This window comes from Cupressus sempervirens, chromosome 4, assembly GCF_028749045.1.
Source record: "Cupressus sempervirens isolate cs-2001-9-10 chromosome 4, ASM2874904v1, whole genome shotgun sequence".
NCBI lineage: Eukaryota > Viridiplantae > Streptophyta > Pinopsida > Cupressales > Cupressaceae > Cupressus > Cupressus sempervirens.
The window spans coordinates 366,441,186-366,513,274 of NC_143121.1; the positions used below are offsets into that span (position 1 = coordinate 366,441,186).

A 72,089-nucleotide genomic window follows, 5' to 3' on the forward strand; every position below is an offset into this window, starting at 1 on the left:
GTTGAATTTAATCTACAAGTTCTTACTCATATGTTGCAAATAAGAAATGATGCAAATTGAAAGTAAGAAAAAAGGAAACTATTGTAAATGTTTATCGCAAAAAAATCAAGATCTCATATATTGAATCAAAACATTTTTAGACATTTAATTAGAGCAAGATGCTCTTATATAAACATTTTCATGATATAGAACTTGAGATAGAGCTCACAAAATAACACATGATCAATAATTGGAATCAAATGCATACTATAGGCTATGATGTTTTGCATGTTAACCATGTCGTCAATTTTGAAAATAGCTATGATGAAGAAAATGCATCTAGTCAAGATAACAATGACATGCTCTGTGCACATGAATGAGAACTCTTCTCACAAATGAGGCCATTGTATACTATTGTACTACATATGTTAGATATGTTTGGAAGGCATGAATTTGACATAAAGAACAAGTGGGACTATATTATAGTTCCACCACATTTGCATGCAAATGCTACATAATTTATAAAGGACAAATAAACTAGCAGGTCTATTAACACCATACCTAAGTCTTTCAGTTCTCTCCATGATACACTATCTTCTAAGAAAATGATAGCACTTTAGATAATCATGGAGCATGACCAGTATCAATCAAATAAACTAGTACACATGATTGTATGAGGAATGGTGGCAATAGGAAAATATTATTTAATTGCATCCGTAAAAGAGGTGTTCAATAATAATGGACATCAACAAAAGGGACAATTGCTACTACTAGCTCCCATAGGCATTACTTTATTCAACATACACACATGAACAATGTAATGCCCCATCAAGGGATCCAAAGAATTAACCTAGTATTTCACTAAGTTTGGTAGCATTTCTTTTTTTCAAGTAATTACCACATACAACTTATGCACAATAACGGAAGCAATAGCAATGTCCATCTAAAGAGTAAACTTAACATATACAACAAATTACATTCTTTAAGATCCCCTTAACGAGAATTACTTACATGAATCCATCTAGTACAACATCCACATGAAATAATATGATAAGTCCAATGTTCAATTATTACATATCCAATTTCTTATTCATCCACTGTACATCTCACAGGGTATGAAGGCTTAAAAGAATATACATATGTAGAAAAAGGTACATCATCCTATTCTAATCCATGATACATCAAAGTAAAGATAATCACATGATACTCATGATACATCATCATAAAAGTCTTTTACATCTATCATAAAGATCAAATAAATAACTAAGTGCACGGTTCCTCCCAACCATTAATAGCATCATTAGACCATCGTGGATCCTACCCATCCCTCCGTCCATAACATTCCAAGTACCAAAGAGATCATCGGTATTATCATAGTAGGAATGTCACTCCTAAACATCCTACTAACATAAAAAGTAAAGCATAAGATATCATCATCTAACATATGCTAATCATCAATGAAAGGATACATATCCACCATCATGAAGGACGCATTAACCACAATGTCTCAATGAATCTCAAATGATAAGAGAGGAAAATACACTACCACCCGACCGTGTGGTACGTAAGTGGTCCACTCCCACCATGCTGAGGAGATAATCTCAAGTCCCAAATAGGTTATCAAAACCACATAGCACACGACTCTAAAGTCCAAGAATCCTAAAAGTATACTAACTCAAAGGTTCCAATCACAAAACAGACATCTACTTCCCAGAGGTACACAATGACATGTAGGAACCTACTATGCAAGCGGGAAAGTGTCATCGCATTTATCTCGTACAAGGTACCCTGGCACTTAGGTAAACTCCACAGGTCCATATAGATCTCATGCGGCCACTAGTATCCTCTCATACTGATGAGGCATACTATGGAATGCAAGGTCGCAACCATGCGTTCTCTCTACTCCCATCCTAGCCTATAAAAGTACTCAAGGCATGGGCGAGAACTAAACACTCTTATCTTTTTAGGTTCATTCAGTTAGTATTAAGTGTGTGAATGTTATCACTTATTAATCCAACTTACAATGAGTTACCCTGGCAGCCACTTAGGGCCCCGACCCCCATTGCAAGCCACTTCCCGACACTACATGCAGATATCCTACCCTAATGCTCATGGTATCATAATCATAAATAAAGTCCAGAAAATCACCATAATAAGGATCAACAAATATCCATGATTAAAAATCATCAAGTATGCATAAAAGCATCAAATCACCATGAGCAACATCCATAGAAAATCATGAACACAACAGCTCTCTATTGGCAACTAAAGTATCACTGATAATCAAAATATCCATTGGTTCTCAATAACCAAAATATATCTCAAAATCATACTGATCGAAGACTCCAAAATAGTTGAGTCAAACATGTCACATCATGACATCATCAATAATAAATCCACATATTAGTCCCATCATGGCGACTAAAATATATCCAAGGATAACTGATCGATGACCAAAATAATGGTTAAGTCAAGGGTTCCAGACATAAGAATCTCAACTATAACAATCAGTATTCACAACCAATTCATAGAGCATTCCATCACATAATCATGGTTGGGTTTATAAAGATCGAGATTAAAACATCATCAAGACATCACATTCACATAACCCCCAAGCCTCTGGTAGACGTCCTATACCGATCAACACTAGTCAACCCAAAACCCAAAACATTAGCATAATGAATACACAATGTAAACACATGTTTTGGTTTTGCTAAGTTTTCAAATTTGAATTCATATGCAAAATCTCAGTTTTTGTATCCAAGGTTTAAAGGAAGAACATTTTCCTACGTTTTTCCATGTATTAATTTTTTGGATGGATTAAAAATTCCCTCTAAACTTCATTTTCCAATTATAACATTTAAAAGACATTTCCACTAACTTAATTTTCATATGCTTCATATATCTTATAATCTTAAACTATTAATTCATAATAGTTAAAACTATAAAATTACAAAACTATTCATCATTAAAAAGAGATGAATTTATAAATCCTTTATTATCAACTTTAAATCTTTTAATAACATATATATATATATATATATATATTACATATATACACATATATATATATATATATTTATATTTAAACATATACATATGTACATATATAATATAATTTTTTTTTTTTTTGCATTTTATAAAAAACGGAATCGAATTTTTATTAATTTCGATTCATAAAGGAAATCGAATAACAAAGTTTCCTTAGAACAAGGCTGAATCGAATATGCCGTCGGCTGTCACTGTGGTGACATTGGCCACGGGTACCCTACTGTTGCAGCTACCCTGCGACCAATACAGTCGCGGGTACACTGCACAACAAGTACCGCATGCCCCTTTAAAGCATAGGTACGGGGTGCGATTCTGGCCCCACCCAAACATGCATTAGTATTTGTTCTATCAAACAATCGCAGCGCGATTTAATAAGTTGCGATTCCACCATAATAAGGTTGTGATTATATAAATATATATATTATATATATATATATATGTATATATATATATATATATATATATATATATATATATATATATATATATATATATATATAGATATATATATATATATATATATATATATATAACAAGGTTTATGTATATATATATATATATGTATATATATATATATATGTATATATATATATATGTATATATATATAATATACAGAATCTCAGATTGTTTATAAAAATACAAGATTTCATTTTCAAAACCTCTCTATGAAACTTGTTCTTTTAAAAATTCTCTGATGACTAATTCTAATGGGTTTGTCCATGAATTGCAACCCTAGTCCGTATTATTTTCAGATCTAAACATATAGAATCCTTAAATAAAACTTAATTGCCCAAATTGAAAATGCACAATGAAGACATATGGAAAATAAGAAGAAGACAGGGTAAAAGCAAGATGCAGAATTATTATAATGAAATCACAAGAATCTACCCGGATTCTGATGCTAACTCGCTTATCCTCAGACAACCCGCAGAGCAAGCTCCCCTTCTTCAAAATTTTTCCCGAATCCTTTAATGCTTCAACTATTCTCCACACTAACCATACTATGCACGCTATGTCCCAGCTATCTCCAAGCTATTAAGGAATGCCCGAATATAAAGAGCTTTCGGATAACCCTAGAATGCTTCTAGAATCAGCTGGAAGATATCGCCAATTAAGCATGGACCTATTTCCAACCTTTTTCATAAGCCCTAGGGTTGTAGACACCATGTGCTTAATTGATGCACTAACCCCCGTGTTGTTGACACATGAAAAATGGGGAACTGCATTAATTTCCAAGCAAACTTATAACTCCAATAACTTTTAAATTAATTTTCATTTAAAAATTTATAACTCCCACTTTAATCTTCATAACTTTTATTTTAATTTTTATAACTTTTATTATTAATTTATTAATATTTTATAATTATTATTTATTTTAATTTCTAATTTTCTTTTAATTTAATTCTTTTCTCTCAATTAATTCTCCTTGAATTAATTATAATCAAAATATCAAAATCATGATATTTAATCTTCTCAAATAATTAATTTTATTAATTAAATCTATTTGTTAAAATTTAATTAAGGGAAAATTCACCATAGACCTTCATGATAAAATATGAAAACCCATCATAGGACAATTCATACGAAATCAGTCTAAAAGATTAAAAATCACAAAATATGTCATTTGACACATTCAATGGGCAGTCAATTCAGATACTTGTCCTAACTCACTAGGACAAATGGTCATAGGGTTTGGGATTTGGACTTGAGAATTTATCTCCCCTCTCTTATCATTGAGATAGTATAATAGGGTACGCTCATCCTGGCAATTCAGGGAAGTCGATACCCGGTACCTGAAACTTGCAGAAAAACCATGCATGTACATACAATATATATATATAGTGCTAAGCTAAACAGATAATGGCAAGAAGTGGTGCATCATGTAGATCCCGACTAAGTAGGTGACTACGACTCCCTTCCTTAACCACATCAGAAATGCCATACAATAAGAAAACACGCACACCATACATATGCAAGTATGGGATAAGTATCCATAATAAAACTAATGAAATAATAACCATCTAGCTAATCATCAACAATAACTGAAAACAATATAATGATCATCATACATACATGAAATGTAAAGTCTAAATGATCTCATCATATAATAACTAAATCCATAACATAATGTCTGATAGTGTCAAAACAATACCACTAATCCATCTACGTAGTACTAGTCCATCAAAGTCTGATAATAATAGCAATAATATATCCAGAGAAGATGTGAACAAGGGTAGGCACTACATCCACCCCCCCTTGGGTTAGGCTTACTCCTGGAAGCCTACAAACAAATAGGGATATAACTCCCTCAATCTAGCTGCATCCTCCCAAGTAGCTAAAGAATCATCAGTAGGGTCCCATTGGACCCTTACCTGCTCGATGGTTCGACCCCTGAGGGTCAACCCCCGCTACTCCAGAATACGAACCGGCTCCAAAGCCAGCTGCCCGTCCTCTACCTGCAACGCATTCCAATCAAGAACATGCACAATATCAGGAATATATTGCCTAAGCACTGAAACATGGAAAACATCATGAATGCGAGCTAGGCTGGGTGGTAGAGCAAGGCGGTAAGCAACCGGGCCAATCCTCTCCACAATCTCGAATGGTCCCACAGAACAAGGTGCTAGCTTAGAACCCTTTCCATATCGAATTGGACTCTTTTGCGGTCGCACTCTCAAGAAAACCTTATCTCCCACTGCAAATTGCTTATCACTCCTATGAGCATCAGCATACTTCTTCTATCTATCCTATGCCGTAGTTAAATGCTCGTGGATACGCACTACCTGTTGCTCCATATCATGAAGCATCTCAAGACCCAACAGAATGCGATCCTCAAGATTGTCCCAACTCAATGGTGTACAACAAGGATGACCATATAATGCCTGAAAATGTGTCATGCCAATAGAACTATGATATCCATTGTTGTAAGCAAACTCCACTAGATAGAGATAGTCTTCCCAACATGTCTGCCTATCCATCACATACATTCGTAACATATCCTCCAAAACCTGATTCACTCTCTCCATCTGACCATCAGTTTTTGGATGATATGCCGAACTAAATTTTAACTACGTTCCAAGCTCATGCTGCAACAATGTCCAGAATGCAGATGTGAATACAGGATCCCTGTTAGAAATGATCTTTCTAGGAATACCATGTAATCTCACAATATCACACATGAAGACATTAGCTACAGAAGATGTTGTGTAAGAAGACCTGATAGGTGAAAAATGTGCCACCTTAGTCAACCGATCAACCGTGACCACGATAGCATCATGACGACGAACTGTCATAGGTAATCCTACAATAAAATCCATGGAAATAATATCCCACTTCCAAGAAGGAATGAGATTTGGATGCAAAAGTCCAGCCGGGTGCTGATGTTCTGCCTTGACTCTCTGACACTCAAGACACCTAGCCACAAAATCAGCAATATCTCACTTCATTCCAGACCAAAAGAACAAACGTCTCAAATCAGCATGCATCTTTTTAACACCTAGGTGTGCTGAGTATGGTGTACGATGGGCTTCCGCTAGAATCCAGTTGCAAACCTCATCCATTAAAGGCACATAAATCCTCCCCAAATGTCTCAAAAGACCATCTGATTCTCGAACATAGTATGCAAACTTTCCTTCCAAGGGTCTTCTTGAATCTATCTTTTTGCACACTTCCTGATACCATGAATCTGTGGGAAGTACCTGAAGAATCTGACCCCTCAAATCAACACTAAGAGTCATAGATGATACCACATGTCTCCTACGACTCAAAGCATCTGCCACCACATTCTCCTTACCTTGAATGTACTTAACCTCAAAATTGTACTCGCATAGAAACTCCATCCATCGTCTCTGGCGAGCATTCAAATTAGGCTGAGTAAAAATATACTGAAGACTATGATGATCGTTTTGTAGCTCAAATTTGTGCCCCAACAAGAAGTGTCTCCATCTTGTCAAAGCATGAACTACTACCGCTAACTCAAGATCATGCGTAGGATAATTTAACTCATGATCCTTGAGCTTGCGTGATTCATACACTATCACCCGTCCCTTCTGCATCAACACTGCCCCAATACCTTCAAGAGAAGCATCTGTACACACCATGAAATCTCCCTCTGGATCAGGTACTACTAAAATGGGTGCACTAGTTAAAAGTTCCTTGAGCTTCTGAAATGCTTCCTCACATTTCTCTGTCCACACAAACTTCTTTCCTTTCCTCTGGAGAGAAGTGATAGGATGTGCTATCTTAGAGAAGTTCTGGACAAATCTATAATAATAACCAGCTAAACACATGAAACTACGAATCTCTGACACGTTAGTTGGTATTGGCCAATCTATTATCGCCTGAATCTTTGCAGGATCCACTGATATACCATCACCTGAGATAACATGCCCTAAATATTGAATCTCTGATTTGAAGAATTTGCACTTGGCTACATTACCATAAAGCTGGTTGTCTCTCAAACACTGCAATACCAACCGCAAGTGTTCCTCATGCTCCTTCTAATTCTTGGAATATATCAATATATCATCAAGAAACACAAGTATGAATCCGTCAAGATATGATCGAAATACACCATTCATCAAACTCATGAATACTGATGGAGCGTTAGTCAACCCAAAAGGTACCACTGTGAACTCATAATGTCCATAGCGAGTTCGAAAAGTAGTCTTGTGAATGTAAACTTCCTTAATACAAAGCTAGTGGTATCCTGACTTAAGGTCAATCTTGGAGAAAACTGTAGCCCCCTTGATCTGATCGAATAGGTCATCAATCCTAGGCAAAGGATACCTGTTCTTAATAGTCACCTTGTTCAACTATCTGTAATCGATACAAAGGCGCAAAGAACCATCTTTCTTCTTCACAAAGAGCATTGGAGCTCCCCATGGTGATACACTAGGTCGAATGCTCCCTTTGGCCAGAAGTTCCTCTAACTAAAGACGTAACTCTCCCAGTTCCTGTGTAGTCATTTGGTAAGGAGCTTTAGAAATAGGTTCGGCTCCAGGAACTAGATCAATGCTAAAGTCGATATCCCTCTTTGGAGGCATGCCTGGAATCTCACTTGGAAAAACATCTGCGTACTCTTGCAAAATTGGGTGATCTAAAGTCTTCCTCACAGGATCTTCCTCATCAAGATCATTTACCATAACAACAAATATTTGACATCCTTTACGAAAACTTCGCTTCATTTGCATAGCAGAAATCATCCGCAGAGATATAGGCCTTGGTATCCCAACTATCCTTACATCATTCCCTTGGTCATCTTGGCACATAATTACCTTCTTCCTACAATCTATACTGGCTTTATGAGTTCCAAGCCAATCCATGCCTAAAACAACATCATAGGAACCAAGGGGTATGACTTGAAGATCCACTACCGAAACAAAGCTTCCTAAGCTAAGCCCACACTTATGAACTATAGAATTCATGGAGACCTTGATACCTGAGGCTAGTTCCACTTGCCAACCATAATCTCGCTTTACCGCATCCAGCTTACACTTAGAAACTATAGATGGTGAAATAAATGAATTTGTAGCTCCTGAATCAAATAATACTGAAAGAGATATACCTCAAATAGCACCCGTGGTCTCAACCACTGTACCCTGATGATTCGCCTGACGGTGATCAACTGCTGCAAATACTCTATGAGCTCTACCTGCATCACCTACTATAGGTTCTGAGGCTGTAGGCCTAGGTCTCGAAAAATGAGGCGCTCGCTGTGGACACTAAGCTGCATAATGACCAATATGTCCACATGAAAAAACATTCTGTATTCCTGCCAGACCCTCTACCCATAGGTGGTACATTTGATTGCTGTCGGCTGTTCCTGCTAACAAACGACTGACTACTCTAAGCTAGCTGATTGGGTTGATTTTGTTTATTGTGTTGAGCATTGCGATTGTTCTTAAAGTTAGAACTTTTGCCACCACCTTGAGTCTAAGAATTAAACCCCTTCTGTTGTTGCATCTGCCGAGACTGCTGGTGAAACTGTTTTCCCTTAGAAGAGAAGGGCTTCTTGTTACTATCTGAATTAAAGTTGCTTTTAGATCCTGATGCTGTTGGCACTCCTACAAAACCACCTTGACCAAGGTTGACGCTTTGCTCAACAAGGATTGCTCGATGTACCGCATCCTTGAGGGTTTTTGGCTCAAATACTTTGACACCCCCAATAATACGGTTGCTCAAACCCCTAATAAAATGTTGTGTCAACTGAGCTGAATTTTCATTGAATCCTAAAAGAGACATGAGCTCATAAAACTTACGCTCATACTCGGTCACTGACATAGTGCACTGCTTGAGATTATGAAATTCATCTACCCTTTGCTGTTTCCATTCCTCTAGTAGGAATCGTTCTCGGAAACTCAACAAAAATAGTTCCCAAGTGACACTGCTCATATCGATCCCTAGCTTCTTCTCCTCAATTGTCCACCAAGTGGCTCCAAAGTTCTCTAAATTGGTGATCGCAAATCTTGCCTTAACATTGCTGTCAAAGTCTTGCATAGCAAAAATCTTGTCGAGAGAAATAAGTCACTACTCGGCCACATAACCAGACCCTTGCCCATTGAAAGGCTTAACCTTGGATCTTGAAAGATCCTTCATCTGAGTGGACACAATGGACCTCTGACGATCCTTTCCAAGGCTTCTAGATCTGGGTCTATGCTCTTGTTCTTTCTGATGCACTTTAGGCTGTTCTTGAATAGGAGGTAGACGTTCTAGAATAGTCTGCATCAACTGTCTCAGACCAACCTCTTCAGACTCAGCTTGGTCCTCTCTTTGGCTCTCTTCCTGCTGCCTATTAGAGTGCTCTTCCCTGCTCTCTATACGAACCAATCCCTCATGGGCAGAATCATGGGCACTGACGGTTCTGCCATGACCACGACCTCTTCCATGGCCCCTACCTCAGCCTCTAACAGATGACCTAGTCCCAGATACCATCCTGCAATAGTACAGAGTACTATTACAATCAAGAGACACATGTTACAATAGACTAAGTTTAGTTTTGACAACTAAGTGTTGAAGTATGAAAACATACCAGCACAGATCAAGTTCCGTTTTCAGTTTACCTAGTTTCAAGTTGAAGAGATACACCTAATAGTTCAAGTTCTAGTTGTTCCGAAATACCCAGAGTTCCCAATGTAGAAACTCGGGCTCTGTTACCAAATGTAATGCCCCGTCAAGGGATCCAAAGAATTAACCTAGTATTTCACTAAGTTTGGTAGCATTTTTTTTTTTTTAAAGTAATTACCACATACAACTTATGCACAATAACGGAAGCAATAGCAATGTCCATCTAAAGAGTAAACTTAACATATACAACAGATTACATTCTTTAAGATCCCCTTAACAAGAATTACTTACATGAATCCATCTAGTACAACATCCACATGAAATAATATGATAAGTCCAATGTTCAATTATTACATATCCAACTGCTTATTCATCCACTGTACATGTCACAGGGTATGAAGGCTTAAAACAATATACATATGTAGAATAAGGTACATCATCCTATTCTAATCCATGATACATCAAAGTAAAGATAATCACATGATACTCATGATACATCATCATAAAAGTCTTTTACATCTATCATAAAGATCAAATAAATAACTAAGTGCACGGTTCCTCCCAACCGTTAATAGCATCATTAGACCACCATGGATCCTAGCCATCCCTCCGTGCGTAACATTCCAAGCACCGAAGAGATCATCGGTATTATCATAGTAGGAATGTCACTCCTAAACATCCTACTAACATAAAAAGTAAAGCATAAGATATCATCATCTAACATATGCTAATTATCAATGAAAGGATACATCTCCACAATCACGAAGGACGCATTAACCACAATGTCTCAATGAATCTCAAATGATAAGAGTGGAAAATACACTACCACCCGACCGTGTGGTACCTAAGTGGTCCACTCCCACCATGTTGAGGAGATAATCTCAAGTCCTAAACAGGTTATCAAAACCACATAGCACATGACTCTAAAGTCTAGGAATCCTAAAAGTATACTAACTCAAAGGTTCCAATCACAAAACAGACATCTACTTCCCAGAGGCACACAATGACATGGAGGAACCTACTATGCAAGCGAAAAAGTGTAATTGCATTTATCCCGTACAAGGTACCCTGGCAGTTAGCTAAACTTCACAGGTCCATTCAGATCTCATGCGGCCACTAGTATCCTCTCATACTGACGAGGCATACTATGGAATGCAAGGTCACAACCATGCATTCTCTCTACTCCCATCCTAGCCTATACAAGCACTCAAGGCATGGGCGAGAACCAAAAACTCTTATCTTTTTAGGTTCATTCAGTTAGTATTAAGTGTGTGAATGTTATCACTTATTAATCCAACTTACAATGAGTTACCCTGGCAGCCTCTTAGGGCCCCAACCCCCATTGCAAGCCACTTCCCGACACTACATGCAGATATCCTACCCTAATGCTCATGGTATCATAATCATAAAGAAAGTCCACAAAATCACCATAATAAGGATCAACAAATATCCATGATTAAAAATCATCAAGTATGCATAAAAGCATCAAATCACCATGAGCAACATCCATAGAAAATCATGAACACAATAGCTCTCTATTGGCAACTGAAGTATCACTAATAATCAAAATATCCATTGGTTCTCAATAACCAAAATATATCTCAAAATCATACTGATCGAAGACTCCAAAATGGTTGAGTCAAACATGTCACATCATGACATCATCAATAATAAATCCACATATTAGTCCCATCATGGCGACTAAAATATATCCAAGGATAACTGATCGATGACCAAAATAATGGTTAAGTCAAGGGTTCCAGACATAAGAATCTCAACTATAACAATCAGTATTCACAACCAATTCATAGAGCATTCCATCACATAATCATGGTTGGGTTTATAAAGATCGAGATTAAAACATCATCAAGACATCACATTCACATAATCCCCAAGCCTCTGGTAGACGTCCTATACCAGTCAACACTAGTCAACCCAAAACCCAAAACATTAGCATAATGAATACACAATGTAAACACATGTTTTGGTTTTGCTAAGTTTTCAAATTTGAATTCATATGCAAAATCTCAGTTTTTGTATCCCAAGTTTAAAGAAATAACATTTTCTTACGTTTTTCCATGTATTAATTTTTTGGATGGATTAAAAATTCCCTCTAAACTTCAATTTCCAATTATAACATTTAAAAGACGTTTCCACTAACTTAATTTTCATATGCTTCATATATCCTATAATCACAAACTATTAATTCATAATAGTTAAAACTATAAAATTACAAAACTATTCATCATTAAAAAGAGATGAATTTATAAATCCTTTATTATCAACTTTAAATCTTTTAATAACATATATATATATATATATATATATATATATATATATATATATATATATTACATATATACATATATATATATTTATATTTAAACATATACATATGTACATATATAATATAATATTTTATTTTTTTGCATTTTATATTAAAAGGAACCGAATTTTTATTAATTTTAATTCATAAAAGAAATCGAATAACAAAGTTTCCTTAGAACAAGGCCGAATCGAATATGTCGTCGACTGTCACTGTGGTGACATTGGCCGCGGGTACCCTGCTGTCGCAGGTACCCTGCAACCAATACAGTCGCGGGTACATTGCACAGTAGGTACCGCACGCCCCTTTAAAGCACGGGTACGGGGTACGATTCCGCCCTCACCCAAACATGCATTAGTATTTGTTTTATCAAACAATCGCAGGGCGATTTAATAAGTTACGATTTCGCCATAATAAGGTTGTGATTATATAAATATATATTATATTTATATATATATATATATATATGTATGTATATATATATATATATATATATATATATATATATATATATATATATATATATATATATATATATATATATATATATATATAACAAGGTTTATGTATATATATATATAATATACAAAATCTCAGATTGTTTATAAAAATACAAGCTTTCATTTTTCAGAACCTCTCTATGAAACTTATTCTTTTAAAAATTCTCTGATGACTAATTCTAATGGGTTTGTCCATGAATTGCAACCCTAGTCCGTATTATTTTCAGATCTGAACATATAGAATCCTTAAATAAAACTTAATTGCCCAAATTGAAAATGCACAATGAAGACATGGAAAATACGAAGAAGACAGGGGAAAAGCAAGATGCAGAAGTATTATAATGAAATCACAAGAATCTACCCGGATTCTGATGCTAAATCACTTATCCTCAGACAACCCACAGAGCAAGCTCCCCTTCTTCAGAATTTTCCCGAATCCTTCAATGCTTCAACTATTCTCCACGCTAACCATACTATCCACGCTATGTCCCAGCTATCTCCAAGCTATTAAGGAATGCCCGAATATAAAGAGCTTTCGGATAACCCTAGAATGCTTCTAGAATGAGCTGGAAGATATCGCCAACTAAGCATGGACCTATTTCCAACCTTTTTTATAAGCCCTAGGGTTGTAGACACCATGTGCTTAATTGATGCACTAACCCCCGTGTTGTTGACACATGAAAAATGGGGAATTGCATTAATTTCCAAGCAAACTTATAACTCCAATAACTTTTAAATTAATTTTCATTTAAATATTTATAACTCCCACTTTAATCTTCATAACTTTAATTTTAATTTTTATAACTTTTATTATTAATATTTGTTTATTAATTTATTAATATTTTATAATTATTATTTATTTTAATTTCTAATTTTCTTTTAATTTAATTCTTTTCTCTCAATTAATTCTCCTTGAATTAATTATAATCAAAATATCAAAATCATGATATTTAATCTTCTCAAATAATTAATTTTATTAATTAAATCTATTTGTTAAAATTTAATTAAGGGAAAATTCACCATAGACCTTCATGATAAAATATGAAAACCCATCATAGGACAATTCATACGAAATCAGTCTAAAAGATTAAAAATCACAAAATATGTCATCCGACACATTTAGTGGGCAGTGAATTCAGATACTTGTCCTAACTCACTAGGACAAATGGTCTTAGGGTTTGGGATTTGGACTTGAGAATTTATCTCCCCTCTCTTATCATTGAGATAGTATAATAGGGTACGCTCATCCTGGCAATTCAGGGAAGTCGATACCCGGTACCTGCAACCTGCAGAAAAATAATGCATGTACATACAATATATATATATATATATATATATATATATATATATATATAGTGCTAAGCTAAACAGACAATGGCAGGAAGTGGTGCATCGTGTAGATCTCGACTAAGCAGGTGACTACGACTCCCTTCCTTAACCACATCAGAAATGCCATACAATAAGAAAACACGCACACCATACACATGGAAGTATGGGGTAAGTATCCATAATAAAACTCATGAAATAATAACCATCTAGCTAATCATCAACAATAACTTAAAACAATATAATGATCATCATACATACATGAAATGTAAAGTCTAAATGATCTCATCATATAATAACTGAATCCATAACATAATGTCTGATAGTGTCAAAACAATACCACTAATCCATCTACGTAGTACTAGTCCATCAAAGTCTGATAATAATAGCAATAATATATCCAGAGAAGATGTGAATGAGGGTAGGCACTACAAACAATACATGCAAAGATCAAAATTCTTATCAAAGACATGAAACCATTACAAGGAAAGCAGGAATATCATTCCAAGAAGAATTAAAACATATCAACTACATCATTATTTATGAGATGAACTTCATAGGTTTAAAACTTCTCCTTCAAATTGATAGCTGATTATGAGAGGCATTTCTTGATTGAAAACATGTATACAATAGTGGAGTATCTATTATCTTGTTTGTTGACCTTGCATGATTGCCCTTACACCCCTCAAAGATGCAAGTGTGAATTATATTTTATTTAAATCCATGTCAAGAATGGAATAGCATTGGTATGTATTGTTTTCAGTTAAGTATTTAAAAGATATGCATGTAGATCTGTCTGCAAGAATCCTTTAACATGGTTAATAATTAGTAATGAACTAAGAAGAGGAATACAATTGAATCAAATAGATATCGGCAGTTGCACATAAAAATGTGATTGTATAATTTTAATCGACATATTTCTAGTGTTTATATGACTTGTATATACACTATTAAATATGTAATTAACAAAGTTTTTATCCATTTGTGGTTTTTTTTTTTTAAAATTCATTCTTGGTAACCTGTAAGAACATTAATATGCACCTCGTAAGAAAGACGGTTAGAGCTAACTAATGAATGAAATTTCTAGTAAAAACCATGGCGTACACGTGCCAAGTGTAGAATCCTTAATAGCCCTAATTAATACAGAGCGCATATAAAAAGAAATGACTGCATATCTCAAACATCTGCTTATCAAAGAACCACATAAATTAGCATGTTGAGCATTGCCTAAGCTCATGTATTATTTTAGCATTACACATATTTCCCCTTGTCAGAACTAGGAGAACAAACTACCCTCTTGAACGAATGACGGATCCATGATTTTATCATCCTTGATGGCCGAGTTATAGCTGGTTTGCTCGTCCCTAGACTTGGACCACAACATGACTCCATATTTCTTGGATGACATGATCCGAGGTAGAACGTCGGAGATGAGTTTGGCCGTCTCATTGTAGCAACCGCTTGGGGCAGCATCAGGCGCAGTGGGAAGGCTGAGGTAGCACAAGTGTCTGTGAGAGTAGCTTCGTTGCCATTCTGACCCCAGTATATGCTTATGCCTCCCGCACTTGGCCCACTCCAGAGCAGAGTAACTAAAAGGAAAACTGCGGCACCTCTAGTTCGCATTCCACTAGACTCCATATTGTTTTCCAATGAACTCAAGCTTTGTAATTTGCATAAATTTATTAATTCCTTCCATCTAGCATTACCATTCTCCCATTAGATACTTTTCCAATTTCTCTGCCACAAAACTCTTTAACCAGTCCATTAGTCCTTGGTTATTGATAGCCTCCTTGATAGGTACTTCTTCCTCCCAGATTGCTTCCATGAATAGATGTTTCTTTCTATTTCTAATTGGCATTCTACTACCTCTTCCTTTCATACCTTTAGTTTTCAAGATGTTCTCCCATAGAATAGACCATCCATTCTAGAGTTATTCCTAGTAAGAAATAAAAAGACTGCACCATAAGACAAGTATTCGGCTCTAAGTATTTTTGTCCACTCTTTCATTCCTCTTAGTATTACTAACCAAATTTAGATATCGGAGCTTTGTCCATTGCTTTAAAGATCCTAACCTCATGACCACCTTTTCCTTTTGGTATAAACTTTATTCAAGCTAACTAATGTCATTTTTCTCTTTTCTTCCACTCAAAATTAGAGAAATTCTTAGTATTTTCTCAAGAGTATCTACCACCTTCGTCGACATTCAAGAAAAGAACACAAGGTACGATGGGATACTTAGGAGGGAGGCTTAATGGAGAAGAAATTTACCCCCAAAACTTAATATTTTTCCTTCTGAGCCTGCCTGTTTCTTTTTGAACTTTTCAATAACACCATTCTAGTACATGTGATCAGGTTTCTCAAGAGAAAAAGATAGGCCAAGATACATATCTAGAATGGTTGCAATGTGACACACAAGCATGTCAGAGATATATAAATCCTGCCTAGTATTGAAGAAAAATAGTTTTCTTTTTTGGAAATTAATGTGTTGCCTAGATAGTATAGCATAGTAAGATAAGAGTAATTTCCAAGCCTTAGCCTCAAATAAAAGAGCTTCACCAAAAAGCATCATGTCATAATTGTTCATGAGTTGAAGGGAGGATCCCAAAAGCATCTTTGAGACATCAAATATAATTAGAGAGCCTTATATTGTTCAAGTTCCTACTTAGGAATTCAGCCAGGATAATAAAAAGATTAGGGGATAGAGGATCTCCTTCCCTGAGACCAATGCTAGTTGTGGAAAACCTTGAAGGGGCCCCATTAACCAAACCTGCATAACTAGTAGTAGTGACACAAATCAAAATAATCTTGTGGAGATTCGCATAAGCTTTGGAGACAAGCAACTTAAGGACCATAATAGATTTATCATCAACACTCATTAAGTGTAATACCTTATGTCTAGTGATGACTACATCCATAATATTTCTCCACCAAAAAATCTATTTTGATTCTTAGAAATCATTTATCTAGAATAGGTTTCATCCTATTCACCATAATGTGAATATAATATTATAGTTTGTATTGCATAGGATAATAGGATGGAAGTATTTCATACAAGTGGGATCACCTTTTTTAGGAATAAGAAAAGTGTGAATTTGGTTTCTCTCATTTGTCATTATTCAAGTTCTAAAATAGTGGCACACCACTTTAAAAATATCTTCATCCACAATATTCCAATACTCATGGAAGAATGCCAGGAAGAACATGTTAGGACTAGGTGACTTGAATCTTTAGAAAGAGAAAACACTTTTCATTTCTTCCCTATTAACCCATTTAGAAAGAGAATAATTATTATCCTTAGGAGAGAACAAAAAAGGAATGCACCCTAACACATCAGAGGGATCATTAGCTCCTATATCTTTAGCTCCTCTATGATGGAAGTAGCTTATTACTTTAGTATTAATATCCATCTCTACAATAAACACCACATCACTTGCATATTTTAGAGATCTAATTCTATTTCTAATCGCATACTTCAAAATAGTTTGATGGAGGAATCTAGTATTTCAATCACCTTCTTCCAACCATTTAACCCTTAATTTTTACTTTCAAAATGTTTTTTCCTAAGAAAAGATTGAATTTCATTAGTCTCTATAAGTCCTCTTGAGTTTTTGAGAATTCCTATCATCCTATTTCATTTTGTGGTTCTTTTGGGAGGTATCAAGTTTTCCTTCAAGTTCCTTTTTCATATCAAAAATGTTACCAAAGGAAATTTTGCTCAATTTTTTAACCTTGTCTCTTATAACTCCCAAATTTAGGCTTAAATTAATCATAGAGGAGGACTTGGAAGGGGTTTTCCACCAATAATAGCTCAAGTCCTTTAAATTTCCATTGGATTGTCACATAATTTTAAAAGTGAAGGGAACTGAGATTATTTTTCCTATGTTCTGTTCAAGGAGAATAGATTGTGATTTGACCCAATCTAAGGCTTAGCTTCCAAGTGGAAGGCATCAATATTATTATAGTTAGGCAAGAGAGTAAACCTATCCAGTCAAACCTAAATGAGACTCATCTTCTATTGGACCAAGTAAATAGAGTTCCATTAAGATCTAAATCCATTAGACTGGTAGATTGAAAGAACTCACCCAGATCTGCCATAATATCTGAGAAATTTTCAAAGCCCTCAAGTTTTTCTAATGGATGAAGGGGGGTGTTGAAATCCCCAGTTAATATCCATTTATTACTATTTCCATTACTCATTATATTCTCTAAGTAGTCCCCTTTTTTCTTTCTTTGAGCTCTAGAGTTGAAAGCATATAAATTCATTGCATTCCAATACCAACCTATAACTACATCATGACAACCTAAAATAATAGAGTTATTGCTAGAATGTAAAAGAGTACCTCAAATCTTATTCATATATCACACTACGGCCAAGCCTCCATAAGATCCTTGAGGCTTGGTAATATGAGTAATCAACTAAAAATGGGATTAATCACCTTGTCTAAATTTTCCTTACTTATCTTGGTTTCATGAATGAGAACCAAATCAACCTTAGATTTTTGTAAAACACATGTTGCTTCAAGAGACTATTAGTGCCTCTCACATTCCAATAATGGATTCTAATCATAATAAAAAAGAGGGAAATTGCTCTAGTTTCAAGACCATACACAATACTGTAGAGGATAACAACATGTCTATTGCACTTGTGGAGCACTAACATCTACATAAAGTTTTTGAGGACCCACCTTTCCCTTATATCCTCTTGATGGCCCTTAGGGATTGCCAACTTTTTTGTCATTTCCAATGTATCTTTTATTATTCTTATTGTTTTTATTTCCTACCATAGTCCATTTGACTTCTTCAAATGAATCACTAGAAGAATCCCCGAGTGGGCCTAGAATAGAAATGAAAGAAAAAAACCCTCTAGAGAGAATATATAGGGGTCCTGGTGTAGAAATGGATCCACTAAGAGAAGAAATTGGCCTAGGAATAACCACAAAAATACATGGTTTTTCTTCAAGGAATGGAAGGAGAGACGAGGGGATAATAACGCCTACACTTTTTGAAGCAGAAGGACATAAACTACTAGCCAATTTATCTAAAATCTTTTTCTTGCACTAGGGTCAATAGAGTTTCACCACCCAATCAATCACACAAGAATTGGGCTCAACACTAGAGACTCTTAGTAGTTTTTGTGTAGAAAGGATAGGAATTGAAACATTGAAATCTAGAACTTGGGGAGTCCCAATCTCCACATCTAGTAGAAGACCCTCACATGCGATATCTACATTTTTTAAAGGAATGAGAATAAGGCTTATAGTCTTATTTCTTGAAACTTTTGGAGTCTTCTTTTTCAATGAACAAAGGTTTAACATAGGATCCCTTCTTTGAATCAGTGGTAACTTCCATAGGGAGATATTTATTCACTATCACACCGACACAAATCCTTACAAGCAAGAGGTAAAAATTTTTTTACTCATAACCTTCTCAACTAATAGTAGAGAACCAAAGGAATCAATAATGCCCCTAAAGACCTCATTATACTAGAATGCCAAAGGCAACCCTTGTAATGTAACTCGCGTAGGGACTTGACAGCCCAAGTCAATAGAAGGATCTAGCATAGGTTTCACTTGCAAATATTTAGTACATTTCTTGAGTTTTGGCCCAAAGAGCAAGGCCCATTAGAAAGAATAAAAGTACTAGATCCTCATAGAAAAAAAAGGAAAACACAAACAATCCATTAACCATAGCATTAAGCCCAAATCCTTTTCCATTCAATAGAAGGTTTGAATAGGGGGAACCTTCCTACTAACACAAGATCCAAATCATTAATAGTTTCATTAATGATATTGTCTAGAATATATATGGTATGACCAAAAGTCATACACGGTCATTTTACCTTAGTGGGGTAGGACTTGGAAGTCTCCTAGACTTTCTCAGCAAAGGAGCTACCAAAATTTTTAGTGTCCAGGGTCTCCACAAGTGCAATTTTAGTAGAAGGAAGGTCAATTGAACTAGGCATAACAACAACTAGTAGACCCATGACAATCAAAGATGAACCAGGGAAACCCTGCAGCCAACTAGGAGCAATAAGTAGTGATTCCCAAAGTATGTTGATTATATACAAGCCCAATATAGATGGAAAACTTACTAGTGATAATGTGTTTTGGGATTATGGTAAGAATTTTTAAAATATTTCAATATGATTGAAGTTCTAGTTATATTAATACAAGTGAGAAATTAAAAAATATATAGTTGTCATTTAGTTATATTTTAAGAGAAGTTATAGTGGAGTTCATTAAATAATCTTTAAGTTATGAATATTGATATTATGAGAGAAATTATAAATAACTTCATGAAAATTATAATTTCAAGTTTGAGTTATCTTTAGTTCCATCATGAATAAAAGAAAGAGTAAATATTAATATTGGACTTAGTATAAGTAAAATTAATATTTTAGAAATGAAATTGATATTAATATTTAATCTAATTATATACACTCTTATGTTATTAATTAAAGAATTCATTATTTAAGACTATTTAAATTAAAAGTCGTGATATTTTATATGCACAAAGAGTCTTGACACTTAAACACTTATTGATTTAAATAATTATATTAGCATAACAAACTACACTAACATTTGTACTCTTACTTTATTTCAATATACATCCTTATGACCCAAACTAAACAAAACAAATTGATATAATTAAATCACATGGCTGAGAACTATGTGTTTCCCAATATTCTATTTATAGTCTTGTGATGTTTATTTTTCTGATGGTTTTTCTTTGAGAGTTGTTTAGTTGGTCAAGTTAAGATGTGAACTAGAGGTGGTTTTTGAGATTTCTTCTACGATTATTTGACTAGATGTCATGACAAACTTTATGATTTGAATTGAGATTTATCTTTTATGAGCTTTATTCTATTGAGCATTTACGAGAACTTGAGTTTTGAGAACAACTTTTATTTTTGGGTTTCTTGTTGAGAAATCAAATTTCATCGATATTAATTCTTTTGTATGGGACACAACTATGGTTTGTGAGTTTTAGGAAGGTAGTCTAGGTGCATGTCTATGTGAGTGGCTTGCAATGGGGGTCAAGGCCTAAATGGCTATCAGGGTGACTCATTGTAAGTTGTGTAACTAGTGATAACGGGGTAGAAGCAAGGAGTTGGGTCTCAATTTTGTGGAAGTCCATAGATTGAGATCATGCTCTTTTAGAAATAGGTAACCATTTTTTTAAAATGGGTACCTGTTTTAGGCTTGGGTGCTGGATCCGAAATTTAAAAAATAAGCACCCATTTTTTTAAAAACCAAGTACCTATTTTTACTTTTCAAAAAACAAGTACTCATTTTTTAAAACATAAAAAAAATTGTATTTTTTAGAAAAGGGTACCCATTTTTTACTTTTAAAAAATGGGTACCCGTTTCTAAAAATTTAAAATTTTGTTTTTTGGGGGTGATTTTGTATGCCGATTTGACATTTTCAAAATGGGTACTCATTTTTTGAATTTAAATAACGAGTGCCTTTTTCTTACAATATTGGACAAGACTTTTTTCTCCTACCTCAAATTTTGGTTTGGGATAGGCTTGGTGAGACCAAGCCTATGCCTTGACCTCTCAAGATTTGGCTAAGGCATTGAACTAACAAATTTATGCCTTGGCATAATTTTTAGAGGGTCTTCCTGATCAAATTTTTTTATGAAACAAAAACCCATTAGAGCTCTCACTGTCTTGATTTTAGAAATATAAATTTTATAATGCTATGATTTTATTTACTATTTTTGCATTTTTTTAATGAAAGGTGGTACCTAAATGTAAAATAGTGAGGTTCACTAAAACTTTAATAGCTTTTTTATTTTATAATTTTTCTTAAATTAATTTATATGTCATCAATCTACATACAATTCTTTTGAGATTTAAAAAAAAGAATTTTTAGAAAAAGTGAAATTTTGATCAAATTATGGTGTCCATACATGAGAGGTTTTAAAATTTACCTTTATAGCCAATTAATAATTAATAACAAAAAATCAATAAAAAATTAAGGAAAAATATTGTCATCAATCTTAGGCTTATTAGGTAACTCCCTTTAAAAGAATTTATGAAAATTTATTTATTTGTGTCAAATTATGCTATTCGTACACGAGTATTATATGGTCCTGAAACATGCATTTTGAAAAAGTGGTTTTTAAAGATCCATACCAAAAACAAAATCTATCATATGAGTATGCAAATAAATTACATATTCGAACACTAGATTCTGAACACAAAATTTTTTATTCCTTAAGTTTTTTTATATTCAATCTCTAAATGCCTCAAATTTTGACATCAATTGACAAGAAACTTCAAGAAATAGGAAAAACACTTCCACTTTTTTCCCAAGAGTGAGACCCAACTTCATGCACTTACCCAACATATTAATTAAAATATCTTCCCTAGCTCTTTCCTTGAGATACACTAAAAATATAAGTTAGGGATGTTTGCTTCCTCCATATCTTCAATGCTTATATAGACTAAGGATGAGAATGAGACGGTACATTGAGAGGTATGACTGGTTTCCTCATCTTCACAAGAGGGCATTCTGGTTCTACATAGAGTCACTATGAGGCCAAGGTCCTGAGAGACTGCTAGGGTAACCTTAGAGTTGTCTCATGTGATGAAATTACAAAGTACGTAGCCTGAGTCTCCTTCACAATTTTTTCATATATTTTCTTCTAGTAGTGTACTTGTTGGATATTAATTTTGATGGTGTGTTTATTGTAATTTTTTACTCATTGATTGGATGTCATTTATTGTTGACATTTGAATTTTATTAATGAATGATCAGTTATTCATTGGTGGTGTTTTTATTGTTGGAGTTAGTGATTGGTATTTTACTTTTATTGGTGATAGTTGTTCTATGTTGGTTATTGTGCTTATGACACTTGACAGTGATTTCGAGGTGGTTGTATCTTTTTGGTTTTGATATTTGATTTTTATGTTGATTTGGTATGTGGTATTGTTATTGAAATGAGTATCCTTTTGATTTTGATTATCTCTTCTTCATGTGTAGTTTTTGTTACCCTTAAGGTAGTTTTGGCTATCAGGATTCTTTCTTAGGATTATTTTATGATTTGATTATCTATGTGTGGACCATACATTATCTCTCCTACAATGTGGGAGTAGGAACCTCATTAGTTGACTACATGATTATGAGGTAGCGACTTCTTACCATTTCGACCCCTCTTACATTGCTAGTTGTTGGATGCTCATTGGTACAATTGTATCTTTTATCATCCCTATTCATATCTTGGAGACTTCTATTCAGTATGTATATATATATATATATATGCATCACAATTGCCCCTGGTGTACCTAGCTAGGTGCTGCATAGGGAATAGTTGTTGATGGGTTGGGCCCTACTATCGTAAAGGGGCAGGGCAAGGTGGGGTGGGGTGGTGCGAGGCAGGGCGAGGCCTCTTCATGCATGCACCACCCACCCCTATGCATAATTCTATGGTAGCAATGCAAGGTGCTTCATTAAGAGGCTCCTTCTATCTACCCCCATAGTCCCTGATGGATGCAGAGAGCCCCTACTATTTGATAGGCACCAAGTAGTTGTGGGTGTGGGTGGTGTGTGCATGTAGATGTAGGGCCCCTACTATTCGACAGATGCCATATATATATATATATATATATATATATATATATATACACACACACACACACACATATATATATATACATACATATATATATGTATGTATATATATGTATGTATATATATATGTATGTATATATATATACATACATACATATATATATATGTATGTATATATATGTGTGTGTGTATATATATATATATATATGTATATGTATATATGTATATATATATATATATGTATATGTATATATGTATATATGTATATATGTATATATGTATATATATATGTACTTATATTTATTTTTGCATACCTTCCAAAATGTGTACTGGATACTATCCATTAGATCTATTTCATTGTATCAATTTTATTTATGATTTTTCTTATGAGATGATGTATTTGTTACTTCCTTGTGATCATCAAATTGTACTTGAGACTTAAACTTATTATTATGAACTTCTTAAATGTAACTCAACATGAAGGAACCCTTGAGGAATGAAAATTGTATTTTTAATTTTCTTATGTGTACTTGATGTGTATGTATATATTGCTCTTGTATTATTGTTACTTTGATGTTGTTTAAACTTATTATTAGGAAAAATAGTTGAGTAAACTTTGTAACATATTAGATTAATTTCATTTAGGTTTGTAAGTAGGGTGTTACAGTACAACTACCCTCTTAGGAGAGTTATAAGTATATATTTATGGGAGGAATAAGTGAGGTTTTCCTAAATAAGAAATGTAAACCACCTCCCCATGCCTCCCCCCCACACAAGTTGAGTGGGACTATGGGAATGTTCAAGGCATAAATTATGTTATTGAAAAAGTTGATAATTATAAGCTCAAGGAAAGGTTGCAAACTAAATGGAAGTCACCTCCCCCAAATTGGTTGAAATTAAATTTTGATGTGTCTAAGTGTGGGGACAATGTTGCAGTAGGAGGAATAATCTAGAATGTTCAAGTTGCTTATATCAGAGGATACTCAAGAAAATGAGGTAGTATTTTGAGCAATGAGGTGGAAGCACTTGGGCTCTTGTGGGAGTGAAATTATCTAGTGGGATGAGATTTCAAAATTTGGTTGTGGAGGGAGATTCTATGTTAGTCATCAAAGCTATCGATGGAGATATCAAGATGACTTGGTATACCATGTCAATTATCAATGATGCCCAATGTATCCTGAATAGTCTTAATGACTTTTAGGATACAACATTTCTATAGGGAAGCAAATCAAGTGGATGATATCTTGGTAGGATATAGATACAAAGTCATCAATTCTCAAGTTTGGTAGAATGAGCAAGATCTTTGGGTAGTGATCAAAATCTCTCATTCATAAAGAGGTCCTTTAGTGATGGAGCATAACTTGACATATGCCAAGGTTTTTCTTATCACAATGGACTTAGTGATGAATATTAAAATGACCACTAACTATCTAACTTTTTTAGTGAGCCGCATCATGATAGTGATAACTTTGGAGGAGGCTAGTATGTCATTAAACTATTATAGTGCTAGCTTTAGTGAAAACTTGGAAATCATTACTTGTGATGGTAATTTGAAAGCCAATATTCAATGCAATATTTGGGATGATATTTTACATCATCCAAGATGGATTTCCAAATCTCAAGATGAGGCTCCAAATGGAAATCATGGATATGTTATGATCTTGACACTTAATCTAACAATTATTATCCTAACTCAAAAGCTATGGTTCCTAAATCATTTTTATTCACTTGAGTTTTTAATAATTTTAAACATCATTTCTTCGTGTCCAAGGATTTGGCTCTAGTTTTTATGAATAGTTCATTCAACCAGGTGAAGTATATGGTAGTCAAACTTAAGGAAGAAGAAGAAGATCTCTATGTGGACCTTGATAATAATGAAGTTGTGGAGGGAGAGAACTTGAGAATTGATTGATCTAGAATAGAGAGAGTTGTTAGGGAAGACAGAGAAACACCACCTCATCTAAGGGAAGGTTGTTTCATCCCCTTCATCAAAATCATTGAGGGCCATGATAAGATTGTCACCTAAAAGTTTTTCAACTCATGGATGAAGCCTTGGGTTATTATTGATGGGATCTCCTTTGACATCATAGAAGAATTGATGGCCAATGCAATTGACTTGTCAATTGAAGACCAATAATGGAGGAAGCTGGCTATAACGATAGATGAAACGACCCTTAGGAACTTATTTCTCTCTCACGAAGCCCCTATCTACTATCATAGTAGTTTTGTAGGGGATAAGCTCCCTTAACCGTGCAATATGGTTTGCTATATCATAATATGATATGTTACCTTAGAGGATAGGATCAAGGTATGTTATTACTATCACTTCCCTATTTTGAATCACTTCCAAAACAAAGATTGCATTTCCTTCCCTTTTATCCTATTAAATTCTATAGAGGATTGTGTGTGGAATATTAGGAAGAAACATGAGGTGGGGAAATATTACACTTTTTATCATCAACCCATCATCTTTTTAAATATTACCAAGGACTTCACCCTCAAATTTAGGGACTTGACCCTTCACCCCTGAAAATAAATGGTCAAAGTTTCTCTTCCCCTACCAAACCCAAGTTTTAAGAGGATCCCACTATCTTTCTTAGGAAATTTTAAAATGATAAAATTGAAATCATGGTTGTTGAAAATACCAACACCATCTCTAAGAAGGGCATCAATTTGTTAACAAAAAGGTCAAGGGATAAAAACACCCTAATTATTCTAGGCATTTCTAAACTAGATAACTTGGAAAAAAAGGTTTATCCCTAGATCTATATGCATGACCACTCAAAAAAATTATAGAGAGAAAGAAGATAAAGGAACTAGGAGCAAGGATAAGAATTTTGATGTAATTAAGGAGTGTTATAATAGTCCCTTTCCCTCAAATGTTTTAGACGCTTTCAAAACTAGTACCATTAGCCTTGATTCTAGGAAATATGAGAATGTTGAGGAGCAAGAGATAGTCACTTATCCAGTTAGGATGAATAACTTGGGAAGTCACACCTAGGAAGAGGTCACTGAGGGAGATGGGGAAGAAAAGGGTAAGGCATTGGGGGGATAGCACAGTCAATAGAAAGATGCTAGGATGGAAATGGATGACAAAATGTAGGGAAACTTGAAGGTGGAGAAGTTGCAAACGTCCATGTTTTATATGATCAAAAGGAACGTGGACCTAGAGGATAAGCTCTATAGGGTTGCTAATTTCTCAATGTGTTTTATGCACTCGACAACAACTACGCTCTACCTCATGCAAACTAACAAGGATGGTACAACCAATGACAAAGATGTGGAGACCACTTTCTCTCTATGTGACTTCCTAGTTGATGACTTGATTTGCCTACTACTATAGAACTTGAAGAGCTAGTGATTGGTTACTTCTTATTGATGTGTTTCTTGTTTAGTTATTTTCTTATGTTAATTGGTTTCTCTATGGACCTTTGAGCCCCCATTGGGTTTTTCTATGATGGACTAGTATTATGGCCAATTTGTATTGGATGGCCAAGTTTATGTATGTTTCTCATACTCTAATTTTCTTTAGCAATACTTACTTTACTATTATGCTTATAGGAGGGTGTTTGAAATTAAGAAAGGGGGATGGGTAATTTCATGGCAATAACTTCCAACTAATCTTCACATAGTTATTATTCTTTGTTATAGGAAAACCCCCATTTTGGCTACTTCTTAATTTTTTTAAAAATGAGTTCTAACATTTAAACTTTATGTTTATCTTCCAAAATTTATATTATACTTGTCCTCTAAAGGTTCTTAGGATGTTTAGTTTAGTCATGTATTCTATTATTACTGATAAATTTTGTCTGAAGGTTTCATTAACTTTGGTGTATTATGCCACTCTAACTTACTTCTTGCTTCTAATGGCCTAAGGCATTTCTATCAATTTGTAATTTTATGTTGTTCTTCAACTTTAGGGCCCTTCACTTGCCTTCTTTATAAAAATAAAATTAGAAGCTATTTTAAAAGGGCTAAGAGAGTAAATATGATGATTTTGAAAAGAAGACTTTAATAGCTATAATTTTGCAACCTCTTAAACACATATTTGTTTTTATAAAGACTAGTAAAATTTTCTTTAAAGGAAAAACATATTGATTTTTTTTTTTTTGTTTGTATTTATAAGTTAATTATTTAAGAAAATACTTAAACACACACAAATTAAATATAATATCTAAGAGAGTACATAAGCTTAACTTTATCTTAAGTTTAACACAATTTACTTGAAAATGGTCTCAAATATTTTCTTGTAACCCCCCTTTTTGTAGAAGTTCCATGGTATGTATTTATACAAAACACACTTTTTTGTGGACCTAATATCAATATAAATGTTATGGATATGTGAATGAATGCATGATTTTGAGGCATGTGGGTAGATTACGAGATGTAAGAGATAATAAAGTAGGAATAGAAAAGCTAGTGATATGAATAAGTATTTAATATTGTCAAAGATGGTTTGGAAAATGGTTCCTAAATAGATCTGGTATAAATAGGTGTTGTTTTTCTTTTAACCAAAACTAGCTTCATTTATATATGTAGATGTTTTTGCTAGTTCACTTTTTTTTAATAGTAATTTATAATTGATAATTTTTCATTAGGTTAATTAGTCCAACCAATACAATGAATATTATCTACCATGAAAAAGTAAAAAATGAGGCTTGATAAAAATTACCTTAATCAGTGGTTTTATTCATTAGAATTAGTTTCTCCATGATTTTTCCTAACTTGGGTTTCCATGTAACTTTTTTTTTGATGCTGAATATTTTTTTATGTCCTTACATGTTCATATGCATTTTTATAATCTACATGTTTTAAGATTTTTTTGGATTAATTAACTTTGTTAAAACATGTGTTTGGTAATTGATTCACCTGCTCTAAATTATCTAAAAAAATTAATTTGTAAGGTTTAAAACTAACATTGCAAAGCATAGTTCCAATGTAGAATTTATTGATTTCTTTTAAAAGACCAAATAATAAATGACTGAATTTTAATGGGAATTAATGCAAATGAATTTTTTGATCCTTATTCACAATGAAGCATTCAATGGATATCTTAGAATGATAAGAAATAAGCTTTACTAAATGGTAGTTGAAAATTTTCTTAATCTTGGATGGAAATGAGCTCAAAAAATGAGAGGGAGAGATGCAAATAAAAAAAAATCTCATGCCTAAAATAAATAGGTAATAAAATATATAGTGGAACTTTCTAACTGCAATAATAAATAGAAGTAGTTTAGATAACTACATAACTATAAGAACTACTAGAGTAAAAGTACAAAGTTGTGTCACCTTTTAGGCTAACTCAACAAAATGCTTGAATTTGAGTATTTCTATCTAAAAATCAATTTTTTTCAAATAAATGATCTAGATAAATTTATTCTAGCTAATTTATATATGGTCTCATAGTTTTCCAATTGGAAATGTCCAATAAATACATGTTTTTATGCTAGTTTGTATCCAATAACTAAGGAAATAAAATTATTTAAGAAAACATTTCAATAGCTATTACTATTTTTTATGATATTCTTTTAATAACATATAAACACCATTTTAGAGAGCTCAAAGTCAAGAATATTCTCATATAGAGTTTATAGTGTTTTAATTAGATATAGTATATTATAATTAAAAAAATTTACAAGAACGCATTTTAACACTGGAAAAGATGTCAGTTTTGAGAAATAAAAAGTATTAAATCATATAAAAAATTAAAATTATATGATGTTCTAGAGGAGAGAGTCCTCTTTGAGAATGTATAATTTTTCTTTTGGTTAGAACAAATTTCTTTTGAAAAATTGGTGGGAGATCAAAACTATTGATATCAGGTGAGTTGAAATTTGAATCATTATAAAAGAGAATATATAGGTCTAAAGTCAATTTTTTATTTTTTATTGCTCTAGCTATATATGTTATCTATAACATAGTCTAAGATCAAAGGGAAATATGTTTCTTTCAATATGGTTATGTGGTGGGAACTAGAACCCTAATTTTTAGTGTATTTTAGCAGCTAAAATAATATCTATAAAAATTAGCAAAATATATCAATTCTTATTTCAAATAATTATTTAAAAATATAATCTTAAACTTCATCCATTTCTACACATTTCATTAGTTTACTTTTTTTTCAAATTCAAAATAATATTACCAATTTTATATCATTGAAGGTGAACAATTATACTTTTGTCAACCTTTTCCTTTAGAAAAGGGTGGTATAGGTTTGTGCTTTTACCCACCAGCAATAGTTTGTTAATGCAAACTAGACCTAAAACCTACTAGACAAATGAGATATGCCAACATTCCCCCTTTAACATATTAATTTGAAAAAGAATGGAAGTTTCAAGCGTTTGAAACCTAATCCTCTAGAGAATTTAATGAAGTGTCTTCATCAATCCTCCTCACTTGTTCAAGCAACATAGAACTAACCCCATCAATGGATATCCTAATTGAAAAATTTGAACCTAACTTTAGAAAATGAGTGCGCCAACCTACCTTGCACAATGAGACACATTTCATAAAAAAAAAAAATACATCTCATTCTAGTATGTCTAATGCATCCTCCATTGTTGTATATGAGACATCTTTCCTTCAAAATTGCACATCTACTCCAAGTTTGTGTAATGTCCACTAAACTGATATGGAAACTATAAATACCATTATGCCCTCACATAAGGTGTCTTTCCTTTAAAATTTCCCATGTCCTCCAACCTTGTCTAACACCTCTTCAAATGTTCAACATATAATCAACCAATGTTCATCTTCTCTTACTCCTTGAAGGGATAGTCGTGATGTCAAGCCCCTTCTTTTCTTGAGGAAAATACATATTAGGTTCCATCTTCTCTTCAGAGACAACTCTTCCAATCTTAACATTTTAGGGACAAAGAAGATTTCTTCTCATGCAATGAATCATCTTTGAGTGAGAAAGTAACTCAATATGATAGGTGTCCTACTTCCTCCATAGCCTCCAACCTCTTGTTTGTTTCTATTCCTTAAAGCATAAATACTTGATCAAATCTTACACTATGAGGTGAACTATCATCATCAGATTACTCATTTGTATGTTTAAAAGCCTCACTATTAATTGCAATAAAAGATGTATTTTTATTGAACTTTCCATCAATGAGACCTTTGTTTGGTTAAATGAAATCCTTCTATACATGTCCAATTTTTTGATAGTAAAAGAATTTGAATTAGTTTTAGTTTTTTTTTTAAAAGAGTTTCTTCAAGAAACCAAAGCTCTTTCTTCAACAATTTGATAAATTTACTAACCTTGCTTCTTTCATCAATTAGAGAAGAAATTATTATTCCCAAACTAAGACTGGTTAGGAGTTACTAATGAACTAAGAAGAGAAATAGGGTTGATCCAAATGCATATCGACAATTACATATTAAAACCTATGGGTGTATAATATTAATCGACATATATTTCTTTTATGGCATATATATACAATTTTAAATATGCATTCCTTATCTGAATAATGATTCTACAGTTAATCATAGAAAATCTTTTTATTATTTTTAGGAACTTATATGTACACTAATGGTGCTGGATAATCTCAAGACAAAATGTACCAAAGACTGAGAAAGAGTCAAACTTATTTTTATTATCAGATTTGCGAAAATAAAGTAGTGTGTTTTCCAAAGATTTTGTTGTTTTCTACCATAAAATATGATGATCGTGATGAACAAATGATAAAAACTTTAGAAAATTCTATTATATTTACAATTTTTTGAAATTTGATGAACAATATATTTTGTATGAAGAATAAAAAGTATATTTTGTATGAAAGGTAGACATGTCCTACATTAATATGCACATAAATAAAATTTCAATACCAAAATTTATTGTAGAAACCATGATGCACTCTTGCCAAGCACAGAATCCCTTAGTATCCTTAATTCATAAGTATCTTATACAAAATTATTACATGACTTCTTATATAAAACTATTACATGACTTCTTATATAAAACTATTACATGACTTAGACTTCAGTCATTAAAGAACCGAACAAAGCACGTTGAGCACGCTCAACTCTTATTATAGCCTCACATGCATTTCCTCCTCAGAAAGAGGCCAAACTACCCTCTTGAACATCCGACGGCTCCTTGATTACGTCATCTTTAATGGCCGAGCTATAACCGGTTTGTTCATCGTAGTACTTGGACCACAGCATGACTCCTCCATATTTCTCAGAAGCCTTGATCTGAGGCAGCACGTCGGAGATGAGTTTGGCCGGCTCAATATAGCCGCCGCTTGGGGCAGCATCAGGCGCAGCGGGAAGGCCGAGGTAAAAGCTCTGCGTCTGAGCAGTTGGTACAGAAGCTGTCCAAACGTTCCACGAGTTCAGCACATTGGTAGCATCATCATTCGAATATTGGCAGCCAGGGTTGTTGTAGGACTGTATCCACACGTAGTCGAACAGCCCCGTCTCCAAGGCCGTTCCGAGGTGAGCATCGGGATAAGGGCACTGCGGTGCAGCGCTGAGGTACACCTTCTTCGACGACGTGCTAAGAGCGGACACGGCCCTCGCCAGATCGTCCCAGTGCTCCGTCGTGGCTTCGATATCGAAATCTATGCCGTCCAGAACGGCGGCTCCGAGAGGCCCGGAGCCGGTATTTCCTCCGAGATAGTTGTTCCACAGATATGTGGACACGTTCTGAGCGTCCTCGGCGGAGACGATGGAATAGCTTCCACTGGCGCCTCCGAGGGAGAGGAACACCTTTACGCCGCTAGACTGGCATGAGGCAACGTCGGCGCTGAGCGATGTGCAGGTTCCCCATTCAGGACTGCAGTGACCCGCCAGGTTGAGCACCGGCGTCTGCCCGTTGCCAAAAGTGGTCAGAAACGCGAGTATCACAATTTCAAAGTTTCCGCTTGCACAAGTGTCTGCGAGAGTAGCTTCGTTGCCATTCTGACCCCAGTATATGCTTACGCCCCCCGCAGATGCCCCGCTCCAGAGCAGAGCAACTATAAAGGAAACTGCGGCACCTCTCGTCCTCATTCCACTAGACTCCATATTGTTTTGCAATGAACTCAGGCTTTCGATGATTAGAGTGGGTAGGATTGGGCTCCTTATATAGGCCTCTTGCCATATGAAATTCCGCTTGATTGGTCCTTCCGCGGGATTCCTCACGTGGCAGTACTCAGCAATCACATGCTCATTTCAATGTGCATTTTTTAAAGCGGAAGCAGGCGGCATTCTTGTTTATAATGGCTGTCTTTTTCCGAACGTAATGCATTAATTATGATTAATACAAGTGCTGCCCTGTTCGCTATTACATACGACATATTCGGTTTACGTATGTTTAATTTAGGATGAATATTTGATACGATAAATAGTATTATTATCATTAGTATTAAAAGATTTTAATCAATACGCTTATCATAATTCTCCTTGCATAGGCCTAATTTTGCTTCACTGCACGCTGCGGACTTGCTCGCAGCGGGCTTTCACACGCGGCCTTATTCAACACTCGATCCCACATTGAATTTCGTGGTTTCAGCTTTTATGCAATGCAATAGCCCAGTACTCTACTTCACTCGCTTATCTTAATGATTTTGTCGTCTCCATTAATGCATTAATGACTAGTTCAGTACGGTCACTTCAATTGATGTCGCCTCCAAATTTGACACATAACAAAATAGGACGGCCTCTTCCACATCAGTCAAATGATAATACGTCACTAATGCTGTCAAATACAGCGCCCATGTCCTAAATTAAATAAAAGACACAACAAGACATAAAATGCCATGTCCACATGTTGAAATATATGAGATTAGACTTGTATGTTTCCATTAGCTGTCAGGGAATCGTTTGCAAATTGTCTCATCGGATGCGAATTTGTTGTCCTTTCCTTCACTGTCGTTGGGTGGCCCTACCGCTGTTTTGACACAAAATTTACCCAAAAATCACATGCGTCCATTTTCTTGGAGGGATGTTTATTAAAGTGCTAGACGACAGAAATCATTGAGCCGTATTTTGATTTAATGCATTTATTCACGTGCTACGATGATTAGCACAGCTACTCCGAACCGTCCATTTATATTCTAGGTGGAAGGTGAGAGTATTTTCACTCAATGAATTAATTAACGTGCTATGATGTTTACTGCAGCCACTTCCAACCGTCCATTTATATGCTAAGTGAAAGGTGACAGTATTTTCATTTGATGCATTAATTCACATGTCATGATGTTTACCGTGGCCACTCCCAACCATCCATTTATATTCTAAGCGGAAGGTGACAGTATTTTCATGTAATGCATTAATTCTCGTGCTATGATGTTTACCACAGCCACTCCAAACCATCCATTTATATTCTAAGTGAAAGGTGACATAACTTTTGTTATGTTACGGTTATCTCTTATGTCGTTATTTATTTATTTAAACTTTTATTTTGTTGTCAATCAATCTGGGTTGTGTGTATAATCTTCAGGTGTGAGAGTACTATGAATAAAAAGGTCTATATTATGATTATTATTTTTATTATAGATCCGGTGTGCATGATCCTTATCAGAAATGTCAGATGGCAAGCTTACATTAAGGCACCGGCTATGGTGCAACTTATTTGCACCGTAGAAAGGCGTGCCAACTTCTCTTCTATCGGGACGTCCCCTCTTACTTTTGTCCTATCTAACATGAGTACTTCCTTGCTAACTAAATTTTACAATAAATACCAGTGTCCTTCCCTACCAACTGAATTTTAAAATAAATAAATCCATCTTTTATAAAATGATTTCATCCAAGAAAAAATTATTGGGTAGCACTTTTTTTAATTAATATTTCGTTGAAGTATTTTTTTAAGAATTTGAAGTGATTTAAATGTTTGAATTCACACATTAAAATTTTGAATTATTTTTTATTTATCATAAAGTTATTATAGTCTTAAAAGAAAAATTATTAATTATTAAATTTGAAATAGAAATTACATTTAAACGAATTGTGAAAATGTGATATTGTCAAAAGAAATAAGATGAACACATTTATTTTATTTAATAATAAAAATAAAGTTATTTTAATTAATATGTTTATATTTATATAGAAATAGAAATAGAAATGTTATAAAGTATTTTTTAAAAACTATATTTATAAATGTAATTTGATTAAGAGTAAAAATATTTTATATTTTAAAGGATAAAATAATTAATCAGAATTAAAAATTATATTTAAAAAACTTCACAATACTTTTATCCTATCAATACTTTTATTCTATTAATAAAAAATTTGATGATTGTCAACAACTATTAAAATCAAACATTTTTTTTTCTAAAACTATAATTACATTTATTGTTGGTTAAATTATTACACTTATTAATTTTATAGAAAATTATTAGTAAGTAAATTTTATATTTTTTCTAAATTATTTTTCTACATTTTAATTGGTTTTCACTTAGGCTCTTATATGCAGATTTATGAATGTTGACATATAATTTTTACTTTTTAAATCCTCTCTCACAATGACCTTCATTTATACTATCTTTTATACTTAGCAATTTACAAGTTAGAAATCTTTGAAACTATTTTATACTTACACTTTTTAATAGTTTCACACAAAATTATAATATTTCATAAGATCATATACATTTATTTAAATAATAATAATAAATAAGTTTAATATAAATGATATTACTATTTAATTTTTAATATATAAAGTTATTTTTAAATCTATTTTAAAACTAGTGAAATTATTATAACTAGAAAATTCTAAAAATTGTTAATTAAAAAATAATTACTTTTTTTTAACATTATTATTTCTACTTAGCTAGGCACCATGTTATTGCTAAAAGAATTGTTATAATTTTTTTGTTAATTAAAAAATTATAATTTTTTAGTTATTATTATTTTAACTATATATTGTTAAAGACAAGTACTTAGGAGTGGCTTGTTAATTCTATAGAAAACTATATTTTTTAAATTAAATAATCAAGAGAACAAAAAAGGTACAGTATCAAAAGAGGGGGGGGGGGGGGGAGGCGAGCCTCAATCACCAAGTTCAAAGTCCAACTATCAGCCAAAATCAACCAACTAACACATTAAGTAGCAGTTCTAATGAGATTACAAAAAGAGGAGACAGATAAGCTATTCCAGAACATCATTATGATCATCGAACCAAGTTGTCCATCCTAGCTCTCCTTCCATCCACACGACTTTCTTCCGCTCGAGAAGTTGGGCAAAGAAGTCAAGTCTATCAAAAAAGGGGCCTCTATTCTCACGTATTTCCTTGAGCAGCTCCTTAAGAGCTTTTCCAAAAGTAGTCTAGTTATCAAGAATGATGGCCAATTCCAGCACATGCTTCATCTCATAAATGAACATCGTAGGAAGCTGATCATGGAGGAATCTTTTTAGCTTGTCCATCTTGAGCTTCATAATGCAGCAAATCTACGAAACAATCTTAAAACAGATGAGTTTCAAATGATACAAAGTAACGGATCTACCAACATCTCAAAATTTGTCCTCATTTCTACATTTCCAAATAAACCAAAGAATATGAGTAGATAGAATATTTCAGAAAAAATTAGCATCTTTTTTAAGACCATATATGTTGCCAAGAATGGTATCTAAAATAGGAACATGATCAGCTATAGAAATTCCAAAAAACTTCCATATAATCCTAGCAAATTGACAAGTAAAAAATATATGCCTTAAATTTTTAGGAACCTGGTAAATAGTACAAAGTTCAGTATCACCAACATGATTTTTAACAGGAAGTCTATCAAGAAGAAGCCACCATTTAAAATGTAAGATTTTGGGGGGAATATGTGATTTTCAAAATCTTTCAAGAATTTTTTACCATTCAAGAGAGTTCAAGTTCATATACCAAGTGGTATAAAGGTGAGGAATAACAAAGTTTTCTTTATTGAGCACCTTATATATATATCTTTAGCTTTAAATTTATGTAGGAGAGATCCATCATCCCAATAGAATTTTAGAAATCTATGAGAGTCCACATCACAACTGCAGGGAAGATTAAGATTGTGGCAAGCATTGGCAACCATATTATACGTACATTTATGGGAGATAGGAAGATCGAATTTGATTTTAATATCCTGCCAACTAACAAGGTTATCATTCTCAAAAATGTCAATAAAACTTTGGATACCAAGGTTGTTCCAAAATTTCGCAGAACAACCTTGAGTCATGGCAAGAGGCTTACCATTATGTTTTAGATTCCACCATATAGAACGCTCACCGTGAATAGAGTTATTGCTAGCAAAGTTGGAATTATAGATGAACCCCCTCACAAGCTCCCAAGTTTTTTAGATAGACTTGAAAACTAGGGAACCTTGGACAGAGACAGAGAAGGACCCAGCAACCAGATTGGCAAAAGGAAGATTTTTCCAATGTTTGGCCTGCTTAGGATAACTGGACTAAATGTTGTTTCTAAGAAGAATCTTCCAGGGTTCTTGACCATCAAGAGCCTAAAAAATCTACTTAGCAGCAAGGGAAATTCCTTGGATCCTAAGGTCTATTAGGCCTAAGCCACCAGAGTTCTTGGCAACATGACACCAACTCCATTTAACAACATGTTTCTTCCTGTGACCTTTTCCATCAGACCATAAGAATCTCCTAACGGCTTTCTGAATATCAAACACTTGGTAGTTACTAAACATCCAGATAGAAGAGTAGTATATACTATAGGATGACAAGATTTTCTGACAGACCTGCACTCTACCAGCAAGTGACAACACCCTTTTATCCCAATTGTAGAGCTTCTTAACAATTTTATCCTTAATCCAAATCCACATGTCTTTGAGAGATGGGGAGATGGAAAAAGGAATCACCAAATATCTAACAATCTTATTAGGTCCACCCCATGAGTATCCAAACTGGAGAAACCAATCTGGAGGCTCCTCTTTCCAACCAAGCATAACAGATTTGGATTTGGAAATGCGAGCTCTAGAAATGGTCTCAAACAGATCAAGTTTAAGATTAAGATGTTGAATATTACTACAAGATAGCTCAAGGAAAAGCAAAGTACCATCCACAAATTGGATATTAAAAAGTTCAAAATTATTAGGGAGAGAAATCCCATTAACTTTGGGAGAAATAGTGTTATCTCTAAGGATATAGTACAAGGCATTAGAAGCGATGACAAAAAGAGAAAGAGCAAGGGGACATCCTTGTCGAATGGACCGAGACAAAGGTATAAGATTAGATAGAAAACCATTGATTTCAATTTCAGAAGATGAATCCTTAAACAAGACATGAATATACCGAACAAATTCATCAGGGAATCCAAATGCCTAAAGAATAGAAAAGATAAATTCCCATTCAACACGATCATAGGCTTTCTCAAAATCTAAAAGAAACATAGTAGAGTTCTAATGTGAAGTCTTAGCCCAATCCATTGACTCCCAACTGGTGACAAGGTTCTCTAAAATATAGCGACCCTTAATAAATCCTATCTGAGTAGGACATATGAACTTAGGGAGAACATTAACAAGGTAAGAATCCAAGGCTTTGGCCAGAATTTTGTATGAAACATTAAGAAAATTAATTGGCCGCCAATTCTTAATAAGGGACTTATCTCCATCCTTAGGGATAAGTTTGATAATCTCTATATTGATAGAATTTCCAAGTGTGCCATGATCATAGGCTTCTAAATATAAGGCAAATAAGTCCTTGGCAATCCAATCAATATTGGATTTGTAAAATTCAGTAGGGAAATCATCAGGCCTAGGTGCTTTATCCTTTTTGAGAGAAGATATAGCATCAGAGATCTCTTGAACTGAGATCCTAGCCCTAAGGATGGAGGCAGCATCCTCGGAAATTTTCTTGGGAATAAGCTTCTCACATCTACTTCTGAGCTCTTTGGCATTCTTGCTGTCCTTAGAATTGAATAAGGCTTTTTAGAACTTCTTGAATGCAGCAGCAATGTCATTAATATCATTGAGCTCTTGGTTATCAACCACAATTCTATCAATTTTCTCCTTACTCTACTTTTGTTTAAGGTAATTAAAGAATAATTTAGAGCCCTTATCCGCATATTTCAACCATTGTTGATGGCTTCTAACAGAGGCTCCAATGGTTTTAGCATGTTGATGTTTCCTCAGTGTATCTCTGGTAGCCGAGACACATTCAACATGAGGAATGGAAGTGGGATTAGCTTGCATATCTATTTCAGCAATATGAAGGCATTCATTTGGTACATTTTCCACTCTTCTATAGTTTTTTGCCTTCCTTTGGCCAAGGGTTTGGAAAAATTTCCTCCACGAGGAGACATTTCTATTCCACCTATCAACTTAAGAGGAGAAATTATTAGCAAGATTAAACAACCTAACCATCTTAACAACAACACAAGATTCTTGGTCATTAAGTAATGAAGTATTAAGGATAAATTTTTCATTATGATGAATGCAAGGAGCAAGAGCATTTCTAATGTTAATGAGAGCATTTATAGGGAGATGATCTAAAAGAGTAGAGGAAGAGGCAAAAACAGGGGAATGTTGTTGGTTAGGAGAGAATGAAAAAAAGTCAAAGTTCACATAGAATCTATCAAGCCTAGAGTAAATTCTCTTAGACCCCTATTGAAAATTACACCATGTATACCAAAGGCCAAAGGTGTCCATTTAATGCCCTTCCATAGGATCAAACAAATTAAATTTATGTTTTACAGTGATCCCACTGTAACTTCTCTTGATGTTTCCAAGCAAAAGGAAGACCACCAAACTTATCATCTTGATCCTTGACCATGTTAAAGTCTCTGGCAAGGATCCAGGGAATGCTAGGAAGATTATACAACCAATTCCATAAAGTGATCCTATCCTTAACCTCATTAGGAGTGTAAATAGAATAGATGCCAAAGGATGAACCTTTAAAATCAATAACAACCTAAGATGCTCGATTACAAGGGGAGCAGCTAGCTAAGTTAATATATTTTTCCCAGTAGCGATTGATGAGTAAAGTAGCACCACCTTTCCCTTTAGGATGATTGGTGAAAATTTTAATACCATCCCTCCAAATAAAGTCCAAAGAGGAACTAAGAAGAAAGTTAACAACTTTAAGCTCTTGCATCATAAAAAAATCTATGGGTTTATGCCCCAATAGAAATCTCTTAATGATAGATTTCCTATTAGGAGACTCACGACCTCTTATATTCCAAGATATGCATTTCATGATGAGGAATGCAATGAAGGGCCAGCAAGAGGAGCCAATATCTCCCCATTCTTCTTTTTATTTTTAGAGCCTAAGGGCTTGCATTTTTTCTTAGAGCTAGTAGATCCCGTGAGGGAATCATCCTCTTTCTCACCATTAAATGGCTACGTAAAGTTAGGTTGGGGGCCAATCAAGTCAAAATCCCCAATAGCATGAGACCCATCCAGGGTCTGAGTCATCATGCAATCAGAATGTCCAAGGTTTCCATTAAACTTAGCACCAACCTGATTCAGAGACTTAGTATTATCAGGACCTTTTTTAGCAAGTATGACTTCAATGAAGCAATCATCATCCAATTCGTTAAGGGAAGAGATGGGAGGGCTAGTGGTATTATCACAAGAAGGGGGGACTACATTCAGGTTAGGACAACTACCCAAGTCTGTAGTGACCTTGCTCATGGTAGCATCACTAGACCTACCATGAATTAAGCTCTGGCCTTCTGAAATATTCTTACTGGAGATCATACAATCAACAAGGGGTCCATCTTCAATCAACAAAGTAGTAGAAGCCAAAGCAGGAAAGGGATTGTTTTAGGGGTAGCATGAAATTGATCAAGGGCCAATTATTGAGCATTCTTTTTCCTAGGTTTCTTGTTTTTAATAGCCTAAAAACCCTCATTATCCCTCAAAGTGTTTCTTTGGTCAAAGATGGTAGAGTATTGAATCTTATTGGGTTGATTAACTATAGAGTTATTAGTGTTGGGTTTATCATCACCTTTTCTAGTGAGAGGACCGAAAGGTTTATCAACATTCCTATTAGGATTCAAGTTAGAGGGAATAATAGCCAGTTCTCTGTTATTAGGGATGCTACTCTCAATGTCGCCTTAAGTCAATTTTGTCTTCTTCTTATTAATAATCGAGTAGTTCTTCCGAATATGTCCTTTTTTACATAAAGAACAGGGGTTAAGACCCTCGAGGATTTCAATTGGGCAGGTAATAGTTTCTTCGTGAATTTTCAAGGTAAGTTTATGAGGGATGTCAATTCTTGGTTTTAGAGAGACTTAAACCCTAGCATCCATATTAGACACAAGCCTAGAGGTTTCATCGATTCTGATAATGGATCCAAACGGCGCAAGCAATTGAGCAAGAAATTTCCATAAGAAAGGAGGAACCTCCTTTATAATAATCCATCTGGGTGAAGATAATGCCAAAAATTCTTCACAGACCGCATCATGTGACCAAGCCAAAGCCCTAAAGGAGGTTTTATCGACATTCCAATACTATCACTTTAGGGCTTTAGTTTGAGCCTCATGATTGTGAAAGAAAATAATAAAAAGCCCTTTTTGGACTTGACTACAGAAAGAGATTTTAAGCCCTAATTTCAAGTTCCACAAATTATGAAACCAATCATCAAGAAACTTCCTAGGAGGGCATTTTTTAACATCTACGCAAGCAAAAAAATTGTAGTGTCATAGAGCCGAGACTTCTCCATTGCAATTTCTTTAAGCATAGCATCATTGGGAGAGACAACAAATTTAGTCAAGATGTTGGGAGAGTCCTTATCTTCATCGAACAATCTCTTGCTTCCAACCACCTGCACAAATATCGCATCAATTAATTAATTCACATAAAGAAAAGAAAAGTGAAAACATTTGTCTATAGTTCTATTGCATTAAGTAAAATAGATTTACTTATATCTAAAAATACAATTTGTAAAAAATACTTAATTTTAAATAATTTATTTGATAATGAACTTAAATTTTATTTACATAATATTAATATAAAATAAAATAAAATAAAAATATGTATAATCAATTTTATTTTAAATTCAACTATTTACAATTTGTTTTATTAAAACAAATTCATAAATATTAATAGCAACCATTAAACTAGGAAAACAAAATTTACATATACCAACTAAACATTGTAATTTCAAACTTCAATCTAGTTAAAAAATATATTATAACACCAATTTAATAAAAATTATAATATTATTTAATATTATACAATTACAATTTAACTATTCAAGTATTCAAATAAAAATTATTCACTTTAAAATTAATGTTTAGCAAGTACGACTATAAATAAAACCCGACAACGTCATTGTAGGAAGGACACTGTAGTGTTAGACAAGGGGATGATTTTGAGCAGGATAGAATTAAGTAGAGCTTACTAGCCAGTGCCTTAAATTAGTACTCACAAGAATACATACACATTATTACATGTTATACATTAGATATGTTTGCATAAGTACTACAATTTGTAGAACAACAAACATTTGTATTCACAATAATAATAATAATAATATCAAAAGACTAGCCACCCTTTAATGAACGTAGCATAGCTGGAAAATCCAAGTATGTTGAAGAGTAAGAGTACTAGTTGTGGGTAGTCACTAATCTTAGAAAAAATGCACTAAAAACAAAATAAAGTCAATTCTTTTTCAATTTTTTTGTTCTTTTCTACTACCAACTCAGATCATGATGATCAAATGCTGAAATTTTTTAGAAAAATCAATGATATTTTTAATTTTTTGAAATTTATTCAATTGTATAGTTTGTAGAGAGGATAGCCACATCCCTAGTTGTACTGGTATTTCTTTTACAAATGTTATATTAGCCAAAGGGTTAATTATTTTTTTGTAACATATTTGGTATTACCAAATGTAAGACGTATTAGATAATAATAAGAAAGTTGTAAGCACAAATCAAACACTAGGGACAAGTATAACAAAGAGCACAAAATTTGTAGAGAAAAATATGTCATTGGAAGGCACAAAAGATTAGATATAATAAAAAAACTCAAACTATAAATATATTCTAGTAGAAGGTTAAAAGAATAGTTTTGAAGGGGTCTTGAAACCCTATTGATGAGTAGACAATATGGGGATAGTAGTCAATACAACAAAAAGAAGGTGATAAGCATAGAGAATGGATATTAAGGAGCACCAAAAAAAGTTGTGATTCATATACAACATACTTATAAGAAATAGACATTGTCTTCATGTATGGATAAAAGTCTTCAAAAATGTAAGTCTCATGTCTTCATGTGTTTTGAATTATCTATTTAGTGGGAGCTAACATGGGGAGGTAGAATTCCATCAAAGAGTGACGCACTCTCATTTCTAAAATCCAACCTAGCAACTTCTAGGATTGTTGTGTTCAGATGCAATTCATCGTAATACGATTCCATTTTGCTTGTAACTGTGAATAAGAACTATTTATATTGAGTAGTTTGTATAGAAAACTCTATATGGTTAGGATCAATATCATCAAATGTAGCATATAGAGTTCTTTTTTAGGCATACCAAGGATTTTAGTTGTAGTTTCATCAAAATTAGTTGCCCACAATAATCCAGTATCATTTCAATCTTGACTTGAAGTATGTATCTATAATCACAATCTGAAAAGGTGGTTAAACACTTTGGACAATAACACTTGCATTCACTATTTTGTTCAAACCTTTTCTTACATTACTTTCCTATTATGAAAAAGGGACAAGCTGCATAAAAAAATTTCTTCCTTACAAAAAAAAAAGGGTTGCTTTAACAATGGATTGGATAGGTTTGGAGAAAGTTGGGCATTCCTCTTCAATCTTGCTAATAGCTTTCCATGCTAAAATTAGAGGTGAATCTAGTAGGGTAGGTGTTGGTGCAAGAAATATATGCCCATGTTGGGCAAACCAAGATTGTAGTTAGTTGGCTTCATCAATATTAGGATTTACAAGAAACTATGAAGTGGCAAGTGTGCTTATGACCCTACCATTGTATTCCACCACATGACCAAATTTTACAACAAGCACAGTTGACTTCTATAGATGATACACTTCTTTTAATTACACACCTTCTTTTATAGCTTCTTGTCCCCAAAAAGTTATATTGACAGTGGACGTAGAAACATCAATCATCTTGAGACTCCTTCTAAGAACCTCAGTTCCATCCCGCCTTCTTATTATAAAGGCAAGATCCACACAAATGACAATTCTAATGAGATCAAGAGTAGAATTAATACTTCTATTCATAATCTTTGCAATGGGTGCAAAAGTGTATCAAATTTTTGGAACTAAGAGGCCAGACATTACCATTTTCTTCTTCCATAAATATGGAAGAAGAATTTGTACGATGTTATGCAATATATTAACCAATTACAAGGTACCTTAGTTTGACAGCCATAACTATGGTAGAAAATTCTTGAGTTGACTTACACGATCATGAATATTGATGAGATAAGAAAAAGAGGAATAATTATAGATTCAGAGACTACTTTCATTACTCTTGATAAGAGAAAATATGAGAAAATAACAAGGGCTTTTGTTTCTCAGAATCAATATAGTAGGGAGAGCATAACTCTCTAGGGCTATGTTATAATGTATTTGGTTTACAAAAGATTTATTTTCCCAGATTTGGATTACATTACAAGGTCGATGCACACATGGAGTTCTCTTCGAAGAATTATGCTATGGGGATCAACAGAGATTTCATCTACTTAGCCATGACTAGGAAGTATAAAACTTTAATATATTTTAGGAAAGGTGAGGAAACATGTGATTACAATCTAACACTAGTCAAATAAAAAAAAGGTAGGTTATTAGGAGACACTATATTTGGAGGGGTGGTCAAATCAAATGCTAGATAAATATTGTTTGTGGAATGAATCTGGAAAAACCAAGGAATTTCTACCCTCTACTACTATATGTATCCTAAAAAATTATCATTGGACTAAATAAAATTGAACTAGATGGGTCATCTATAGTGGGAAATGAGAAGTTATCTGTCTTGCACTAATTTCAGGAGATCAAGATGCCTAAAATATAGTTTCTTTACAAGAGATCTTAATCCATTATCTTAGTCTCAATCAAAAAAATGAAGATATTTATTCGTTATGGGCATGTTTGCAGTTTTGGTTGATAAGTTCATCAATACAAGGGAGGCACAATCTCAAGCTCCATTATTAAAGTGGGTTGATTGATCCACATAGTTGAGGAGGATAAATTATTCGTTATCATGGGAATTGTTCTACAAGAACATTCTCCAACCTAATTAACTCTACATTATCCTATTTTGTTCCTTGCTTAAACATGTATGTCCCCTATCAACATTTCATTGCCCAATATGTAAAATTTGAAAAGATTTACAACCATTTTTGTTATGGCATGCATCTTTTTTTTGGATGATCTAACAATAATAGAAAATTATGAAAATATTATCTACTACATGTGTGAATTAATATTTTTTTATTTAAAAGTAATGTCATTTCATAATCTATAAATTAAATTACATATAAAATGTGAGATCTACTTTTTTGAACTAAAAAGACCTAAGTCTGTACTTTCATCATAAAATAACTTTTTATAATAATTTGAAGATGCAAACTAATTGTAAGGATTCAAATTGATATGATATATCCTTGATTAACCAAAAATAATAATCAAAGTTGTTCATGGATATCTTTATTACATTTATGGAGACTGAATTCCTCATCAATGCACAATCAAAAAGTAAAGAGGCTTATGATGTTATTTTCCATTATGTCTATTTTTTGTTTCATTTAATGCCACAATAACCATTCTTCTCAATTCTCTTATAACTTCTCCCATCACGATGAAAAATATCCATTATGTACAACTTTCAAAGAAAACATGTTACACTAATAGGAGGCTTTACTTGCATTGGGCTTGATATTGCTAACGAAGCAATTTTGCAAGGTGCTTATGTAGAAAAAATTGGTTTTGAAATAATAGCATAAAAAAGGATAGGATCAATATTTTATCTTATGTTTTGATAGATGGTTGCAGAAATCGCTTTCAATTTTATATCTTTATTTTCTATTTTCATGCTTTGTGTAGGTTGCTGATGTAAATGATTATGAAGCAATTTACAAAACCATTCATGAGGCCTTTCAATGGAGACCAATTCATGACATATTTGTGTGTAATACTGGTGTGACCAAGATTTCATATCTTGAACAAGTCCCCATTGAAAATGTTGATGCCTCAATTGGTACAACCTTGATTGGCACATTCCTTGCAATTTTTCCATTGATGAAACAAAGGAGAAACCATTTGCTGCACTTTTCCAATGTGTGCATGGGTTCACTTGCTTCACTAGTATATAAATCCCATACATAACCATTTAGACTTATGCATTTGGGTTTTTCTTTTTACGAAGTTCAAGTACATAGTTTCTGGATTCAACTTTATATGAATAATTGTCCCATATTACATTTCATTCACCATCTTGATGAGATCATGAAGTATGATCTGAATCATTTATGAAAATAACTTCTACATAGTTGAATCTGGATAATAAACACAATTATTATTTTAGACTTGAAAATCTAATGCCATCGGCCTCTTTGAGTTTTGAGTCTCATAAAGTGTGATTAGTTTCTTAATCCAACTATCTAGGGGTTTTTTTGTATCAATCTTTAAGATCAAACAACCTATGATATTTTTCTAGAGTTTAATTTCCATAGCACATAATTCTAAGTGTGTTGGTTTCTAGATTGAATTGTGGAATAGATATTTGCATCAAGTTTTTAGATCACACTCCTCAGTCCTTATACATCCTTCTGACCTTGACAAGAAATCATGAAGTTTTATCAAAAAATTAAATTGAATAGTTCTTATATAGTTGAATCCAAAACCTAAGTACATTTATCATTATATATTGTCTTTCCCTATTTACATAAGCAATTAATTTTTCTCTTCTGGTAATTTCAAACCAACAATTGAAGTAAGAGTACAATATTATGTAGAATGATAGACATTACCATTTTTTGTAAAAGTAGCTTCAAAGATATCATCTTGATGCGAGATTGAGTGCAAACATGCTTCTTCTTTATTTGGATTTTTTTGCATCTTACAAAAGTGCTCAAAAGAAAAGTAAGGCTCTATACAAAGGCCTTGGATGGATTTGACTCTAGAGATTGCTATGAAGGTGAGGCCTTGTCTTTCAGTTCTACCTATATCAATCATAGCCCTACCTAAGGTTAGACCTTGTGATTTGTGTATAGTGATTGTCCATGCTATGCAAGAGGTATTTGTGTATGATTGCCTTGGGAAATGGGTCGTATTCGAATGGTTTTTAGATTTCTAGGCCGATCCCAAAGCAGACTAGTATAACTACTAAACTCTCTAGTGATATATGAAGGCAATAAAGGAGGTTTACAACTTATTGGATACGCTATATCTTTTACCTCTCCAAGAGATCCATTAACAAGACTAGCAGTGACCTAGAGGTTTGTTGTAAGCATGACACATTGAAGTTTACATAATGAAACTTCTCTGGATAATTGATCAACCCTATGATGTGTATTTATTGCAATGCACACTGCAATAGGGAAATTTAGTTCCTTTAGCATTTTTTTGTTCTGAGTGAAACTCATTCATTCGTAGCAAACAAATGTGTTGCATAATCAAACTCTATCTATTTTTTTGGAGTGAGATTCTTGTTTGTGTGAGTCATTAACCAATCTCAATCATGTAGCATTGGTTTTGCATTGTGCATATTATATAGTGCTCTACAAAATTATACTTGAAGTGGACCTTCACCTTTCTTTCTAAAAATCACTTCTAATGTTACCACTGTATTAAAATTGTGCAACAATATTTTTGTAATAGTGTAAGATGCATAGAGTAGTTTATCCATAACTAGTGGAAGTTGGACTAGAACACCTACAAGAATCATCAACATGCCACCAAAGACAAGGTATTGTTTTTGGAGTATAGCTTCACATAGCCTGGAATCAATTTTAAGTAGTAGTTTGGGACCAATGAAGCTCATCTCATCTATTAAAATATATTGATTATTTTTTATGTCTTCTTGGTATTTTCTTAATGCTTGTCCCTGTAGTGATTTCATTTCTCAAATTGGAATTTCAAAGGATATATATATGGCTGATGCATGGATACTAAAAGTTGCAATGCCTATGGGTGCAAGAACAAGGAGTGGATAAAATTTATTGTATTCGGCATTGAATTGTGTAGTGTATCTCTTATGTAGTTGACAAGGTATGATTTCTCAATTCTAGTAGTTCCTCGTATGACCATGTCTAAAGGTTGCATTGAGAAATTAGATACAGAATGGTTTTTAATGATAGAAAGTGCAATTTATTGACGACATGATAAATTGTAGTTGTAGGGAAAGACACGGGGAGAAGGTCCAAGAACTAATCCAACATTTTTTTCTCTATGTATAAATTGAATTGCATGGTCATACAAATTTCAAGGAATGTTATCGTCTTCCCATGGATGGTTGTTAGCAAAGTTTCATTTTCCCAACATGTCAAGATCATTTAGGCTAGAACAATTGGCAAGGCCTAGTTGGGACGAAAATTCCCACTCATTCTGTTGCAATGAATCTTGTATATCCATGTCACCATCTAATTCATTTTCCTCTTCCAGGATCTCCTCAACCTTATTAGTGTGGTCCATGTGCCAAACATTATATGTTTCTTTTTTAATTGTTTTCAGTGTCTAATAATGTCATCTTTGTCCACACCTACATCTACATGGATATCACAAAAGTGTTGTTACAAGGGCAATTCACCCCAATGAAAGGTTTCAAAATGCTCAGAGTCTTCCTTGGGAATTGTAAAATATTTTGGATACACTTGTATTATTTTTGTTTCCAATCTTTGGATGCATACTTAGAAATGTATTTGAGAACTAATACTCGAGATGTAATAGGTTGGAAATCTATATTTTATCTCCATATTGATAGCATATGCAGGTTATGAATGTTCAACCTATCATCTTTTCTCCAGTTCAAAGCATGTGTTCCCTATTTTATTATGGTATAATGATGTTTTTTCACATTCTTTCCAAGGTGCTTTATATCTATATTTCATTTCTTTACCTTTCAAGTGTAGGCACATCCTCTTAGTACATCAAGCATGCCTTTGAACATGATTAAACAACTCTTCATAATCAACTAAAGGACTAGTAGAAGTGATTTCAATTGTATTTAGCAAGTATATATCTTCTGTTGGAGCTCTATGTTACAAGTTGTCTATTTTTTATTTTGAGTGAGGTTCATAGCTATAACATATTTTTCAACAATTGTTTTGGCCATTTCTACTATGTCAAGGTTTTCCCAATAAATTGTGTCCATATTTGGAGCACTTTTAACACCATGTAAGTGCACAGATCCTCTTCCCTGCTATTTCGAGTGATACCAATAATTAGTTTTCTCCATAAGCTTCAATTATCTCTTCAAATTTTATTTGAAGCATTGGTGTAGATATAGTGATGTTGTATGAGGGTGACTAATCACAATATCAATACATTGTTTGTTGGTAAGAAATGGAGATAGTACATTGGAGGAAAGAACACTATGCAAATCAAGCCATTTAGTGTTTGTTGCACTCAATATAAAAAATAATGTTGGAGATCCTACTTGGGTTATCAAACTTGTCAACTCTATCCTCATAAGGTAGACCCAAAGTGCATCATTTCTTCTGCAAGTTGATTGTCAAGTAGGTTAGTTAAGTGGGAGTGAAGGTCTTCAATAGTGGATGTGTTGTGATAATGGATGTTGCACACATTGCCCAATATTGTTATATTGTATTATTTTATTTTATTATATAATGTTGCACCTAGATGGACATGCAACATGTAAAGATTCCCATGGGATATAATTGATGATTTGGATTGTAACATCATGATAATATTTTATGTAATTATTTAATATTGGGGAAAATAATAAAATTTCCAATATTAAATTTGGGCTCAGTGGGTTAGGTAGCCCATGGTTTATGTAATACCACTTGGTAGTTTTGTGGGACTTGCTACTATATAAGCAGCCACAATGGTAGTTGTAGTAAAAAGATAGAAGGGAAAAAGGGAAATAGTCGAGTAGGACAAGGGTTGATAGGTTAGCCAAGGGAGTATTTGCGAAGGTTGGAAGCATGGTACGAGATGTACCAATTCATGCTTGTTCATATGGGTTGCTTGGTAGTGGCTATGGATTTGAAGGCTTCCATGGTTGTATTGTAATGGTAGTTTTTCTAAATAATACATGGAGATATATGCTTCTAGAGTTTGGGTTTCTTTTCCTCGATGAGGGTTTTCCAGGGTATATCTTGCATCACATTTTTGTGGGTATGTTTCCCATTCTCTTGTATGTGGATTTTAATTAGATATTTATTTTAGATCTATTATGGGTTATGTGGAAATAGTTGCATTCTTTATTGCAATTTTTCTTACAAATGGTATCAGAGCTATGGTTTTGTTATTGTAAACCTAGATTGAATCCATGAGAATGCATGAGAGGATAAAAGAAAGGGCAAGATATATGAGTTGTTTATTGCAGATCTGAGGGTTTTGGGTATGTTGCTATGATGGGATATTAGTAGATTTTGGGCATGTGAAATTTTTGGACAAAAGAGTTTTTTAGATGTTTCATTTAAATGAGGGTATTTTGGGGGAACTTGAAAACATAACCTCTTAGGTAAAAACAAACCTCACCATTGGATCCAAGTTGACGTTTCTATGAATTTTGATATATAATATGCCCTATTTTGGCCAAGTTCTGAGGAAATGAAAGAGGTTTTTTTTTTTTTTTTTGTTTTAGCCCGTGATGGATGTCAAATTTAATCTCGTCAAAATTTTTGTTACAAAAAAAAATCGGAGTAAAAATAGTAAAAATATTGTATTAGTAAAACGACCATAACTTTCTATCAGAATATCAAATTTTAGACTTCTTATTAGCGTTGGAAAGCTAATTCAAAGCACTACAACTTGGTCTAGGTTTGATTTTGTGATTTTGACATTTTGTCAGGTTTTTAGAGCTTGAAAGTTAGATGTTGTTTATTTTGAGCACAGATCAGGGCATAACTTGGGCATACAACGTCAGATTTTGGACTTCAAGTAGTCAATAGAGAGGTCTTGAAAAGATCTACACATTGATTCAGATTGGTGTAGATTTGGAATGGTTTATTTGGTGATATATTGATCTAAATAGTTTATGGTATATATTGACTATGGTAGCATTGTGAGTTTATGACATTGTATGTTTGGAGATTTAAGATTTGATGTCAGTGTACATATACTCAATTCATATTTCAGATTGGTCTCATGATGATATGGTTATGAGTATTTGGTTTGGATATGTATGATGACTTGTTAGGTCTACAAGTTGTGTAATGTTGTAAGTGGTCTATACTTATAGGTTGCATTTATAGCTTGGGTATGGGTTGTTGCCCATTGATCTTTCATTATTGATGCATATTTAGATTGGTGGCTTGGATTTGGGTTGTATATGCCCTAAGTCACATGAGTTTCTAATTTTTTTTCATGTAGAATGGATGAGATGTTGTTACCAGGTATAGTCATGGCAGAGGATTATGGTTGAATATTTTACGTTGGCAGGTTAGAGAATTCGAGAGTTAGTTTCTCAGTTCATGGATGTGATCATGGTGTCATAGATTTTGACATGACATGATTTGATATATAGGTAAATTCTTGATGTTCATTGGCTTGGATTCTTGATTTGGTTATGGTGGTATATCTTCTTGGGTGAGGATCATAGTTATTTGATTTCTTTTGAGGAGCTCATGATGTGCACTTTGAGTTCTTTGATGGTTTGATGTGTTGGTTGATTCTCATGATTAGAGATGTTTTTTCATCATGATGTCATGGATATCTTGGATAAATGGTTTAGTGAAACCTTGTAATAGTTATGAGGTGACAGTGCAAGATTAGTTCCTAGTTTGATTTGTATCTTCTTGGTTTGGATATCTTGGATTCACTTAGTACTGACACTTTGGTTATGTGAGTGTAGACCTAGAAAATATTCATGTAGGAGATGGATTTTATGATGCCTTGAGTTACTTGATACCAAAATTGAGTGGGAGTTGTTGGAATTGATATAATTATTGAGTGTTTGCAGATGTGGGAGATTTGTTTTAGATCCTGTTGTTGCAGAAGCATCTTTGACAGTTGCATGATGCACTTGTTATTTTCATGGTGCATGAAGAGGGTTAGATCTTAAGAACTCATGGAGTTCTTGGTTATCTTCATGGTGTATGGAGATGGTTCTTAATGGTATGTGGAGATGGTTTTGTTCATGCTGTGTGGAGATGGTTGCATCTTGAGGATTAATGGAGTTCTTGGTAAAGGTGTGGTTTATGATTTCATTTCACATATATTTCTTGTTGTTAGGATGGTTTCATTTTAATTTCATGGTATAATCTTGATACACATTTGGATTTTTTGACATGTTATAGTATGTTCATATGGAGCATGTCGTCTCTGTTGAGATGGTTAGATCATGTTGTCATGTTTATGTTCCCAAGGAAATGGTCGGAACTTTGACATTTATCTTGGTTTAGTTTCTTGGTATTGAGTATATTGATCATAAATTGGATACTTCATGATATTACTATGTTACATTTGAAGTCAAGGCATGGATTGATTGGTTACAGGTGCTCATGGATACTTAGAGATAGTGGTGATGCTGATTTCTCCTTGGTTAGAAAATTATTTGTTGAGATAATTGTTTGGTTTCAGCAGAAATTTTGAGGGGCATTCACCTGATATGGATTTGAGACGATATTTTTCTTACTTGAGTCTTAGTTACAGACTTGGATATCTTGATGAGCATTGTCATTCCCCACTCTTGGTCTACTCAGTAGTTTACTACTTGAGAGGTATAGTCCATTGTTTCTCTCAATTGTATTATGTTTATGCTCATCATTTATGGATATGGATCTTGAGCTATGATACATGAGTTACTTCTAGAGGGTTCATTTGATAGATGGTTAAGACCCTTTTTTTGAAGGCTCCTCCTAAATTTTTACTATCTTTTTTTAATACTGAAATTACAAATATATAATATATTCCATAAAACTATCAATAATATAAGTAAATCTATTACAATTAATATATTACAACAATTTTTATTATCTATATTTATATATTTTTATTACATGTTATTTTATATTTATAATATATTGTAATTATATATTTTAAAATATTTTATTAATTAAACTTTAATATATACATTCTATAAGTATTACAATTTAAAATACATAAATAATATTATTATTTTATTTATATATAATAAAGTAAGATAGTTTAACATTTTAAAATAGATTTAAATATGCATTACAAAATATTTTACATTTTTTAATACAATCCTTTTATTTATAATACATTTTTTCCTGTAATAATATTTAAAACTACTCATTGACAACAAATACTAGTCACTATGTGTTGCTTATTTTTTATTTTAACTTTTACTTATTTTTTATTTTAACTTTTATGTTGTTATTCATTTTATGTTCTCCATCAATCGAGATCACGTGTTTATCTTCACGTGCGAGAGCACTATGAGTAAAATGGTATATATTATGATTTTTATTATGGGTAGGGTATGCCCGATCCTTATCACAAATAAGTGGATGCCAAGCTTAAATTAGTACTCTCAATGATATGTACACATACTAACCTGTTATATTAGATATGTTTACATAAGTCCTGCACATTACAACATGTCATATTGGATTTAGATAAATTTAAAACTATAGTTCATGTATGTTTTCTATTGGATTCTGACTTTTTCTATATGGGTTTTGTTAATTATAGTTTATCATCTATCTTGATGTTTTTATTCTTTTAAAATAGGAAAAAAAAACATAAATACAATTTTTTAAGAATTAGAGAGTTTTGATTAATATTGAAAATATGAAGCAAGGTCATAATACAATTGAATATATCATTAGAATAATCAAAGTTAAAAGATGTTTGTTTTTGTATTTTTGATTTACCATATGTGAAATTCATAAATGAATTCATGCATTATTGTTGAATTATTTTTCTTATAAACCATAGAGTAATTATTTATTTGTTCTCAAAGCTATGCAATTTTCATATAGCATAATTATTTTGACAATGAAATATTTTGAACATACCAAGTTGTCATTTTTATTATCATTAATGCCAATAGGCATTTTACAATGACATAAAGGGTGGAGTGGGATGGTACTACTATTAACTTTTATTATTCTAGATTGCATTTGACAACCATCTACATGTCAAAATTTTGAATTTTATTATAAAGAGTAATTTTTTTAAAAAAATAATTCAATAAATGCTACATAGAATATTTGTTAAAATTATAATATTTGGAGATATAAATCATCATTTTTTTAATATTAAGTTATTGAAAAAATAAATGGAGATAAAGGACATACAAATAGTTTTGAGTGTAGTAAATTAAATTTTAATAATTTTGTAATTGATATCTATCAACATTTCTTTAGATAGATCTATTTAAATTATCTATACTAGTTCTATTGTATTCTAGTCATCAAAACCTACTATTAGATTATGTTAACTTATGTTTTTTATGTAATTGATTTGTGAAATACTAACATTACAAAATGTGTTTTGGTCCTTTTTGAAATATCTATTTACCAATTCTCTATGCAATTGTTAGGTTGCATGGAATAGATAAATAATCCTCCATCTAATCATGTAAATTATTATACTTTTCAAAGTCTCAAACCTAATAGGGCCTTCCATATTGATGTATCATGTAGGAAATGGATATAAAAGGATAAGAGAAAAATTCAAATTATGAATTGAATATAAATATAAATAGAGTTTGAATTCTACAAAATAAAAAGACAACTTTCAATTTGATCAGAGAGATGATAAATACCATTCCACAATGATGTCTTAAGAAATACCTAGTTAATTTCTTTGATATTTATAAAATTCTCAGAACTTGAGACCTAGCTATATATGATTTATTAAATTTGAACCTGTATTCTATTATGTACATACTAATGCAATTGACAAGTATCAGTCTAGAAACAAGGTTCATTAAGGGCTTTTGTGAAAGCATAAATATGCTAAACAATCCATAAACTTAAGGCATCACATACATCTTACCTTCGTCTATTTGGTCATCAAGATAAAGTAATAATAACCATCTCAAAAAAAATTTGAAACATACAAAAGCTAATAAAAGGTCTCGATAACTATGTAATTGTGATATTGCTATCAGGATTTTTACTATGTAGTTTTTGCGTATGTGCAAGATCATGGTGGGCAAAACTATGGCCTTAAGTGGCAATGAAAATTTAGGACATCAATATTAGTCAACTTGATGTGAAATCTTGAACTAGTTATGAACTTTATATCAATATTATAGATATAAGAAGTAGACTCATACCTAGATGTAATGCTAATTTTGTTTTGTAATTTTATTCCAAGAAAAAAATTAGTTTTGAACTTTTTGCCACAAATGTTTTTGGAATAAAAGATACAATCATGTTTGACCACTCTAATTCATTCAAAACCATACAAAATTAAAATTTGTTCTTCTTTTCCTCATAGTAGGGAAATTATGGAATGTGACACATCTTTTCTATTTTGAGAAGGTTATACCATTTAAAGTTATAACATTTTTTCCATCAGTATATAAATCAACACTTTATAAGTGACACCATTAGAAAATGAGTAATAATTACTTAACTCATTATTTAACAATAGTTATATCAATGGAAAGCTGATAATGTCCTTAAGAAACCCTATTCATTTCATGAAATCTAGATGAAAAGTGATTTTTTCACATCACCACTTTTTGCCCCATCATGATCTTGCACATACTCTCTTGAGTCAAACTAATTTACCCATGTTTCATAAGTAGTGATTCACTTGAATCCATCTCTCGTGATGATAAATGGAACACTTGGTAATCATTGGATCTAGGTGAAGCATTGGGACTTCCCAGGAGGTCACCCATCCCAATACTACTCCATCTACGCTAAACTGGGATGGGTGACCTCCCAGGAAGTCTTGGTGCGTCACCTCTATTAGTGTCACCTAGATCTAATGAGTGCTAAATGTGCCATTTATTCTCATGAGAGATGGATTCATGTGAATCACTACTCATGAAACATGGGTCAATGAGTTTGACCAAAAAATTACATAGTTAATTATTGATAGAAATATCACAATTTTACTTATTGTGGATAACATCTACTACTTATCAACTATGTAATATATTTATATTAAATAGTATATATAATGTGAAATATAATAAAACTGTATTATCAATGTTATGAGTACATCTAACTATATGTTAAAAAGTAATATTAGATTATAATTTATGATAAAATCTATATGTAACCAGGTAAAGAAGAACCATGATCAAGAAAGAAAAGGACAAGAAATAAAGAATGAGAGAGGAGAGTAGATCAAACACACTAGAGAGACTCAATGAAATAAACAAGAAACAATTCAAAGATTATCATTTACATTTTATATGTCTAATTATTATCATTTACATAAATTTTCTAATTGTCTAATTATTTTCTCTTTCATCTTATTTTATTTTATTTTTCCACTAATAAATCTTTTTTCATTTCTCGAGTCACCTACCATTTTCTTTGCCTTCTTATACTTAGTATTGGATCTGTAACTCTTATTTCTCTCCTTTAGCTCTCTCTATCATCTTGATGATGTGATCTGAAACATTGATGAAAAAACTATTACACACTCTATCTGAAAAATTATCAAATATATCAAATTTAATTGTAATAATCCTCCCTAATAAGGAGTTTAAAAGAAAATCTTTAAAAAAAGGAAAACTTACAAATTACATTGAATAATAAAATAAAAATGAATAAGGATATAAGAAAGAAAGGGGAACAAACTTGTAAAATTTGTCTTAATTTATTACATTAAAGGGAGAATGGAATTTTCTTTAAGTAGATTGGATGCATATTTTCACATATAAATTAAAGAGAAAAATTGTAGATTTAGAAATTGAATAGAAGTATGAATATGTTTTTGGAAATAATTAGAGGTACTTTTTGAATTTCTAAATTTTAAAATTCCTCTCCCTAGGCATACTATATGTTGTCCATTACTTTTTCCATCATAAATTGAGAATCTTATTCTTCCGATACTCTACATTTTGTTTGTGAGTTTTCTCTAGTTCCTTTATTTTAGTCAATCATTTAAACCTTTATTGTAATAGTCAACATTGTATTTTTATGTTTCATTGTTTACTTAACTGACATTGTATGTCATAGACCATGTTTTTTATTAAAGGAGGTAGTAAAAGGGTCCTAAACTAGAAGAAGAACAAGAACAATTACCTTTTCTACTTCAGGTTATTACAACCAAGTAGCAAAAAAGTGTTAGAATCTGATAAGATTAATAACCCAGAAAACTAGTGCAAAGAATAAATATCTAAACTATGAATGCAAATGATACAAAATCAAAATAGCATCATAGAGTTAGTGTCCAAGAGAGTAATGCAAATGCTAGAAGCAAAATAGCATTAAGAGGATGCAAAAACAAGAGATTCCAATACAAGCCAGGTAGCATGCTTATATAGGCTGGGAAGAGGGAGGAGGTGGCAACACCAACCAATGAGGAGCAACCATCTATCAAACTAAAGATAGCAAAGTATCTTCCCAAGATAGCTAATGGATGCTCACATGTAGGAAGGTGACACCTTACAACCATTCACCTAATGACATGCTTTATTAACCTAAGCGAGATTATTAAAAGTGTAGGAAAAACCTAGCAAAATAGGAAAAATTAAAAACTACACTAACACCCCCCCATAAGCGAAGCTTAGGTGGATGTAGAAATGGGTCCCGAAAAGTCAAGCCTGATGAGGTACCCATGTACATAAAATTCCCCCAAAAGAGAGAGAAAAGAGACTCCCCAAAGAAAATTAGGACTCCAAGTGAGAGGAAGCGGCCCTCCCAAAAGATGAAGCATCCCATACCGCCAGCAAAGCTTGAAAATTTTGTCCGGTAGATCCACTTACATCGAACAATTTTTCTTCCCTTAGAAAAAGGGACAAGATCCCAAGTGTGGTTCCTCATCAAGGAACTATACTCTTCCTGCATAGCTGTATCCCACTTAGAAATACCAGAAGCTTCATGAAAGGACTGTGGATTTGAGGCAGTAGCAAGATGTAGAGCATCTTGGAATTGTGAATGAGTTTGCTTGGTGTCTGATGGATCCCCAACCCAATCACCTGCAAACTGCAAGGTCTGTCTAGCCCAAAGTGGACCAAAAGATGGAGAATCTAGAGGAGAATCATCAACCTGTGAATGATGACTAGGAGAGGAAGGAGGTGAGTCCTCTAAATCACTCTCTGCATCAAAAGTGGAGGTAGAAGATTGCTCAAGTGAATCTGACCCATTAGAAGATCTATCATGTATTCCAAGTGACTCCAATGTCAAAGTAGAAGGTAACCCTGTGACCATCCTCTGTTGGTTAAGTTGATGCAAGTAGTGGAAGTTAAGATGGCCAAACTGCTCATGCCATAATCTACTTACATCATTAGAGTGAGTGAGAAAAATAGATGAAGGAGGATCATGAACAAAGTGAGAAAATAGATAGAGCCGTGACTGATGATCTGCTCTCCCAACTACAACTACAGAATCACTATGCAACTCACATATCTCCACTAAATCAGGAGTGAACTCAACCCACTTGCCTAAACTTGTGTGAGTGATCTGGTATATTGATAGGAGATTAGTTGATAATGAGGGTACACAAAGAACATCATGGAATGTGCCATCCCCCACATCAATAGACCCTCTCCCACACACCTCAATAGGAGTGTCATCACCCATCAAAATGGAAGGCATAGTACATGGCTCCAAGGATGCAAGTTCATCCTTAGATGAAACCATGTGGTGCGAAGCACCCAAATCAAGAACCCAAATGGATGGTGAGGAAGCAACTGCAACAAGAGCCTTGCCCTTTCCTTTCCCCTTGTTGTTTTCTTTTGCCTTGTTAGAATCTTCATTAGAACTTTGTTTGATAGAATCAGGAACACTAATATTATTCTTCTCAAGAATGTACGTCAAGTGATCAATTTGTTTCTTCAAACATTTATGTTCATCATGACCGGGTCTTTTACAATAGGCACATTTAACCTTTTCTTTCTTAGGCTTATCACCCTTAGAGGATGAGGTATCAATAGTTGCTTTTGAAGCAATTGGTATCTGATCCTTCTTTTCCTCAATATTATTTTGTTTCTCATCCTTACTATTGTTGCTACTACTTTCTCCTTTTTGTTCTTTTGTGCCTTGGTTGGTTGCTAAGGCATGTGACTTAGAGGACTTAAGAGTGCCCATCTGGATTAGCTCGTCCTGTTCTCGAGTGAGATTGATAGTAAAATCATCTAGAGATGGCATGGTGAATTGAGTACCAAGTGCACCCTTAGTAGCATAGAAGGTAGAGACAAACACAGAATATTCTGAACTTAGCTTACAAAGAATACTAAGAATAAGTTTTTCATCTTTCTTTTCAATTCCACATTGTTTTAATTGCAGCCTTAGTGATTTCAATTTGGTGAAAAAATCTTGAATTGTGTTGAAATTGCCTGGACTCAAACTAATTAATTCATTTTCCAACATATGACCCCTCATTGAATCTTGTGTGCCAAATAATGTTTCTAGCTTTGTCCATACTTCATTTGGTGTATCCAAAGACTCAATGTGAAATAGCAAGTCAGGAGAAATAGACAAACACAATGTTCCATATGCTTCATCACATTTGTTAAACCACTTAAGCTTGTCTTCATCTTTAGCAGGTTCAGTTTTAAGTCCCATAGTTATCCTATTTAATCCAGCTTTCCTTAAGTGAATTGTCATGCATGATTTCCACTCAAAGTAATTGTATGGAGTTAGGATGGGCATATTTGTTTGATCCATGATGAAGAAATGCAAAGAAATGCTAAAAAGAAGAGAACCCAGCCACAACAATGCCCCCCCAACCCTCCCCCTTTTTACTCAATCAAAGAACCCCCCCAAAGAAATATGATTTGGCACTTTATTTTAGTGTGTTTACAACTACCACTAGAAAGGAATACTTAGTGGTCTTGATTTCAATGCATTACAAACCATCATGAAGAGCATATGTTGAAAGTAAAATTTAGGCACAATAATTGAAGAAACAAATAACACCACTGTGATCTACTCGAAAAATCATGCACTTTCAAAAAAAGAATCGCCTTGATACGAGGTCGTATGAGAAAGTTATGATCCTCTAAATTTCCAAAACGAGAACTGTGTACTGTTACGGCCAAGAATCTGCAATTTCTAAAAAAATTTATGCATGAAAATCAAAAGTCAACTCCACTAGTGGATAGAGCACAAAAAAATAGCCAAGGTCATAACAAGAATCATCAAAATTGGAGTCCGTATGATCAAGAATGAGACATTTGAAAACTGTGCTCAAATTTGTGACTGCCAACGGAGAGGGGTACGGCTGTAGCATTCCAAGATAGATCTTTCAAAATATATAAATTGCATGCAAAATCTAAAAGATACCTAGATAGTTTTTCGAGGCTGCGAACAAAACCCAGAAAGCATTTTTCTTGCTGATATACAAAAGATGTTACTGTAGTGTAAATTAGACACTTTTAACAGTAAAAAATGGCTCCAAAAATCAAAAAATGACCCTAGCAACCAAAATATGACATGAAAATGCTGGATCAACTTCCTAAGTCCATCAATGGTATGCTAGAACCTGCAATACTGATTGAAAACTCCAAATATGCAAGTTGATTGTCAGATTTGAGATTGAAACCCCAGAGAAAAATTGTTTTTGTCAAAACTTTTCTGATTCTCAAGATTATCCAAAGATGCAAGAGAAGAGCATACTTTTTTTTTTTTTTAAACTACAATAAATTTTATTAGCCCCCACTGAATCTCTCAAATAAGGAAACTAAAATTTACTCCTGCACAAAGAAAAGCTTTGATACCATGTTAGAATCTAATAAGATTAATAACCCAAAAAACTAGTGCAAAGAACAAATATCTAAAATATGAATGCAAATGATACAAAATCAAAATAGCATCATAGAGTTAGTCTCCAAGAGAGTAATGCAAATGCTGGAAGCAAAATAGCATTAAGAGGATGCAAAAACAAGAGATGCAAATACAAGCTAGGTAGCATGCTTATATAGGCTAGGAAGAGGGAGGAGGTGGCAACACCAACCAATGAGGAGCAACCATCTATCAGACTAAAGATAGCAAAGTATCTTCCCAAGATAGCTAATGGATTCTCACAAGTAGGAAGGTGACACCTCACAACCATTCACCTAATAAGACATGCTTTATTAACCTAAGTGAGATTATTAAAAGTGTAGGAAAAACCTAGCAAAATAGGAAAAAGAAAAAACTACACTAACAAAAAGACCATCACTAACCCAAACTATTAAAAAACCTCCACAAACCAAAACTTAAGAAAAGAATAAGAGTAAGTACTAATAATACTAGAGTCTAACTTATCATCTAAAATCTTGTTGATAATCACAAAAGATAATTGAGTCTTAGAGTACTGTGGATAAACATAAACCAATTGAAACATAGCAATATTGATACAATATCTCAAAATTACAAGAAGTAGATTAGTAGCCTGTAAAAGTACTATAGCGAATGTATTGATCATTAAAAAAAACAAAAAAGAAATGGCAAGGCATGCAAAATATGGACATGTTTAATGTTCTCTCATTCTTTGACTAGGTACCTAAGATCCTTGGTCCAGTTATGAACATTCCCTATGCTATTAATTTCTACACAAACAACGTTATTTTGCATGCCTTCTTTCTTGAGTTTTCTATGACCCATGACTATTGCAAAGATGGATTTCCTCATCATCTCTTTCTAGAACATGCATATAATTAAGATGTCCATACCCAACACAATACCAATAATGACATTGTCAACCTTCTTGTTTAGATATAATACCTTTTCATTGATGTCCTTGATTTGATCTTCTAGATCCTTTTTTATCTTTGCAACCTTACTTTTCTCATTGGTAACAATATTATCTAGGTCTTTTATTTCTTCCTCGACATGGTTTTAGAAACCTCAACAATAGGCCCTATAATAACCTCAATATGTGCTTCCTATAACTCCTGCTCAACCTCCTCTGACTCTTTTCCATCCACTTTGCATTCAAATTCCTCATCAATGGCACTATTCTTTGTTTTCTCTAGAGTTTCTTCAATCTTAGTATCATAGGTATCCTCCTCACTTTTTTCTTGGGATTTCTCTCTACTTTCTTCTTAGTAGTTCTTACCTTTTTTATCCCTCAATCTTTTTGGTTTCCTTTATCCAAAGCTTGACTCAATGTGCTAACCCAAAGCCTTTAATTTATTGTCTCCTTCATCCCCATTAGACTCTTTCGGTTCCTCTTTATCCACATCAATAATTTCCTTTTTGATTTTTCTCTTCCTAAGGGTTCTGTCTGGGCTAGTTTTTGTTGAAGTATTTTTACATTTAGCTAAGGTTTTCAATAGTAAGGACTCTTCTAGGGATTTTGTTTCTCCCTTAGGGATTTTAGGTTTTTTCTTGGGATTACCAAAATCATGAGGCTCAATAAGTGGGGCTTTTGGGTCATTTTTTGGATCAATTTATTTAATGACAAGTAAGTTTCTAGTGGGCTCTAGAGAGCTCTCTTTAATAGTAAGACACCTACCTAAATCCTGACGATGGGAAAAAACATCGTGGTAAAGAATAAAAATTAAACCCTAGTGTATGGATGGGTGGTTCTCATTTTTAATAATATTGACCAAGGAAGAGTACAAAAAAAAGGAATACCAATCTTTTCACCATGTCTTAACATATTAAGAAGCTAAAACTGGTAACCATGATAAGTGTTAAATCATCCTTCCAAGGTAGTGTAACACATATGCAAAGGAAAAAAATGAAAAATGGATAGAAGGTAGTACTCTAGGCCCTCTTTAATCCTTCAAAAGTGCATCCTCTCATTCATTAAGGATAATTAGTTACAACACCCATAATTTGCTTGCAGAATCTAGAAAATATAGTTATAGGCACAAGGTAAAGTAACTCTAACTTCAGCACACTAACTCCGATCTCTATGAACTCATGATGAAAGGTTCCAAAATGTGTCTCCTACACATCCTAACCATCAAAAGTATAACTACACTAAAATCCAAGCTTGATGCTCTTGCATCAATTGATGTTATGTTTATAAGTCTAATTTTTCTCCTACATAATGTTAAATAGAGAAGGGTTTGGAAGCTTAAATTATAGAGTGAATACTTCACCTCTTCTAATACCTGAAATTTTCCTTGGCTCTCTTTGTCTTAGCCAAATGCTTTCTAGGTCTAACCATTCAGTATTTTTATTTCTACAAAAAAATTACTTTTCCACTTCGGTAGCTCAAGTAGTCATGAGCCAATTCTTATGTTCTTGGTTAAAAGTCTAAACTAAACTTTCTAGCTAGGCTTTATTCATCTTCCTAAAGTTTATAACCCCTAGAAAACCTTCCTTCTTCTATTTACAAACTTGATTCCAGTTGGCAAGGGACATTTTCATCTTATCTTCCATTCTAGTCTAGACAAAGATTTGTTGGATCTTTTCAAGGGTGTCAACCACCTTAGTAGACATAAGGGAAAATTTCATAAAGTAAACTATAATAATTTTTCTAGTACAATAAAACAAAAGGGGCCCAAAAAATTAGAGCGTAACTAAGTAACCTAAAAAAAAATAAAACATAAGCACATGAGCAGGGAAATTATCACTAGTTCTACAGGTTTTGCTAAACCAGAAAAAGCCAGTTATTAGCCCAGACACCATATAGGGAGTGATTGGTTTCTGCATCCTTATAATCATTCCCACAATATTTATTAGTTTGCATGAGGTAGAGAGTAGTAGCCTCTAAGCGCATTTTGTGCATCAAGAAATTAACAACCTTGTTGAACTTGTCCTCCAAGTCCTCATTTTGTTTAATCAAATCAATAATGGAGTTTTCCCATTTCTCAAACAACTGGTCTCCCTACACTTTATTATTAGTTTCCATCGTAGTTTCTTCTTACTGACTATGATCTCCCCCTTACATCCAATCCTTAAACTATTGTTCTCTCTCAGTGATTTCTGTGTTGGCTTGGCTACCTAGAGTTCCCATTCTAACCAACAAGGTGATCATGCCATGGTCCACATTCTTAGACTTTCTAGAATCTGTGATACTGTTATAAGTTTTATATGCATCCAAAACCTTAGAGTGTAAAGGACTGGTGTAACCTTCCTCCATATCCTTTTTTCTATCGTCACTTTTTGTTTCCTCTTCATCCTATTCCTGGTAATTCCTTCTAGTGGCCATTAGTTTGGAACAAGGGCCAGGATTTTTCCTAGAGTTGTCTAGGTTAGGCATGCCAAGGTTGGTCAAGGGTTTTTTTGGCCTCACAACCTCTTACTCAATTAGTTTGTGCCTTTTCTAATGGTTCCATATTTTTCAACATCCAAGACTTCCATTTTGCCTTCCTTAATTCTCCTAGTCATGGTCATGTGGTCGTCTTTAGATATGGGTTTAGTGGAAGGAGAGGAGCTTTAGCCATTTATTTTTAGAGGTGAATGACTAAGGCTCAGAATTTGAGTGTGGAGGCGTTTATAAATCTTAAATAGGTATAACATTAAGGATTGATGGTAAACTATGTAATTTTGGCCCTTCTAATGTTTTTTCATCAAATTAAAAACATAATCCTCTATGGAATGCAACTGGAGAAAAGGAAAATAATACAATCTTTATTTTAGAAATGATTTAGAATAGAGAAATGGTAGTAATTACAAACCTTAAATCTATCCCTCAGGATAATGTAGCACATGATGATATAGTAGACCATATTCCAAAGTTCTAGAAGATTTTCTTGCACAAAGCCACCAAGGAAGTGTTAGGATAAACTGCTGACAGAAATAAAAACTACATGCAAATATAACCAATTATAAAAAAATAATAGATCACACAAAAATGAACACAAGGCACCAAGATTTAACGTGGTTCACCCAATCCCTGGGCTACTTCAACCAAACAACAAGTTTGATCTTATGTACAATCCAATGATTACAACCTAATTACAGTCCGTAATCCCTTACAGCTCAATACCACCACAAGAAGAAAATTTGCATCACAACATCATAATGAAAATACCCAACCCTAAACCCTTTTATACAAGTATTAAACCACTTGAGGGTTATAACATGTCGGCCATAAATTAGCCATAACTTTAGTGGAAAATCTATGAATAGTACCCAAAAAAAATTTGGGGTGATGCCCCGAACCCCACTAATTATGAAGTATGTACAGTACTTTCCTAGTCAGTCACCATAATCTAACAATCTCCCACTTGGGGACTGATCAGGCTCCACATTAAACAACAATCTCCCACTTGGAGACTAATCCTATAGCAATACCACTACCACATGGGGCTCCCACTGGATCAAACCACGCTAGACTCTGCTGTTCTTTTTATTCATGTTCAGTCTAAAAGACCAACCAAAGCTGAAGAGGCATTCAACTTCTCCTTTGTTACAACCTTTGTCAACATATATACTAGATTGTCATTTGTATGTATCTTCCCTAGCTTTAACTATCCATCCTCCAAAACTGACCGAATGAAATGGTACCGCAACTGTATGTGTTTGGTCTTAGAATGTAGAGCTGAATTCTTTGCAAGATGAATGGAAATCTAACTATCTGTGAACAAATAATTATCCTTTTGAGGATGTCCCAATTCTTCCAAGAAGAATTGAAGTGATATCATCTCCTTGGCTGCCTCTGTAGTGGATAGAGCATTAATCTTCTGTAACCTAGAAACCTAGCTCACGGCTACCCCACCAAGAGTAAAGACACAACCTGTAGTACTCCATCTGGTATCAATATCCTCGAGAAAATTTGAGTCAACATAGCCCTTTAAATAAGTACTAGGTCCCCCAAAGTATAAAATATTATTGGATGTTCCTCTCAAATATCCGAGAATCCACTTGACACCATTCCAATGCTCAAATCCTGGATGACTCATATACCTGGTAACGAGTCCCACTACATGTGCAATATCTAGCCTAGTGCATACCATAGCATACATCAAGCTTCCTACAACTGAAGCATAGGGTACCTTGGACATCTTATCCTCCTCTTCCTATGTCTTATGCCACATCTCCTTAGTCAATTTCAAATGACCAGGTAAAGGTGTGCTGATAGCTTTAGCATTCTCCATAGAGAAACATTGCAACACCTTCTCAACATAATCAACTTGAGATAGTGTTAATGTTTTGTTCTTCCTCTCTTTGCAAATCTTTATACCAAGGATTTTTTTGCGGCCCCCAAATCCTTCATAGAAAATTCATGTGCTAACTAGCGTTTTAGCCCCTTAATATGATCCATGTTAGACCTAGCTACAAGCCTATCATCAACATATAAACATAAAAAAATGTAGCTATCATCATCCAACCTCTTAAAATAAACACAGTAATTTGAATGAAACCTATTATATCCATGCTCATGCATAAAACTGTCAAATTTTAGATACCATTGCCGAGGTGCTTGCTTCAAGCCATATAAACTTTTCTTCAATTTGTACACTAAGTTCTCCTTACCTTTGACCTCAAAACCCTGTGGTTGAGCCATATATATTTCTTCATCCAAATCACCATGAAGAAAAGTTTTTTTAACATATAGCTGCTCCAAATGCAAATCTTCAGTAGCCACAAGACTTCAAATAGTATGGATAGAAGTCATTTTAGCAACAGGAGAAAATATCTCATCAAAATCAATTCCCATTTTCTGTGCAAATCCTTTTACAACTAACCTGGCCTTAAATATTTTTTGACCTCCTTTCTCTTCTTTCAACCTGTAAACCCACTTATTCTGTAAAGTCTTTTTACCTATAGGAAACTTCCATAGATCCCATGTCTTATTCTTTAGCAAAGAGTCCATGTCATATTTCATTGCAGACTCCCATTGAATCTTAGTATTCACCTGCACAACTTCATCATAACTTTCAGGTTCACCAGCATCAGTAAGTAAAATAGAATACAAAGAGGGAGAAAATCTTTGTGGATGTCTAATTTGCCTTGTTGACCATCTAACATTCACTGGTGTGTGTGGTATTTGTTGTTGTGGTTGTTGCACATCATGAGGAATGGCTGGAACATCAGCTTTTGGAATATCATCCAGCACTACATAATCATCTTCTTTCTTCTCATGCTCCTGCAAGAGATCTTTGTACAACACTTTCTCATTGAATATGACATCCTGAATCCTAACAATTTTAAGATTTTCAAAATCCCAAAACCTATAATCAAATTCATTAATGCCATATCCAACAAAGACACATTTCTTTGATTTAGCTTCTAGCTTGGTTCTATTTTTAGAGTCTATATGAGCAAAAGCTTCACAACTGAAGGTCTTAAGAAAAGAATAACTCACCTTCTTACCAGTCCATGCCTCCTCTAGAATACCATAGCTAATAGGAGTAGAGGGACCTCTATTAATCAAATATACTGTAGTATTGACAGCCTCCACCCACGTGTAAGGGAAACATAGCATGCAACCTCATGCTCCTTGCATGCACCATTATAGTCTTAGTCATGCGTTCAACCACTCCATTTTCTTGTGGACTCCTTGGAACAGTTTTCTATCTACAAATACCATTAGTGGAGCAATAATCTTCAAATTCATGACTACAATACTCACCACCATTATCAGATCTGAGACATTTTAATTTCTTACCAGTCTCATTTTCAACCAAGCATTTCCATTTCTTAAAAGTTTGAAATACATTAGATTTCTGTCTAAGGAAATAAACCCATACTTTTCTAGTTGTGTCATCAATAAATATAACATAATAATGAGAGCCACCAAGGGAAGATACCTGAGCTGGTCCCCATACATCTGTATGCATAAGCTCTAATTTCTCCTTTTTGTTTTCCTTCCCAGTCTTTACAAAACTCACTCTCTTTTATTTTCCATCCATGCAACTTTCACATAAATCCATATTAGCACATTTCAGACCTGGTAAAACTTTCTTTGAATGAAGTACTTTCATACCTTTCTCACTCATGTGCCCAAGTCTGTTGTTCCACAATGTTGTATCAGAATCTACATCAGCTATTTGTTCTCCCTGCTCAACTGTAGAAATTGTTCCTGAACATTCATTTTTCTCTGAAAAAATCAAAGTAGAAGGAACAATATGACTTGTACAAAGATATAAGGTGCCTACTTTCACACCTTTTCCTACTACAAGGGAACCTTTTGAAACCATCCAATTTTTATCATTAAAAGTAACTACACAACCCTCATCACCGAGTTGCCCCACTGAAATTAAATTCCTACTCAGCCTTGGAACATGTCTTACCTCATGTAGTAGCCAATGATTCCCATTCTACAACTTAATCTTAATTTTTCCCTTTCCAACAATTTGACAGGGTTCATTATCCCCCAAATAAACAAGCCCAAAATCCCCTTGGACATAATCAATGAAATGACCTCTATGAGGTGTAGCATGAAATGAAGCACCAGAATCTAAAACCCATGAATCATCAAAAATTTCTAAAGACAGAAGCAAAGCATCCTCTTCAAATTTTTTACTTACCACATTTTCCTCCTTGTCTCCATCTAATTTGTCTCCTTTATTTTTCTTTCGATTCCAACAATCTTTCTTTTTATGCCCTAGTTTCCCATAGTACCAGCAGTCGTTTGGTCCTCTCGATTGAGACCTCTTCCCATTTGACTTTCCTCTTGATTTCCCATGATTTCTAGAGTTACTTCCTCTCTCAGTTTTTTTTCCCCTACTTTGTGCATTCAAAGCACTTCCTAATGTAGATCCACCTAAGGATTTCCTATGCCTCACTCAAAACAACATCGATCACATCATCATATTTTAGGGTATTAGATCCAAGAACGAAATTACTCAGAGCCATTACTAAGCCATTCTAGCTTTCAGGCAAAGAACACAAAATCAAGAGAGCCCTAATTTCTTCATCAAAATAGATACCCACATAAGATAACTAACTAGTAATAGTATTAAACTCATTTGAATGATCTACAATAGATCCACCTTTTTCCATTTTCATATTAAATAAATGCTTCATGAGAAATACCTTGTTTGAAGCAGAGGGCTTTTCATATAGTGTCGCTAGGGTTTTCATCAACTCTTTTGTCATCTTTGCTTTTGTAATATTAAATGCCACTGATGGTGCCAATCATAACTGAATGCTTCCAAGTGCCTTTCTATCCAAAAGATCCCATTTAGCATCTAACATAGTTCCCTGATTCTTGGCTTTGCCTTCCAACAGCTTCCATAAATCCTTCTGATAAAGATAGTCTTCCATTTGCATCTTCCATAACTGGAAGTTTTGCCCATTAAACCTATCAACCCTCATCTTACCCTCATTTGCCATCGCTCCCACTCAAGTGTGAGACTCCCACTTAAATGTGAGATTTTCCTGCAGAGGATAACTAAAAGACAACTAGGCTTTGATACCACTTGTTAGGATAAACCACAGACAGAAATAAAAACTACATGCAAATATAACCAATAACAAAAAAATAATAGATCACACAAAAATTAACACAAGGCACCAAGATTTAATGTGGTTCACCCAATCCCTAGGCTACATCCACCAAACGACAAGTCCGATCTTATTATAATCTAGTGATTACAACCTGATTACAGTCTGTAATCCCTTACAGCTCAATACTGCCATAAGAAGCAATTTCACATCACAACATACCCAACCCTAAACCCTTTTATACAAGTATTAAACCACTTTAGGGTTATAACATGTCGGCCATAAATTAGCCATAACTTTAGTGGCAAATCTATGAATGTACAATACTTTCCTGATTAGTCACCATAATCTAACAGGAAGTGGACATGGGCTTCTTTAGAGTGGAAGAAGCTCTTGAGGCTTGCTTTGTCTTCCACTCTAAGATACTTACTCTACTACTTCCCCTCCATAGATACACCAGTGATATTGACCATCAACTCTTCTGTGACCTAGAAAAGGACCCTATCAATGGTCACCTATCACTTCTAGGAGTTAACGAATTATGAGGTGACGATCTCATCATGACCCTCAATGTTTTCCATGAAAGGGATGAACTCACATTTTTTCAAATAAGACCATGCCAAATTTTAATCCCTTACTACCTTCTCAATCCTTGATACTTCAATTCTTTAATTTTCCCCTTCAATGACTTCAACATAATCTAGGTCTACAACCGAGTCCTCATATCTGTCCTTAAGGTTAGCCACAAAATTCTCCACTTGATTGATCAAAATTTTGGTAAAAACAAGAGAAAAACTATTAAAAACCATGCAATATATATTATAAATATTAGAATCCCAGATGGATTAAATTTTTTTGGAAATTGTAATGATTAAATTAGTCTTAAATGTCTAGGTCATGAAATCTTTGTGACTTCTCATTAACTCCCAGTTTTTAGATTCAAAATTCCATCTTGGGTGACATGGGAAATCCTCACAAATATTTTTTTGAGTATTAACGTTACCCTTCCCATGATTACCATTATTTAAGAGACTCTTTATGAATGAGTGATTTGATCACTGCTAGAAGATCCTGTCTATCCCACCAAACTGTCAGCCACCTAATCTCCTTCCCTATAGATGTGTTACATAATAATATCAGTAAGACTATTTAGGATACATTGTGTATCCTTGATTATCAATGTGGCATTCTAGGTCATCTTGTTCTCCCCCTTAGCATCTTTAATTACTATTATAGAATCTCCCTGTACAATAAACTTTTGAATTCCCATGTTGTTAGCTAACTTGACTCCCCACAGAAGCCCAAACACCTCTGCCTAATTGTTGAATATGTTTTTGCATTTCCTAGAGTATCCTTTAATTCCAACACTTTGAGAATTTAGATTATTCCTCCCATAGTAGCGCCCTCATCTCATTGGGGGGGGGGGGGGGGGGGGGGGTGTGGAGGTGGGGGTGGTGGGTGGGTGCGTGGGGGGCGGGGGGGGGGAAGGATGTGGCTGCCATTTTATTTGAATAACATAGAAAACACTTATTGCACATTTGGAAGCTACACCTCTCAAGGTTATCAGCAGTGAGAACACTATTGTGCATTAGCAACCACCAAAAGAAGTTGATTTTGGGGGAAAAGTGAGGGTGCTAGATATTTTTCTACTCTAGATTTTCCATATCGCTAACTAGGTGAGTATAAGTCGATTTCATGATAAATTCCCCATTTGAGTTTTAGCTCCATATTATTTTGTTCTCCTCCAAGAAGGAGGTAATATGGGTCCCCTTCAGAATAATGTTGAGACATTCTGCTAAGGCTTTATTCATCCCATCAATGTTATGTGTGTTGAAGCTCTTCCACTCATTATGTTGGATATAGTGCTTGACCATTTCTCCCATCCCATTCTCCCCCTTCCTTCTAACATGACAAACCTTGTTTTGACTAAAGGATCTTCAATAATCCATCTATCCTTATAGAATCTAATCCGTTTACCATCTCTCAAGGTCCATCTTATGTGCCCCTTCAAATATTTCCTTATCTTTATGGTAATTTTTTGTATCCTCGAACCAATCAACAAACCTTTACCAGAAAGAGTCAATGAAAAAGGAGTAGAATTCAAATACTTAATGCTTATAATGTGGCACCAAGGGAAACAATTTTTTCCTAGCCTCCATCCAACCTTCATCATAAGGGATTTATTGAAATGTAAAATTCTTCTCAGTTTTAACCCTCCTTGGGATTTTGGTTTACAAATCTTGTCCCAACTAATCAGGGTTAGATTCTTCTTTTTCTCCGCTCTAGTCCATAAGAAATTTAATAGTATCTTCTCAATAATATGTTTGAATTTAATAGATATCTTAAACAATAAAAATAAATAAACTAGGATACCTTGCAAAAAGGCTAAGAGTAATTGAAGCTTACCAGCATTACATAAGACATTCCCCTTCCAACTTGCTCATTTCATGTGCATCCTCTCCACCATCGTATTCTAGAATTCAAGGGTCACTTCTTGAACTATGTGGGGAAGACCCAGATAAATATCAGGGAGGGTGGCAACTTGACATTCTAATTTACTTGTATTTCTTTACTAAGTAGCCATCTCTATATTAGAAAAATATAACTTTCAGTTCTGATAATTGATATATTGTCTCATTACTTTAGTGTATCCAAATAGAGACCTTTTCTAAACCTTCATCTCTCATACCTATAATATTCCATAAAGGAAGGTGTCATCAAAAAATTACTCAAGGACTATGGAGGGAATATTCATAGCAGGCTTAATCCCCATGATTTTATGTTGCAACACAAAAGCGAGAAGGTTTCTACCAAGAATCTCAACAAACATTATTAAGAGATAAGTCAACAGTAGGACAACTTATC

General features: G+C 33.8%; 1 protein-coding gene across 1 annotated transcript; it reads right to left on the bottom strand.

Moving 5' to 3' along the window:
- Positions 1-31,694: 31,694 nt before the first annotated feature.
- Positions 31,695-32,878, bottom strand: LOC149561585 (acidic endochitinase-like). Its single transcript, XM_089825198.1, has one exon. It carries the CDS (start codon positions 32,837-32,839, stop codon positions 31,886-31,888), a length of 954 nt encoding a protein of 317 aa, XP_089681324.1. The 5' UTR covers positions 32,840-32,878; the 3' UTR covers positions 31,695-31,885.
- Between the last annotated feature and the right edge of the window lie 39,211 nt (positions 32,879-72,089).

Coding starts and splice junctions, on each gene's coding strand:
- LOC149561585 (XM_089825198.1), bottom strand. CDS start 32,839: ATGGAGTCTAGTGGAATGAGGACGAGAGGTGCCGCAGTTTCCTTTATA.